The 60948-nt window shown below is 36.4% G+C and overlaps 4 protein-coding genes across 5 annotated transcripts; 2 read left to right on the top strand and 2 right to left on the bottom strand.

Moving 5' to 3' along the window:
• The first annotated feature begins 3618 nt into the window (after positions 1-3618).
• LOC135153641 (uncharacterized) lies at positions 3619-7388 on the top strand. Its single transcript, XM_064097408.1, has 3 exons — positions 3619-3643; positions 3916-4175; positions 5954-7388. The coding sequence occupies exons 1-3, from the start codon at positions 3619-3621 to the stop codon at positions 7334-7336; spliced, it is 1668 nt and encodes a 555-aa protein (XP_063953478.1). The 3' UTR covers positions 7337-7388.
• Positions 7389-13047: 5659 nt separating this feature from the next.
• On the top strand, positions 13048-25078 carry LOC129257774 (nmrA-like family domain-containing protein 1). Of its 2 annotated transcripts, XR_010292960.1 has the most exons (7): positions 13103-13624; positions 15654-15781; positions 16965-17199; positions 17823-17918; positions 19186-19283; positions 20735-21703; positions 21777-25078. XR_010292960.1 is itself a non-coding variant. In XM_054896176.2 (6 exons), exons 1-6 carry the CDS (start codon positions 13480-13482, stop codon positions 20942-20944), a joined length of 912 nt encoding a protein of 303 aa, XP_054752151.2. In that variant the 5' UTR covers positions 13048-13479; the 3' UTR covers positions 20945-25078. The 2 variants fall into 2 exon arrangements, 1 of the variants encoding a protein (XP_054752151.2); XM_054896176.2 differs by having other exon boundaries at positions 13048-13624; positions 20735-25078.
• A 1136-nt stretch (positions 25079-26214) lies between these two features.
• LOC129257785 (nmrA-like family domain-containing protein 1) lies at positions 26215-37672 on the bottom strand. The gene is made up of 6 exons (XM_054896186.2): positions 37413-37672; positions 36187-36314; positions 35102-35342; positions 32643-32738; positions 31587-31684; positions 26215-30376 (listed from the first exon to the last, which is right to left on the bottom strand). Exons 1-6 carry the CDS (start codon positions 37555-37557, stop codon positions 30173-30175), a joined length of 912 nt encoding a protein of 303 aa, XP_054752161.2. The 5' UTR covers positions 37558-37672; the 3' UTR covers positions 26215-30172.
• A 1950-nt stretch (positions 37673-39622) lies between these two features.
• LOC129257794 (nmrA-like family domain-containing protein 1) lies at positions 39623-46403 on the bottom strand. Its single transcript, XM_054896198.2, has 6 exons — positions 46136-46403; positions 44962-45089; positions 44102-44342; positions 41591-41686; positions 41005-41108; positions 39623-40467 (listed from the first exon to the last, which is right to left on the bottom strand). Exons 1-6 carry the CDS (start codon positions 46278-46280, stop codon positions 40279-40281), a joined length of 903 nt encoding a protein of 300 aa, XP_054752173.2. The 5' UTR covers positions 46281-46403; the 3' UTR covers positions 39623-40278.
• Between the last annotated feature and the right edge of the window lie 14545 nt (positions 46404-60948).

Raw genomic sequence — 60948 nt, forward strand, 5'->3', positions numbered from 1 at the left:
CCCTCCATCTCAACCCCCGGCCCCGCTTCTCTCCTCCTCAGACACTTCGACTAGGCTGAGCAGGAAGACCTTACAGTTTTTTTGAGTGGTTAGTCCTTTGGAACTTGCTAAGCTAAATGAATGAGTGAGATAAGTTTTGGTTTCTTAGGCAAATTTCATGAGTTACTAAATTGAAATTTAATGCATGAGTGAACAGGAATTGAAATTTTAGTGTAGCATATTCATCTTGTGGGCCTCAGAAGTGTGTTCGTGAGAGTCAGAGTAATGTGATGGTACCTGTTACAAGCAAGAGGGCGAGATATGCTAAAACTTGGTTAAAAGGGCATTCCTCTTCTTTTTGTCCTTTTACAAATTAAAAGTCATAATTATGTACCCTCCCCTCTCCACCTCCATTTCCCAGCCCCCCCTCTCTGTCTCACTTCCTGGAATGTAGCCTATTCAAAACTAAGCTGCCAAGTGACCGATGGCTGATGGTCATTTTTTTATTGAATTATAACCAAGAAATTTAATGATTATGATGATTAATGAAATAATTTATTGAAAAAAAACTGAATGTTTGATTGATCACATTGCACATTGAATGATTTGATTTAATGATAAATTGTTGATGAAATGATTGATAGCAAAAGTTGATGCCCCAATTCAGAATTAATCATTAAAGGGGAATCCAGCCTTGGCCATTAAATGTTGTGTTGGGAAGGAGAAAAATAAATTAAACAGAATGGTGAAAGTTTGAAAGAAATCGGACAAGCAATAAGAAAGTTATAGCTGCTTTAAAATTGAGATCACTAATACTATGTAGATTTCAAATTGGCAACTGGATAAGTAAATTATGACAAGGGGCAAGGACAACTTTCCCATAGGCCATGTACTTTATTATCAGGGATTAGTGGTTTTCTCCTAAGTACCCATTCCCATGGGGCAGTAATCTAAATATAACCCAGGTAGTATATTGTTTTATGTCCTCATGAAAGAGAAATATTAATTTGAAATAAAACTTTTGGGAAAAAATCACATTTTCGCCATAATATGAAATGGAGTACATGGAAGAGTAGTCCTTGCCTTACATCACTATGACATCTCATATGCGGCCAATTTGAAGTCTCCATGGGTACAGTGATTACCAATATTTACAACTTTTAAAAATTCATAACTTTCTTGTTGTTTGTCCAATATTATTCAAACTTTCACCTATCAACTTGTCTGATTTTTCTTTTCCTTATAAAAACAATTTTTTATTTGGGTTGGATTCCCCTTTAAATCAACATTCCGCTCTGGACTTCACGCGTACATGACAATAGCCATCAGTCTTTCAACAGGAGGGGAGGGCGGGAAAGAAGGAGGGGGCGGGGGCTGAATGTTCTGTTGACCCTTATTCCATCAACCTACTTCTCCCACTTAAGTCCTATCTCATCCCCTATTCTCCCGACTTCCATGAACACACTGCTGAGATCCACATGATAAAGTTGAAATGCTGCCCAAAAAGAGATCCAAATGATAAAGTTGATATGCTGCCCCAAAAGTGTAATTTGTGTTCACTCATGCATTTAAGTTCAATTTAATAATTTATAAACTTTGCATAAGCTACCAAAACTGGTAACGGTTGATCATTAATTTATCACAACGCCCTTAACTTTGCAAGTTCGAAAGGAATTGCCTCTTAAAAACTGACATAAATTGGAAGGCTAATTCCAGCCCACCCTAATTTTCATACCCTTTGTTTCAGTGGACAGTGCTCGCTCAAGCATGAATAGTTTTCCAACTTTTTGGTGTCATTTGAAAGTTGACTTTATTGGCTTTCCATATATGTAAGTCTTTTCCCCCAAAATGCTATATTTTTTATTTGGCAGCCATTTCAAAAGTGTATAGTTTTTTTTTGGGACGCACTGTAGGAGTCTAGGTATTGTCGAATATCTAAAACCTTCGCCCTCCCACATGCACATCCGTATACCTCTGTGTAGAAAATTAATATAGTCCTACAGCAATATCTTTTGATTTACCGATTCCCAGGCATCATTAAACAAAGATGAATTGGAACATACACCAAATATCTGCCCCATGGTAGGTGATTTTCCCCTGTTTATTATCTATCAATCCGTCATATGCAAGGATTTGTTGTAGGGCCTATATAGTTTATACCATGGAGCTATGTTTTATAGCTCCATGTTTATACTGGCGAAAAACGTTTACTACTTGCTTCAGGAAATTCCCCCCCCCCCCTCTGACCCCTGGTTATGCTGGTTTGCTTTATTTCATATTCATTAAAATCAACTTACTGCCGCGATGACTTAGGGTCTTTTCAAACGTAAATCATTGTTATGATGATTGCAATTCGTCTTTAGAATCACCGGACCTTTCATACGGAAAATTAGTAACGTAATTTGAGTGAAACTGGAATTCACCTCCGGAGTGGAATTTGAATTCGTGATTGTGATTAGCGTTCGTGATTCTACTTTGGTTTTACACGTGCTAAAATTCGTCATGAGCCTAGCTTATTTTTAACTGGAATCATCATTCAAATTACGTGTTTTTTTTTTACCGTCTGAAAGGGCGGTTAGCCATTTTCTTAACAAACAACTTACTAGAACACATGTTGATGATGATGATTAACCACTAGGTTATGTTCCTTTGTTTTAACACTCCTTTTCATCGTTAAAGTGGGCGTGTTCTACCCAAAGATGTCGTTTCCTTGAGCAGCGGCATGTGGATTGAACTTCTGGTTAACGAAGAATTAGTTAAGTCTCATAGAAGAAAGGTGGAGTTCACTGTGACAGCTGAAGAACGACAAGGTAAGATGCAGCCATATCAAAGTGACGTCTATCCTTATCAAACCGATTTGAGTGAAGTGAAATGAAACAGATTAACGAAAATTACCTTAAGCATTTGGAAACTCACAAAATTGAAGCGTTTGGAGTTATGTTGTATGTATTTATTTAAAAAAAGAATCACAGAGTGTTCTCCAGACTAATGCAAGAATGCGGGTCACTGACTGCTCACGAATGACTAGTTCGCATATAACAATTTTGATTATTAGAATAATTCGTTTTCTACAAGCATGACAAGTATAAGATTGGGGAAACTTCTCTTCTTTTTAAGTTATTATCCGTTTGGTTGAAAAGGTTAAAGAATTACATTGAGCGAAAAATCAAAACAACACATGCCTCTTTATCCATGCTGAATCATTTCTGCAGTTGACATCAAGCTAGAATGCCCGACCCAATCACCTTCGAACATAACATACCCGGAGTTGGGGGGAAACTACAGCAACAACGGCTACCGGCTCTGGTGGATACAAACAACCCCACCGTGCAACATCACAGTATATCCAATGGAATTTTGGTTAGGGCAACAATACGACTTAGTCTTTCTGACAGAAAACACAACAGGACCATTCCGAAGGCACACCTCCTTCAATCTTACTGGCAGGAGAGAACCACAGTATCTCCAAGGGAAGGCTTATACATCAGCAAGCAACAATCTGGTTGTCTTTTTCACATCGAATTTCGAAGTGCAGAGGCCCGGATTCACCTTCATACTCTTAGCAAATTCTACTGACGGAGAATATCCGACATGTGAGTGGAGGCACGTTTTTACACTTGTTCACAAAACTCGATTAACATGCAAATGCAAAATAAATCAAAGGGTGATTTTGTAAACAATTTTCAATTTTTTTTACAATTATTACGATGACAACGTACAAATTTAATAAATTTGTATCTTTGAAAATGGCAATGAACACCTTTCAAACGTGCAACTTTCGGGTTATTGCGAAAGTTGATGCGTTGAACTCTTTTCCTCTAGGACGTTATGAGCCTATAAACTCACAACGTGATTTATTTTTCACACTGTTCTTTTTTATGACCTACAGAACAGGGTATTTTTTTAAGTAGTGCTTGTAAAAATATCTTTTTGCAGATGCTTCGACAGCGGAGTATCCAAGCAGGTCCCAGGTGTACCATGCTTCGTCAGTGACTACTACACATGTTGGTCAGGAAGATCAAGAACATAAAACAAAATTCTACCTTATAGTCGTTGGTGTGTCTGCAGTCGCTGTTGCCGTATCGGCTCTTCTCCTCGTTGCAGTGGTCAGATGCTACATTTCTGGCTCAAAGACTGGGACCTACAGCAGAGACAGTTGGAATAAATACTTTCCTACTGCCAGATCTGCATCTACAGTGAGTTTTCCTTCTCGATTATGAACTAAAGGGATTGTTGTTAATCCAACCAGGTCTTGCCCCAATACGTTTTCTCGCTTTAAAATCGCAAAGAGCGCCCATTCCATGCATACCCTCAGAACAATTATTCTTGATAGGTATTGACTCTTTAAACTCCATTAATGAACTGACTTAACAAAGCTTCCTCATAGGCAGATCCAGGGGGACCCGAGGGACCCGCCCCCCCCCCTATTTGCGGAGCAAAAAAAAAGAAAAAAGGGAAAGAAAGAAAAAAAGAAGGGGAAAGAAAGGAGGAAAAAAGAAGACCAAAATAAGAGGAGGGAGACGAGTGAATAAAATAACGTCAGTGGAAGACTTGGAATATGATTTAAAATTATAAATTTCAAGTCCCTTCATTAAATTTTCGCTCGTGCTCGCATAGCCTGTTCAATGAGATACATACCTAGCTCAATAGGCTGATATGTAGCTTAAAATATCAAGTTTTGAAGTCAATATACAAAACACATTTCAGCTCGGACATCGAGCTTCCATTTTTTTGTTTGATTTACAAAGCTCTGTAAAATGTCCGTTTATGGTGTGAATATCATTTTGCAGCTTTTTGCGCTGTTCGCTCGCGTTATTTGATTTGCCAAGTATTATGATAGTTTATCCAAAATTACGTCTCGAGATTTGCGCTCGCATTAATCAAATAGTTCAAAAATATATCAACTCATAAATCCTATTCAAGATTACCAAAGTGCCTAAAATATCCAGTTTTCAGGCCTCAAATGTCAACAAATTTCACTCACTCATTAGGTTTATTATATTAATGAATATGATAATAAAATTTTCATGAATTCCTAATAACTAAATTGTCCCTTTTTCCAGAAAGGAATATCGACAAGTTTCATATCGCGCTTAGTAAGAGGAATAGGAAGATAGTCATCCTTTTTCATATGACAAAATGTCCTTAGGCCTAGAATGTACAGGTCCTAGGTCAAAATGATAATTAAGATATCACCTCGCGCATTGTACTCGCATCATTTATTAAGTGCTATCCACATACACACAATTTCCCTACACAATGCTTTAGATAGTGATTAAATTCACCCTTTTCATACCGGAATATCAATCTTTTTCCGCTCGCGCTTCGCGCTCGCATTATTAATTTTCATGATAAAAAATAAATGTATTCAGAATGCCCAGATTCTGTTTAATTCTAAAAAACGCGCACATATGTTTATTGAAATACGCAGCTTGATCTTTTTTTTCAAAACGTGCTAAAATTATCAAATTTGCGCTCGCATTATTAATGTAGGAACTTCATTTTTCATGATTTACAAAACATGAATAGAGTGTCCCATGTTTAGGTCTGAAATCTCTTTTTTCCGCTTGCGCTTCGCGCTCACATCAATTGTTTAGTTTTATACCTATACCGTTTTAAAAAAGTGCTTAGAGTGTCATTTTTTTAGGTCGGAATTTCAAAAAAAATTCAGCTCGCGCTTCGCGCTCGTATTATCTAAAAGTTGTAATAGGTATCGTCTTAATGGCTAACTGCAAATCGTCAATTTTTTGTTTGCTAATTACGCCACTGAGACAACCCCTTCAAGGAAACAAACAAAAATCAACTTTGAGCGGCCGATCGGGGAAAATATGGGTGAGAAAAAATTTCGGCCCCCCCCCCTATTGACGGGAGCTGGATCCGCCCTGTTCCCTTATCTTGCCAAGCCATTGCAGCAAATACTGCTTTTACAATTTTGTAGTTATTAACTCTTGAATCTGTTCTTGTTCCATTGCAGGGAAGTTCTCTTGGTCGCTTCATCTCCTTTTCGCGTTACCCTGACGAAAGCTTCAGTGAGAGTTTCTCATCTGGAACACTCTCATCAAATACTCATTCCTCTGGTTCCTTCAGTGGTGGTTCATCCCTGTACAGCAGTAATACTTCATCTTCAAGTTCTTACCGATCCTCCATCTATGCTAGAATACGTACGCTATTTAGTACTCGTCGTGACGGAGACGACTTTTCCGTTTTTCGTGGATCTCCTTCGGGTAATCTTCTATCCACATTTCATCCACAAAGCTCGGAAAACACACACTCTGAATCATCAGATGAAGAACATCCCGTCCAGAGCGGAGATCCTAATTCGTACAGACGATTATCATTTAGAGCGATAAGGAACGCGTTCCAAAATCAGTTGCACAGAACTCCTATGACTAACTTGCTATCAGTGAGATCAAGTTTTTCACGGAGCACGGATAGAACGAGTACGGAAGGTTCGTTGCAGGATATATATTCTTTAGTTGCCGATGGGGAGGCCGAAGAGAAAAATGATGATTTTGTTTTCACAACTGACACAACAGCAAGGATGAAAGTACAACATACTTACTTCAAAGGCTGCACAGTTGGATATGATCCTATTTCGCAGCCGGTACAGAGTACTGCAAACTTGATACCCAGTGGTTCAGACGGCGCTCCAGCAATGGATCAACAAGAAATAATTTTAGGACAACATGACGCAGGTGATAGAGCAGGGATCACCAGACCACGAAAAATATTGCACACCTATTTCCAAGGACAGAATAGGTTATGGTCAGGTAGTTGTCGAAAGAGTTCACTTGGGAGGCCATTGCCATCAATTCCCGATCGACATAGAGGAGATGATGACAGGGAGACACTGATAAACAGTGTCACGTATGAATCACTTTCTGTCGATTCCAAGTTTGCTCTTGATCGGGAAACTGGTACTGATTCTTCAAAATCACGTGCCGATGATGATTCTGTACACAGACACGTAGACCGAAGCGAGAGGGATGGCGGAAACCTATCAGGGTATGAAGCCAGTGGGAGTACTGAATATCATCATGATGAATCAAATACTAAAGACCACTTACTGCATCACACCTCCCCTCATCCACTCAATGATTTAGCATGCGCATGTACGGTAGATGATAGTCCTGACGATACACCATTTCCACACAGTGACCGCATTGTTCTAACGAAATCGAATAAAGAGCATGAGAGGGGTAAGGTATTAAGGAATTCATCGACCTGCAATGCGAGATCTGATAGCAATGAGCTACATGATGAATCAACATCAACTTCAGAAATAAGTCAGCTCTATAGTAAAATGAACAAAAGAAAGATTGTACATACGTATTTCAGAGGACATGCTCAAACTTAGAGTGACTTTGAAGCATTAATATACACATAATGGTGCTTGCGAAAACATGTTGGAAGGGAAAGAGGACCTGCCCATGAAGGATGTATGTTGGGGAGGAAATTATTATGTGCCCCTGGCATGCCGGGGGGGGGGGGGGGGGCACTTCCATTGACAAGTGGATACCATGCGCGACCACGGGGTCTCGAAAACCACCCTAAACAAGTATTTTCCATTTTCTGAAAATGCACCCCTTAACAAGTATTGGCGTATGAAACCCTACCCGTAACAAGTATTGGTAACAAAAAGATAACCTTGGCAAGTATCCCCAGTAGGCATGCAGCGATATTTTAAATGTCACGGACGTCGGTTTTATCTTTACCTACATCATTGGGTTTAGAGTACGGCCCCATCTCCCACACCTCGCGCAAATCGGACTCTAAACACGTTGACTGTTTGGGCAAAAAGTACATCCTTTATAAAACCTTTTAGTTTTGTTTATACCCTCGCAAAATTTGACCCTAAACAGCATTCCTAGCGAAATAAATACCCTTTTTTTCATTATTTGAGGGTTTTTGACACCCTTATTACCTTAAGTATATCTTGAAAAAGACATAATTTTACGTGTTTTGGGGGGTTGCGCATGGTATCCACTCGTCAATGTAAGTGCCCCCCCCCCCCACCCGGTATCTGTGCTCAATTTATTAGGCCTACTATAATTTGCTAGATTGAATATAAATTCGTTTGAGCACGAAGGGATACTTATAACGGTCCTGTATCGCACAGTTTTGATATTTTGTCATTACGTATGCATCTTATGGGATTTTATTTTGGCTGACATAATGCAGGCCTACAATGTAGCATACATTTTCCACCTATTTTGCTGGCCCTTGGACTTCTCCTCTCCTCTTTCTCTTCCCCTGCCCCCCCCCCCCTCTCTCTCTCTCTCTTTGTAAAATAGGGTAAGGGTGTGTGCGTGTGAGGGTGTGCGTGTGGGTGTATGCTGGTGCGGTGCGTGTGCTGTGTTGATGTAAAAGTAATTTCTTGTGCATTGGGGTAGACACATTAGTGCGAAATAATGCACCATGACGTGGGTTTTCTTTAGTTTATGAGGGGGGGGGGCATGAGATGAGTAACCTTTTCGTTGCATCGTTTCTCTATTTTTCCCATTTTTTCACTATCTTGGCCGGTTTTTATGTAGGCTTTCATTGATACTCCCTGTATATATTGAAATATCTTGATGTGTTTTTCTCTTTGTATCATAAATATGTATCATTCTTACAATAGAGGAAATAAATACTTATAAGCAAATACTTTACTTATTCTATCCTATCTTACCTTGAAAATATATTTGTCAAGGGGGAACCTCAAAGCAGGGGCTATACGGGGTATTTGAAAGGAGAAAGACGACTAAATATGAACTTTTTTTTTCAAATATCTTATTTGTATAAAAGGGTATGATGAGGTTAAACGAATCGGAACTCTCTTTTTTTTCTTTGTCCTTTTTTCTCCCTACATTTTTCCCATTTTTTCTCAATTTTCTTCCATTTCTTCCTCAGTTTCTCCCTAATTTTCTCACTTTCACTGCTTGGTAAATCACAGGGGATTCTCCACCCGTTGCGCAAACCGTGCCTCACTTTCATGAGGGAGGGGTCACATTGGACTTTACATGAAAGAGCCAGGCTACTAAATATTGGTTTCTTTTCAATCATTCATTCTCAGATTTAGAATATATAGAACACCCTTTTATGCAGAATTTTAAAGAAATTGATGTAAGCAACTGTTAATCCCAATGGCGTCTAAAAAGCCCCTGATATGAGATTTTATTGTAACTTTTTGGACGTGCTATTTTTCTTAAATTTCAGCAAATAAGAAGTTATATAAATGGAGATTACCCATAGGATGATATCTCCTTTAATGACTTTTGAATATGCGATTGAATTCTGTAGGTGCAGGCAATTTTCAGATTTTTTATCCACGAATGGATATTTGCAAATTGAAAATGTTATACAGCGCGTCCCACAAAAAAGAGGAAACCCGTTTTCAGAGATAGATTTCACAATAAATAATTGTGTTTTTACCATAAATACTTCTGGTAAGAATGAAATCTCATCTTCAATTTGAGATAATCAGCTTAGCAAATCGTTCACGCGTGACAGATTACAAACATTGAATATTAACATGTATTTTCATGGATCAGTGTGAGAAACATAACAATGAATACATAAGAAAAGCTAATGATGAGCCAATCGTCGAATAAGCAGTATTCTTATCACAAACCAATCTTGTTCAATTTTTCTGCGCAAACTGGTTTCGACACTAAAATTTCAAACTCGTCTTCCTCAGTAATGCGTGAAGTGTTTGTCTCATGTTAGATCTCAAAATAAAGAAGAATAATTGAAATAAAAAAAAGACATGGGACTCCCGGTTTCCTTTTATTCTGGGACGCACTGTACGAGTATGCCTTATATATTACATCTATTCATTATTTCATTAATTCATTTTAATTCATTTATAAAGAAAAAAATCAGTATGGCTGATTTTGACCATGGTCCCGATGCAACGGGCTAAAAATGAATTTGAAAATGGTATATGATGATATAATATATGAATATATATAATATATAGTAAATATTAATAAAAATAACAAAAACATTGCTTATTGCATTTTATCATACCTGTGACGTACAACCCCTGACACCATCGACGACAGAACTAGCCAAGTCCATGTAAAGTACCGTGCAACTGTGCAGGTTCAGTCTGTAATTTAATATAAACAATAAACACTTGATAATTAGTCAACATGTCTTGCAACCAATACATTTTCTCACATGTATCATTAAATTACTTCTTTTTTTTTACATGCAAATAAATATCATCATGCAAATAAATATCCATCTTGCTTGAAATACTAAGATTTTGTTGTATCGAGTGTCATTCTTTCAATATATGCTTACATTAAGCTGAATTCTCACAACCTTCTATTAAATTAAACCTCTACTCAAGGCATTCTCATGAGCCTCTATCAGCTTTGAAATATCTCCACCTTGTCTGACATTGCCCTTTTTTGTCTCACATGAACTACACTAATTATCATAAATGTACTCCAAATTTATACGGACTTTGTTTTAGTCATAGCCCTTATATTAACTGTAAACAAAGAACTCATAGTCATATTTTGTTGTAGTAAAAAAACCTACAAGTACTTGGTATTGTCACACAATAAGGAATAGCGCACTCTACGACACATTAACGTAAGTGCTCACGTACCCGATTCATTCCCGACCTTTCGTTTGAGGACGCGCACGCTTATTTACGACGGTAGTTGATTTTGGAAGAGACTTTTTGGGCCCGTCATCATGGTCGTAAAATTCTGTCCTGCAATGCAAATTGTGTGACATGATATTTTTTTTCGTTTCGCATCTGCGACGGAAACATTCAATATGCGTTTCGTGTGCAAAATTCTGGTTGCTACTATGGTAACAGCGATTTATCCGATTTAGGACGACTTTCCAAATCCACTTTTGGTTCCTCCCTGAGCTCGAGAAGCCGCCCGGGGGGCCCACTCCCATTAAATAGTGGATACCAGGCGCGACCATACGTAAAAAGGGAAAGAGTGGGTAAGTACGTTACGTATAGGCATATGTAGCATTATAAGGGTGTCAAAAACGATGATTAAAATACTGAAAAACGGGATATATTTCCAATACTTGTAGGGTGTCACAACCCAAATACTTAAGAGATGCATTTTCATAATCTGGAAAAGACTTACTTCCATTGTTTAGGGTGCTTTTCAAAACCCCATGGTCGCGCCTGGTATCCACTCATCAACGGAAGTGTACCCCCAGGGAAATCCCCCATTTCTGCGGAAAGTAAAACATACTGCCCATTACATTGTGTGCTAGAGGCATATCGTTTGTGTATAAGAGCAGGCAAATGAAGAAAACCCCGCAAATTTAGATGTTTTTCCAGACGGTTTATGGCCTATTGCATGCTGTGTATATGTCAACGCATGCGGAAATGGTTCCGGCTGGAGAGGTGATCTGACTCATGGAATCAATTGCCAGTGATCCACCAATAATGTACATTAAATGCAATATCGATTCGATGGACTGTATAATGATCTATATCTAAGCCTTAATTCGGTAAGTTTTTCCTTACTCAATATGTACTCGATTTGTCTGAAAAACCACTTTCTTATCCATGTCATAATCTACATTTCGCATGTCTCCAGCCAGCTGGAGTCATAGCCATGATACAGGTACAGTCCCGCCGCGAGCTCAGCCAGGCAAATGGCATGGCATGCTGGTATCATAGAGCTATTCTAGCTCCATGCTGGTATCGTATGAAAGAGCATTGCACACGAAAAGCAAGATCTATAGGGCCTGTATATAACACAAAGCTCAGCAATGATTGTAGAACAGTTTTCTACGTTTGATTGTATTGACTGTAACGTACAATCAATCTGAAAATCGAGTCCATGATTAATTGTTAACTTTTGAGTTACCCGACTCTAATCTCGCGTTGTAGAGGATTGCGAAAGGTGCCTAATTATCCATTACGTAACACACTTAGCGTGCACTTTCACACGCACTTTCATTCACATATTGAAACTCAAGATACAGTAATTTGGCACTTCAAATAATCATACTTAAATCCCATGAAATTATTATTAAATCAGTTGTATAGATAATTGAACTATTTAACTTCAAGATTAAATGCTCGTATACTCACATCATTTTTAAACCAAAATCAATGGCATCGTCGGGCAACAAAACAACTCCAAACTCAGAATTTTTAGCAGCACGCTTTGACAACGCCCTCACTGGCCAACTCATATTTCGCCTCGAAATCATCGCTTATGACGTCAGTCTCGACAATTCACACCCGACAATACCCATAAACAGTTTTTCAATTCAAAGTCTTGAAAATAGATGATTTTATAGACATGGGTGTTGCTATTTTTATGTTCAACTATAGAATGAATATACTTCAAGAAATTTTCAAAAAATATTTTTAAAACAAATTACTCTCATCATACATATCCAACCCGCAAGAGAGTGAGAGTAAATATTATCGCTCATTTCTAGCACGTAAAACCACATCTCAACAATCCTTACGATTTAATGGTCCAAAAATATGGAATAACTTATCAGAATTTAAAGAATGCTCAACAGCCACTAGACTTACATATTCATAAACAATTTACCGTTACATATACATCCTTGCAATTTTTAAGAAAAAAAATGGATTTTTAATGTTTTATTTGTTCAATTATTTATTGTCTTATAATGTACATGAAACAAATTAATGCTTTCCTGTTCTATGTAATTATTTCCCATTGTGTATTTCCCATAGTAACAGAATCATGTTAAGCAGGGCCCGCTGGGAGAACAGTTTTCGGAACTATTAAAGACTATTAAAGAGGGTCGGTTCTCATAAGAGAGACCATTCCTCTAATCATGCTAATTAAAAGGAACTTTCGGTATCATGACTTATTGTGTACAGGGGGTGGTCGACTAGGATGAAAAAGGGAGGGGCAGGCCACTGCGGCTCCCTTTGCTTTCTCAAGTAGTGAAAAAAGGGAAAAATGTGAAGAAATGAGGGAGAGTATATAAAAATGAAATATCTGGTCAGTTTAACTCAGTAATATCCTTAGGCCTATAATTTAATTGAGAAGAATACGCGACGCATTCATCACCCCCTCCACCGTCAAATACCCTGGCACCGCCCCTGTTTGCTGGTTGTATACCGACAAGCCCACAACCCACCAAATTTTGTAAACAATTCACTTTAATGGGATTGCTTCGAGTGTCAATAAAACAAATTTATTTTTTTGGTGGACTCTAGTTTTTCAATTTTATCACTCATGTATGACACGTATGACGCAACTGGACCATCTAAATAGTTCTGTGTTCCTTGGATACTCCATTGCTTTATTCGAAATCATCCAGCTTATATGGCTCTGTAACTTGGTACAATAGAAAGCATGCCCTGATGAACGAGTAAATGTAATTAATGGAACGGCGAGTCCTATATCTACTTTAGCCCCACCTGATACCCTGTCACTTTCTGATAGACATCTCCTTAACGGCATTTTGAAAATTTCTGGCAGTGTTAGCTCGACTCTCATCCTTTTATATCAGCTGAAAACGATAAGGTACAGGATGGAGAAATTGATCGTGGTTTGTGGAGCGACTGGGACTGTCGGAAAATCCGTTGTTTACGCCCTTCTTGAATCTAGTTCCTTGACAGTTCGAGGAATCACCAGTAATGTCAAGGGCTACACGGCCACATCACTTGCTGAATTAGGTAGGCCTGAATCACATTCATGTTATCTTTCTACCAGAAAACCTAGTTCATTGAATGAGTGCTTTCTATCAAATTCTTCTATCGTACGATGAACATAAGTTACAATTTCTTATTGACATTTTTTATTTAAACCGTTAAAGAACCCTGAAATTACAACTATTTGCTTCTTTGATCCAGTGGGATCATACTAAAACCTTTCTCATTACCATTAATAATCACTATACAAGGTAATTACGAAAGCCTCATGGATTAAATTTTAAAATCTTAATTTTCGTAACATCAGACAGGTCCCATAATACGGCATTGTTTGAAATTCGAACAATTTGAAATACGAACTTTATCAATATTTTCAAAACACGATATGAAAATAAACTGATTCAATGTTATTATCATGCGTTCTCATAACACCCTTATGTGCTAATTATACTTTCATTATAAATTGTGTTTGTTGTTGATGTTTTGTTGATATTTTTTTAAATTGCTTAGTGTCTCTTTGTACATGTATTCGTTAAAAATGAATGCTAAATTGTTGCAGTTAGAATGCCATCAATTATATATCTCAAACTTAGGAAATACTCCCAAACCATAGATGATTATTTCAATGAAATATAAATCGGATCAATCTCTTTTTTTTTCTTACAACCTTGCTCTAAAGGTTCTTTCATATCTACAAAACATATGCGTAATGCTATATGATCACTGGGGTAAAGCGTAATCCAGACCTATAGAAGCTATTACGTTTTTTCCAATGAGATAACATCGGTCGGTTTGTTGTCAGTCTCGAACTACATATAGTTCGTCTAAAAAAACACTATACACTTTTGAAATGGCTGCCAAATATAAAATGAATCACTTTTTTGGGAAAGACATAATATACCGGTATATATACAAATGGAAAGCAGGGGCAGCGGAACGGTTTTGAAAGTGGGGGGGGGGGGGGGCTGACCATAACAACAATCACAATCAGATGGTCATTTTTACGTTTTTGTACACGGTTTGGAAAAAAGTGGGCGTTGGCTTAACCCTCCCGTTTCTGCTGCCCCTGGAAAGCCAATAAAGTCAAAATTCAAATGACATTAAAAAAGTTGTAAAACTTTTCATACTTGAGTGAGCACTGCTTTGCAAATTTCCAATTAAAGGATTCGCCTCTCAAAAACTGAAAGAAATCGGAAGGCTAATTCCTGCCTGCCCAGTCAAATGTTCATACCCTTTATTCAAGTGGACAGTGCTCACTCATGTGTGAAAAGTTTCAAACTTGTTGGTGTCACTTAAAATTTGACTTTATCGGCTATCCATATAAGAACCCCCCCCCCAAAAAAAAAAAAGTGATATCATTTCAATCAGGCAGCCCTTTCCAAAATGTGTAGTTTTTGGGGGGTTATACGCAAGGTAGTTTTCATAGTATAATTTTCTCTTTAAGTATAGTATTATCGCCCTTCCGTTCAACAACAAATCAATGCACAACATATCAGTGGAAAGATTAAATCCATTAAGAATCCATCTGATCCCATTTCTGACGTGCTCTGATGCACACTTTATTCAGGTCTATAGATTTCACTCTCCTAAAAAGTCGTTTAAAGTGATTTTGAACAAACAAAAATAGGAGGGTTGGCGTTCTAAGCTTTGCTGATTATTGGAAGCTATTAAGCTCGAAAGAGAGAGAGAGAGAGAAAGAGAGAGGGAAGAAATGGGTGGGGCTTGACATACTGGAGCCGACTAATATAGAGGGAAATTAAGAGTGGACATACATACAAGCAAGGTTGTATACAAATTCTTTAATCCGTTACCATAATGGAAAAGAGAGAGAAAAATAAAGCATTAAAGTAGATGGTTAAAGCAGACTTTTTACGTTTACCGTTTATAAAGTAAAGAAAAGTAAATATTCATCCCATTTGCCTCAATATAATGTCTATATTTGTTTCGTTTTGCTAACAGACAAATGGATTTTTTTTTTTTTTTGCTCTTATTATTTCATTTTTTTATATAATTGACAGGAAACTAACCCGTTCAACCACTTTGTATTTTTTAGGAGTTGAAATGATGCAAGCTTCGGCGGAGGATAAACCCTCACTGGAAAACGCATTTGGTGGTGCTTATGGTGTCTTCATAGTTACAGATTACTATAAAATCAAAGACCAAGCTAAAGAAATTCAAATGGTGAGAGTCTAAAAAAACATAACATTTATTGAACTGCCAAGGTGTGTTATATGAATCCCTGCCTGAGATCCAGCTGTTGTTTCAAGCGCTTGTTGCATTCAAGGAAATTAATCATGCCAGGTACCGTTTCATCTCACCTGGGTTGAGTGCAGCATAATAATGATGCAGTGGAAACGACTGCCCCTACGGTTTGTCAAGTATTGAAATATGAGGACAAAAAGAAAAAGAGAGAATACTACACTTTGGTAAGATTAGAAAGTTTAGAATGGGATGCCTGTATAATTCACATTTTTAATGAATACTTTCATTTTTGAAAAGCTTAATACATGCTTCAAAGCCTGTATAAATCAGAAGCTTATATGTTTAGGCTTGATATAAGGCTTGAAATCAATGTAGATAGAATGGAACAATGTATCACAATTCGCATGTTATTACGTGAAAGGTGCATTCTAAAATCTAATATGGAAAGGAAAAATTGTCCAATTCTAAACAGTTGGGTCCTAAGGGGTTGAAATTGAAGTATACAATTTTCATTGTTTTATACTTGTACATTATATATCTGTATTAGTGTCTAAATGTATTTGATTATTTGAATAATAACATTCTTGACATTAACAAGAGAGTGTGATAAAACTTATCATCAGTCATATTTTTCTATCAAAGAATCGATCTAAAAATCAAAATTATTTAAAGTGCCTATATAGCCTCCCCTGAGAGGCATTTTGTTCAAATGCGACCACATGGCCAAGTGTGGGTGATGTACTAATACCCGGAAAATGGCGTTTATAAAGTGTAATCTAAAGCAATGAAATTTGCCCTGTGTTGATCGATGGATGCATAATCCACATCTCAAAACCACGTCATGTAATATCATTTAACATATCTGTTCATTATAAAATTCTACAAGCCCGGCTTTTCACAGCACCCCCCCCCCCTCACCAACCCGTTTGCACATTTAAACTCTTGACGATGTTGTACCTAATTCTTCCAACATGTTTCGATATCATTGCAAGTCATATCAACATGTCGTCAGAAAACGAATTATTGAAATTGTCGCCAACATTAATATTAGGCAAAACAATAGCAACAGTAGCAAACCATAAAAAACTTGGTCACGAATGCAATGATTTGATTTAGCATTCTGCTGATTCATATTATCTGCTTCTCTTTCATAATACTACAGGGAAAAAACATGGTGGATGCGGCTAAGTCAGCAGATGTGAAGCATGTCGTGATTATTGGATCTAAATCCGTTAAGAAACTTTTGAATAAAGACGTGCCAAGCATGGACGATTTAGCAGAAATAGAAGAATATTTGTTTGCATCGGGTCTATCGGCTACTTCGCTGCATTTGGCAATGCCCATGGGCTTTTTCATGGCGTTTCTGCAGAAGTCAGAAGACGGGAAAATCATAATGAGTAATTATCAAATACACTTTAACTTGTGTTTAGAATTTGAAGGTCCATAAAAAAACCAACAGTCTAATCGTGTTATATATCGCGGTGTCACATTAGACCATGATAAATCTCTGACTAAAGATTGTTCAACCGAATATTTTTCACATCTTATAACTTCTTCATCTAGCATTTTTCATAGGATTTTCTCGTTAAATGTTTCGAGTGCATTTTGAGTATTTGAAATACTAATTATCCCCGGATAATTATGATGACCTTTCTTTTCCTTCGTTCTTCCTACTTCATTTAGGTGTGAACTATCTATGGCGTCACCTGATAAGCCACGGCGTACGCCTCTATCAAGAACAACGTTTATCATAACTAATTTTTTTTAACGATTATTTAATTGTTTCCCCCGTGAATGGAAAGTTATTCTTCACACGCTCGATATGCATAATTGAATTAACAATTTGATATCAAAATGCAATTTACTACTCTACTAAATTTTAATAATTACATAATGTTTTGTAAGCCTGTATTATTCATAATTATTGTGCACTCTCTTATTAGTTTGGTATCTCCCCCTCTCTCTATGTCTCTCTCTCTTAAATTTTTCCCATTATTTTTTCTCTCTCTCCATCATTCAGATATTCCTATGGAAGGAAAGAAATTGCATTCATACCAACATAAGGCAGTAGGGGGACCTGTAGCAGCCATTTTTAACGATCCTGAGAAGTATAAAGGTAAGAGACTATACTACCTATCAAGGGATAGTGATCCGCTTCTGCCAAGTAAAATCATCAGTAATATTTAACTTAGCTAATGAGGTGGAATATCTCTTTCCTCCTATTTGTTACGTTCCAAACATGATTACTAACCGCACGGTCAGCCCCCTCCTCCCCCCCGCCCCGAGAATACATCTTACAAAACATCATCCACCAGGTAGACACACACCACTTATTTCTACCAAAATAATGTTTGGCTATTCAGTGTGATTATGCCAAAAGGGATTTATAGGGTGCCGTGGCTCGTGGCTGAGAATCGAACCCTGTGCTTTCACGCCCAGGTAAATCTAATCGTGTATGAAATTGTGTTTACGGTTTTTTTTGGGGGATGCGCTGTTTAATGCATACATACACACACACACCCACACCCTCTCCCCCCACACACACAACTTCTCATACACACACACATATATATATTTTTTAAGTATATATATATATTCATACCTTGGTCAGCTTGGTCTACAACCGACGCGTCGGTTTCACGCTTTCGGCAATTTTCAGGCAGACTGATGATTTGACGACTTGGTTGTGTCTGCGTGCTGCGATGGGTCGTCACCACTGATCAGTGTTTCGAATCCGCTGTTTTACAGGGCTTCGTCGTATGTCGGCGCTGCTTCTTTGAAGATGCATTCGTTTGACGACAGACCTGATATTCTTTTTTTCTACAGCTAATGGTATCTGCTTGAGTATAGGAGGGGGTGGTTTGGGCTCTTGTGTACGTATGGGCATGGAGCTCCATGGTATAGGGGTATGTCGTTTGGTTTCCTGCAGGGTAGTCGACGGTCACAAGGTTGGTTTGGACCGTAATGCGTAAACCCATATGATTGAATACTTAAATTAGATCTTTCAGTGGCTCTACTGCCATATTTATACATATATATATATATATATCCATATTTATATATATATATATATATATAAATATATATATATATATATATTTTTTTTTTTTTACATATCGATTATGTGAGGAACATTCAGTTGTCAAAATCACATGGCCAAAAAAAAGCACCCGATACGTGGATCAATATAAGGGAGACAATTCTAATAGGAAATTTCAGTGTACAAAGACGGTATGATATAAGAGAAACTAGCAGGATTCGGCTTTACAAAAGTTGTGTCATAAATAAGAAGCTGCCGGACATAACACATATCAGGCTCTTTAATGTCATGATGATTGTGTTCATATTATTTTGTCGTTTATTAATTTGTACACCTATTGCAGGTCTGACAATTGGACTCGCCGGTGACCACTTGACCATCCAAGAGTGTTGTGACGTCATCAATAAGTTACGTGGTGATGATACTATTTCAGCTGGAAAGGTAAGATTTTACATGAAAAGGCTCAGCAACATTTGTGTTGTGTGTGCAAAGTCTATGCAATACAAGGTGGCAAGCAATTTTCTGCATATTCATTTTCGCTTGGTGACCCCAAACTGCGGCCAAATAAAAATTAATAAGCAAAATAATTACCGATGGTGAGCGACCTGTGGACGATTTCACGAAAGTTGTCATCACTGGGTCAGATGCATAAAACATGCTAGCAAAGCAAAATATCATGCCTTAGCAATTGCTTTAATTCGTATAGTATGCATAAACCTTTGCTTGTTCTTAATCCCGTTTCCTGCCTTCAGAAAGCAATTGCAAGCGTTTTGAACAATAGCCACGTCCCGCTGCAGCCCGTTGGTGCGAACACGACTCGACAAAGGCTGGACTCGAATGCAGAGGTGTGGCGGACTGGCAGTGCAAAATATCAATCTCATGTAACATCTTTTCCTTAGTCGTGTGTCAAACTTTTCCTTTAACTGGTTTCTAATTACTGAATTTGTATAGTTTGATTTCGGTTTGCTATAGGAAGATATTGTGGAGTTCTCTCTCAGCTGCATAGCCATGATTATAAAACGCGAACGCCCTGATCCGGGGAATCCGGGCCCTGATCAAGCAAATGTTCAAGCTGCTCTGACGGAGCTTGAAACCCCCAAGCAAATGCTTAAACACACAAACGAAATGTTCGCTGTATGCATACGCTTTTTAGCAATCGTCAAGTAAATGTTACCAGGCAGTTAGCAATTGCTTAAGGTTACTAGCAAAAGCATTTGCTCGTTCATTTTTATGCGTGCGGAACCAAGCAAAGGCCAAGCAAAAGCCTAGCAAAGGCAATTGCTACTTTTTTATGCATCTGACCCACTGCCTAGTTGGCATAATCCGTAATAATCACTTTCAGAAATATCAAATATTTGAGAAATAATCCCTCTTTTGTCCATCAGCAGCGATTGCGTGACAATACAGCCGGTATTTTTACGGTTACGCTTATCCAGTTATCCTAAATCTGTATTCACCACTGATGATGCAACCATAGCCCTGGGAAGCGGGGTGCTGATCTGAAGCACCACCAAGATTTCCCTAGGGGTGTTGCGTGTATTATTCATCATAGGCAGCACCCCCTGGAAAAATGTTACGTAATTTAAATAGCAAATATTGAACCGAAATTAACGTTCATTTTGTTGCAAAACTTTTTTTTTGCTTCACTTCCTGAAAACCTTTTTTTAATGTCAAATTTAAACCGGCACCCCTGTTGTGTTAACAAAAGTCGTTCCCAGGGCCTTGGATGCTATCAGTTTGTTATAGCATCAAGTCATAATTATTTGGCATTATCATAATGTATTTTGGATCATCGTTTGATAAATTGTCCTTACGAAGTCACGAATGACAGATCCACTGACAGTAATCGGATATCCTATCATGATTTTTTTTCAACCTCTTTGTTATATTAGATGACAGCTGAGGAGTTTGTTGAGAGTCAACCACCTGCCAAACGACCAAGTGCGGAGGTCATTTGCACGATGTGTGAATTTTATCACTCAGATCACCCTTCTTTCGACATAGAGAAAACGAAGGAACTGCATCCAGAGACCATGAACTTTGAACAATTCATGTCAAGAGAAATCTACAAATTAGAAAAAATGTTGAAGTACTTGGATTAAATTGGTTGCGTCCATCTGCAATTTTGTTAAAAATCAAACATAGGAAGCTATATGAAAGTTATATCCTTTAGCCAAGGCACTCGGAGCTGTTATTTCCCTAAACGCGCCTGAATACTTGGTATTAGAGTAAATGTGCGAGGTGGAGCGGCTCGGACCAAGTCTAGGTCTAGACGTTAGTAATTACTTGTTCAGAAAAACCCTACACCCACTCATATTTGCTGTATATAGGCCTAAGCAATGATTGAGTGTAGAGTTTTATGAACAAATAAAATCAACAGTGACATTTATATAGCGCTTCATATTTTGTGTTTCTAAGTACCTTACTTGTAATTATCATTACCCCGGTCGCTCGTTAGATCCATCACTTTTTCACAAATAAAGTGCACCATCTCCACTCCCTGGGGAGCATCCAGGTCAGGCAATCATTCTTAACCAGTGCACATGCCATTCTAATCACTTCAAGTCTTACCAGGAACCCATATAATACGTGGGTGGAAAGAGACAAACGTGGATAAGTGCCTTGCATGCCGAATGCCATTACAGGATTTACAGCCTAGTGGAATTCGAATCCTCGATACTTGATTTAAGAGTCAAGTGACTTAACCACTACACAACAACACCTCCACTAACTAACGTCTAGATCTAGACCAGTTTAGTCCGTGATCACTGCTGTAAATGCTTTCTGCCGTTTAAGTCTACTTTCAAACTATGTTCGGCAGAGATAAGCAGCGCGTGAGGACTATGTCAAAAGCTATAAAGGTAATGGGGTTTTCTCGGATATACAGGGTGGTTCATAAAATATATTCGTATGCATATGTCAAAAGCTATAAAGGTAATGGGGTTTTCTCGGATATACAGGGTGGTTCATAAAATATATTCGTATGCATTTCTCCTTCAAGATTGATTTGTAAATCTAGAACGACTGCATGATTTAATAATCAAATCATATACATATGTTACCAGTAGTTACCGCATAGCTAGTACCAGTACTTCGGCAGTATATAAGCCATGTGTATTTATGATAGAACGTATATAATTTAAACTCATGTATATTTAAGAAAAGGCGTCATTGAATAAATATTTCTTCCTAATAAGGTGATGCTCGGAATTTTTTAACATTTTGAGGTAACATTTTAAAACTTAATTACAGTTCTTTAATATATATCTTTTTATTTATGTGTCTTTGGAACAGCAAGAATAGTACATGATACCCAACTTGGGTGCATAATAATATTCTATTCGTGTTGTATTACTTGTAGTATCGGTACCATATTTGCAGAAAGTTATTGCTCATTCTATTTCTCAATTTTACATTACAACCTAACGTGCTTCTCCTTTATTAAAATGGCGTGTAATATTATCAGAGAAAATAGTGAGTCGCTCGAGTAAAATTGAGTCAATTAGTACGTATAGTGAAACACTTTGTCGCAAAATGTGTCACATGGACTCATTCGTATCAAGTGTTTCAATGAACGGACAAGTGAATCAATCTTTTCTGTGTATTTTTTTAAGGTTTAACCAATTGTTGGTCAAGTATGTTAAAAAATGGAGTATAAAATAGCCGCTGTTATTTACAAATGGACATATAATATCCATCAAGGATATGGTTTTGATGTCTAAACCATGATTTTTAAAGTCAGAAAATTAATAACAAGGACAGTCAGTGGTCTAGTATGTCGAAAAATCCGAGATGGCGTCAAGAAATCTGAGTCTAAAATGACTGCTGTCACTTAGAATGGATAAGGACATTATGATTTCGGTATCCACTCTGTGGTTTCATGATTAAAATAATACTTTAGACTGGTTACAAAGATATGCACTTGTCCATTTTGCCTAAAAATCCAAGAGGGTTTTCAAAATGGCATCTAAAACGACTCCTTACACTCAATAATGGTCAGAGTTCATACGATATAAATCTGTGAGAAAAAAATTTTGGTGTCTACACGGTGGTATAAAGGGTCAGATAATACATTCGACAGGTAACAAGAATATTTAGTTTTCCAATTTGTCCAAAAACCAATGTAGATTTAAAAATTTCATCAAAATGGGTGCTCATGAATCAATATGATAACTTATCCCATAGGCACAAAAATATATCTCACAGGTGGATATTCGATATATCCACTTTTAAGTAACAATAGTCATTTTTAGAACCCATTTTTGGAAGCCAACTTAGATTTTAAGGCAAAATGGATAACTGCATAATCATAGTAACCAGTCTTTAAAGTTGAATTAAGAAGGGGGTGAGTTTCCATTCGCAGATACAACTTCAACTGCAGTTTATTCCATTATGACTTGTTTCGCCACGGACACAGTCCCGAACGAAAACAAGGCATTAAAATCGTCTAAAATCGCTACATAGAAGAACAGTTTTAACAATGTAGGGACATATTATTGATTATATGACTTTGAATAATTATTACTTTCAATATCGTTCACATAAAATCAAAAGCGACAAAATGAAGTTTTGACACAAAAGTAAATATGAAGGCGTTCGTGCATAGCACACAAAACGGCACTGCCTTGTTCACTACACCGGGACCGAATACCCCCGTGACGTCACAGTCAGAGAACACCCGTCTCGGTAGGCATTGCAGGAGCGAACTCGGGGAAAATGGGTAGGGATAAATCGTTCAAATTCACTATTTTGAAAAAAGAAAATAGGGGGTCGAATCACCTCCTAGTGTTTGGGGGGGTTGTAAGGTTGCTATTAATGTAAATATCTCAATATTTGGAATCGTCTTCTTAATTCAACTTTAAGTATTTTTAACCCTTGGCATACTAGTGTAGACATCAAAATAATATCCCCAGGTGTATGTTTAATGTTCTATATCCACTTTTAAGTCATCTAAGACCCCATTCTTGGAAGCAATCTTGGATTTGTTGACATACTTGACACCCGACTGTTCTTTCAACTTGACCCTTTAAACTCTAGCGTAGACACCAAATCAAATCAACAATATGCATTTCTAGTGAACTATGTCTACTTTTAAATAACCACAGTCAATATAGAACCTGCATTTTGGAGGCCATATCAGATTTTTTTCATATTACCAGACCACTGACCATCCTTAACTTGTCCTAATGTATTATTTGACTCTTGAAATTAGTGGTTTCGACACCAAATTACATCTCCCAGGCCGATATGAAATAAGCTATGTCCGCTTTTATAAATAAGTATCAGCAGCCAATTTAGAATCAATTTTTGGAAGCCATCTTAGATTTTTGACAAACCAGACCATTGACTATCCATGTAACTTGTCCTAATGTATTATTTGACCCTTGAAACCAGTGGTTTAGACACCAAATGACATCTCCCAGGCCGATATAAAATGAACTATGTCCGCTATAAGTAGCAGCAGCCATTTTAAGATCAATTTTTGGAAGCCATCTTGGATTTGTGGACACACCAGACCACTGACTGTCCTTGTAACTTATCCTAATAATGCTTGACCCTTGAAACCAGTGGTTTAAACATCAAAATCACATTTCCCTGGCCGATGTAGAATGAGCTATGTCTGCTTTAAGTATAGCAGCCATTTCAGAATAAATTTTTGGAAGCCATCATTAATTTTTGGACACACCAGACCACTCACTGTCCTTACTCCCCCTTAAAATCATGGAATTGAAAGCAAAGCAAAGCCGCTTACGTTAAGTAATAGATGAATTGTGGATTTTTAGCACAGTACGGCAGCCATTTTTGATGCCATCTTGGATTTTCCAGGTACCCTGGAGTCCTTATATTTACTCTACCCCGTGTCAAAAAATTATTTTACCTCCTAGACCATGGAGTATGAAACGAAATAGTATTCTAGGGTGGCTAATGAGTGAGTCATATATTAATTAATTTTCAGTGAATGGTTGCCATCTTGGATGTTATCTTGAAAATAACCACTTTCCTCCATGCGGATTTTTGTAGATTTTTAGTATAATATTCATGAGGTCAAATAGTACTAAAACTGTTGAAAAACAAATTGTTGCAAATTTTCCGGGTAAGGGTATTTTTGGTCGTACATTGACTGGTATGTAGGCCCTACCTTAGAAAGTGAGGCACAGTGCAGGTTTGTAAGTTCGGAAGTTCTCTAAATCTTGTGAAGATCAATGAATAAAACATTACATAATTTTTTATTTCAATACTGATTATGTGCATGTGTGTGCGTATGTGGTGATCTAACTGGAAGTCTTCAGATATGAGCATTCTAGCTGTCTAAGGATGATAAATATACCATAAAGCAATTCCATTTTTAACCAGTCGCAAAATTGCTAATACACCTGATTTTAGGGGGTCTTGAGATAGGCGATCCCCACCCTCAGGCAGTTGGTGAGGGTCGGGAGAATTTGAATGCTATCCCTTCCTGATAGATTGGACCCAAGTGAATCCAAAATGCAAAAATCAGTTTTGGCACAAAAGTCCTACAGCAGCTGTGTCATGACATACCGTACCACACTAATATCATCATGATAAGTCATGGCGCCATCTAGTGTTGTAGTAAGGTTTTTACTGCATAAAATCCTGAAATGGAGTTAATTTTTACATCAATTGACCAATAATAATCATATGAATTACATGTGATGTATTCCTCTGTTATTGGACTGTATAACAAGAAATATTCATTTCATTTTGTAATCTTTTTGTCCTAATTCTAGTGCGAAAAAGGGGGGAAATTACATTTTGGGGTAATATTTTACAATTTTGGGTCATTTTTCTTAAAGTCCGCCCCCATATGGTAAAAGTGAAAAAAACATTGACATCAAAACATCATCAAATATTCATTCTTGTACACCTCAAACAACTTAAAATTAAAATTGGCAAAGAAAAGTGAGAAATAAGGTTGAAAACAATAGATTATCCTATTAGGCTTTGTACAGGCCAATATGGCGCCAAAAAGTGAGTGTGGTGTGAGGGTGGGTGCGTCTCTATGTCGAATGATGGTTAGATGTGTTTCTGTGTGCACACAAGTTACTTTTTTCACCCAGCTACTTGGCGCAACTGAAATTTTACGATCTTCTGGAGATTGCCTCGTAGTCAGTCAGTCATGCATGCAAATATCCATATGAAATAGGTACCAAAGTGAGCGGGGGATAACTCTTTCATGATATATCAATAAATCAATGACTAAATGTTCATAAATTAGACAAGACAGCTTCAAACCATTTGGAAACTTTTTTCAAACTCACTCTATAGAGAGCGGCCGCGCCTTGATTGCGAAAACTCTCTATTATGTCAATATTGGTCACTCTAAATAGAAGAATAGTAAAGACACATATAATCTGGTTCGTATGATACGGATTGTTTTATTATGAATAACTCATAATTGGGAACCTTGTCCTTCTTCTGACATTTAGTCTTATTCATTAGTATACATAATTAAAACATGAATTATAAAAACATAACAAAAAAACAAGTCCGATTACAAAAGAACTAATCTCCATTTCATTTTATCTGTATTAAAATATTAGGGAAACGTGGATCAGGGGTTTCAAAAACCACTATCTCCGTTGGAATGATTACTTGACCAGTTCGTAGTTAGTTCATTGACAATTTTTGTCATATGACCTTTCATTTCTTTCATTATGATATTACGTAAGCTTTTCTTACATAGTAGGAATAGACCAGGTGACTAGAACAGCACATCAATGAAGGTATTTGTTGCATTTCTACTTTGAATGCTTATTAGAGCATGTTGTACAAATGTACTTGGCAAACTGTGAAATATACCAGTCATTCGTGGACGCATTTTTTTGTGGATGTAAATTAAAAACACAATTCAAAAGAATATATCAATAATCATGACATCAAAGTTGGTGCTTATCTCATTAAATTTTAAACCACCATGTCACTTTAGTACCAATGACCTTCCTCTTCCTCTGATCATGCGCAGAATCTTCTGATCATGCGCAGAGTGGAACTACGAACTGACTTATTGACGCAGATTTCATATGACTTATTCTGAACATATTTATTATACAATTGGAGATAAGATGTTCTTTAAGGGAGAATGAAACCCTTGAAATAACTTGAATTGATTCAAGAGAGAAAAATCAAAGAAAGAGATCAATGAAAGTTTGAGAAAGATTGAATGAATAACGAGAAAGTAATGAACATTTTAATATCAATGAATCCTCTCAATGGCAATGCGACCAAGAATCTGTGACAAACTTATCAATTTCTTTAGTACATTAGCACTTAAATTTTCTTCTTAATCTAGTCTATCGCAAGATCAGGGATTCTTGTCTTATGAGAAGGCAGGTAATACAGATTTCTCAACATTATATAATGGATGAATAGATTGTTCTATCAGTAGAATGAGCAAAAATAAATGTTTTGGGGTATATTTTCAGTGTCTATAAGGCAGAATTGTACATAATGTGACATCACAGACCTTGTTTGCATTGCCAATAGAAGGATCTGTATCGTTAATATGACATTAGTGTATGTTCTCGACATTCAATGTTCACAACCAATAACGTAATGAGCAAAAAATAGCATGATACACGTATTATATCCCGAGCAAGCAAAAACTTAGACCTGTTTAATATGAAAATCTAATTTTATGTTAGATTGTGACATGACAATCAGAATATAATATCACACTTTACCCATTTTCCTTTACCTTTCTCTCTCTCTCTTCCTCCTCCTCTTTATTATCTTGGTCATGGAACTTGAGGGGGGCATGGCCTCACGCCCCCTCCCCTCATCTGTACCCCAGTGTTCGTAACTTTCGTATTGTTTGTCCAATTCTACTCGGAATTTCGTTGATATTATTCTTGATTTTTTTCCCCAAGGTTTTTTTCCCTTTCACGCAAGCTAATTGTTCCATGATCTGATTCTCCTTTAGATGTTTGCATCGTGATATACTTACATAAGTTAACCATGTGGATAGTCCTTAAAAGGATTGTTAGTATAGTGGAATGAAGAGAGATTGATGAGGAGTTAAAGTGAGAAGTGAATGCGTGGAAATCCTAAAATGAGAAGATGATGGATGACATAATGGAGTAATCTTTTCGTGAAATAAGGTAAAGTTATTAAAATGGCCCAAGAGCAGGTGAAAAATGACGACTTTTAGCTTTAGAAGGGTAAATATCTCTTTCGCAGGGGCGGCGGAGCGAAGTTGAAAGTGGTGGGGGCACAGGGGAAAAGGGCACTATCTTAAACATGGCCGTATGCAGAAATTTTTCGCTGGGGGGCAGCACCCGTAAATTTTTTTGGAAAAAAAATCGAAAGCGGGGGAGCGAAGCGACTGAGCTTATCATTGACGCGCTTTCTCAATTTGTTAAGTGAAATTTATGGATTTTGTGCATATTTTTGGTGAATTTTGTGAAAATCTGCGGTAAAAATGTGAGTTTTCAAAATTTGGAGGGGGGGGGCTGCCCCCGCTGCGTACGGCCATGATCTTAAAACGAAGAAAAATATGACTTCTCTACCCCCACTCACATGGCTCATGTAACTTAAGGCACTTAGGTTTATTTTTACATTTTTTCATTCTTTATGCACTTGCAGAAGGAAGCAGAACGGCGCTAAATAAAGAATTAAACCAGGCGCTCATCGGGCATGAAAAGTGTGGTTATTCAGGACAACTTATCTGAGATGAAGAACAGGCACCTATATGAGAAGGCAAAGGGGTGCTCCTTAGCACATAAAGCAGGCCCTTCTCAGGTAAAAGGGGCACAGAACATGTTCGTGGGGGCACTTTTCTTAGGTAAAAAGGGGCACTGATACGAGAAAGGGAACCTATAAAAAGGCAAAGGGGCACTTGATAACGGCATAAACGGATCCTTTTCAGGTGATAGGGGCACTGATTCGAAAAAGGGCACTTATAAGAAGGCAAGGGAACACTTGCTCAGACTTAAAACGGGTCCTTCTCAGGTGAAAGGGGTACAGAACACGTTCGTGAGGGGCACTCTTCTTGGGTAAGGGGCACTGATACGAGAAAGGACACCTATAAGATGGCAAAAGGGCACTTGCTAACGGCATAAATGGGTCCTTCTCAGGTGAAAGGGGCACAGGACATGTTCGTTAGGGGCACTTTTCTTAGGTAAAAAGGGGCACTGATTCGAGATATGGCACATGCTTACACAGAAAACGGTTCTTTCTCAGGTGAAAACGGCACATAAATGTTCGTGAGGAGGCATTTTCCTTGCGTAAAAAGTGCTTTAAAAAGTAGGGGGCACTGTGCCACCCGCCCCCCCCCCCCCCGATCGCCGCCCCTGCTCTTTCGTTTCCATTTATCACTAACTTTTCAAGCAATCCTTTTCAGGATATTAACATAGTGAAACCTAAACCTCGTCTTGAATAGAAATATGTTTGTATTCGCCAGGAGTCAGGAGATGTTGTCAGATATTTATGACTCGACGTTTGTTTGAATATTACCTTTCCTCTAAATGCACTTAAAAGCCCAATGAGCCTTCCTTTTTTTTTTTTTTTTTAAATACGGGATAAAAAAACCTGCTTTCAGCCGCAAAGCTGTTTTTCAGCAAGTCCGTACATAAAAGTTGAAAGACATAAAACAATAAATTCCAGTGACGTATTAAAACAAAGTCTAACGGGTTACCCCACTCTGACTGAAGTAAGATTTATTTCATTAGTATAATTATAAAGAATAGAATTGAAGCGGTAAGTTTACATGCACAATCTGATATTAACAACATCTAAACATTACATTATCTTGATTTGCGAAACGAAACAAACGAATCGGAATAACGAAGTTCAAAACTACTTTTATTTTGTATTTCATGAAGGTAAAGCATGTGATATGTTTTTGCTCCTCTTACTCATAGAGTGTGCAAATTAAATGCTAAATTGTAAATCATTTTGAAACAAGACAATAGTATATTCTTACAATTATTTTTATTCATAAATTGTGATATTTTGGTGATAAAAGTGCCTCACTTCGCCTCGATCATTTGCATATGAATTGTTTAAAGAGAGAATACAAACTTGAACAGCTACTCTGATATAAAGCCAAGGATCATTTTGAGCCCTAAGTTCCGATAAAGCATTGTTTGCATGCATTGTGTAATTCTTCATCAAATTTAGCAGATTTATTATTTTCTCCCTTTCTGTTATTTTACGTTGTAATACTCTCTGTCATCTATAACCGTGCTTTAAATTAAGGTAAGTCTTTTAAGAATGATGTAAACATAGCCTAGTTAGCTAGACCCTTCACCGTTTAAAGAATGGGCTAAAACGGTTTCCTTCAAGTATGAAAGTATATGATGCAATGTCTCTCAAAGAGACGTATTCTTGTTCATAGCCGCCAGTATTTTCTCCTTGTTGGCTTTTACAAACCCTTCAAAGTCGATGGTATCTGGATCAAGTTTCTTGGTTTTATCAACGCTGTAGCATGGATGGTCGGTTTGCAGGAACTCAAACATGGCGGCAAAATCATCCGCTCCAGGAATTGGCAGCTTAGAAAAATCTTCTGGTGTCATCTGTTTTGAATGATGCAAAATAGAGGGAGCAACCAAAGACAATCATGTTCATAAAGTTAATAACTCCTTATGCATCATCATCATTTTCATTAGTGGCGTAATAGTCCACAAATGAGGGAACTGAATTTTTGTTACGGTGCATTATTTCTGAAAAAATGCGAGAGAGGGGCGATCAACAAGAATTCGGCAGGTAACAGGAAAAAAATCAACATTATTAAGGAAATTGTGATGGCCAAATATGAGAGCGAAATTCTAAATTTAACTTTTCAATTATCTGACTTACCTTTTAGCACTTATCAGACGCTGTCAGTCGTGGCATTTAAAAAATCATTTTTCGAATGAGACCCAAATGTAAATTAACCAATCAACTAAAGATCAACTAATCAACTATAAACGTTAAACATCTAAAAAAAAATGGAATATTCCATCAGAAAGAAAAAAATTGTGTGGCAAAAATGTTCTTAAAGAAATGCTTATAATGGTAATAAGAGGCTTTTAAAAATACAGACAGTTGATAAGGTACTGAAATATTTGCAATGTCACAATAAAATGCATAAAATTCGCTGAATGAAATGCTATCGAGTCACACACAGCCTTACAATGACAAACTCAATCAATATATCTACATTCTTTTTGTTTTAATAGTGTCACGGAAAAAAATATCGGAAATAATCAATGATTTAGAGCGATTTGTATTTTTGATTACCATTAACATAATCAAAGGGGGAGTCTCACATAGTGCGAATGTTTGCAAATGTAAGGAATTTGGAATTTTGCCAGTACTTGAAATTATCATTAAATGTTCGTAAAAGGTTGCAAGAGAAGTTCCTAGACAGTTCTTTTTCATGTTTGTGATTTGCGAATACTGGCGGTCCGCCGAAAATATATCATGTATACTGTATCGAGCGTCTCCGAACATAATGATAAATAATTTTCGTTCAAGAAAGTTCGTATTGCAACAAACATCAAAAGAAAATAAAAGTTGGAGAATCTCAAACATCGCTAGAAAAAAAGTTGCAAACATTCACTGGTCAGTGATCCAGATACGCCCATAACGACTGATAATGTATCGTTTGAAATAAAGCTGTAGTTTTTATCGGTTTTGTTACTGTGATTGTCATATTGCCTTTTTAACTTATGTACGCGGTTTGAATAAATCAGGTGGATTCTGGCCTCTTGAGGGAGCGACAAAATTTATTATTTCCATTACCTGAGAGGGCGTGACTTTAGCAGGAACAAGATGAGAATTGAGGATATCACAGTATTGCGACAAGGTCCTTTCATCGCCTGCCAATCCAACACTTTTACCTGCAGAAAATATGATACATACACAGATGATTGATTAATCTTTCTCCCACATATGCAATAGGCTAAATACCCTTTGGTCGATTTGTGTCCTTAATTGGGAAACCATAATACTAGAGTGTCTCCACATGCCCTAAGCTCTAAGAGCACTTGAACATTTGGAGACAGTTTCATATTCCATAAAGCATATAGGACACACATATAATGGTGTGGACATCTATCGACGATTGCCTTGACAGGTTTGTCCCACATGCCGTAAGCGTTGCGTAAATACCTCAGTCACATTTGCTCTATGGCGGCCATATATACGGCAAGTCGAAAACAGCCGTTTTATCCATATGTATTCAAACCACCTATATGTGGCTATAACAACAAATGTTAAAACGACTGTTTTCGACTCGCCAATACGGCCGCCATAGAGCAAATGTGGCTGAGCTAAGCAAGGTAGAAAAGGTTTATGGGGGGGGGGGGGGACAGCAGGCATTGCCAACAGAGGACCTGTTGACCAATATCTCACTTTCAAGAACAGAGAAAGTCTATTATCAATTGCCCATGACAGTGAGCAACCAAGAAGTAGTTGTTGAAAATTAGTGAAATTAGTTTAATATTTAATTCCTGGACTCTGGAAAAATTGACATATTTTCGACTTTTCGTCAGCTCCGAAACTTAGGACGAACTGCTATTCCGGGTCACCAATTTTCAACAAAGTCCTCCCAGATGTAAATTGTCATTTGACAGGCATTTTCAATACATTTACTGTCTTATAGAATTCGTTCTGCGTGGCGGGGCGAAAACTGCTAATACTCAAAATAAAGGGAGAGGTTACAGGCAAAATATCATCTTGAACTCTTCCCTAAGAGTCAAAAGAGGAGAGAGGGCTAAAAGGAAAGAAAAAGAAAGAAAAAGAGGTGATTGTGATTTGATTGAGCTGAAAAAGTAGGTTATCAATAGTCATATTTACCAATATACTCATCAGGATTCTTAAAGATGGCTGCCACTGCACGCCCGGCTTCACTGGTATACACCATGTGGACTTTCTTATTTGCCACCGGAATGTCTATATGAATGTTGAATGAAAGACGTTGGGAAAATCAAATGAATTTAAATATACTGACCATCCACTCTGTTGTCCAATATAAATTGCTATTGATAAAATCGTGAAAGTCAAAGAGGTCGATTAAAGAATTACAGTTTTGTGAAGTTTTGTTTCATTTTTGTGATGTCATTTGCAAGCAACACTTACTGTGCAGTTAGCCTATGACATGTATTACAAAATGTAGGCCTATATCTTCCCAGAAAATTGAACTCATTACATTTTGCATACAATATTTTCAACACCCCATGTATCCCAGATTCTATGAAGGAGAATAGTTATCATGACCAAAAAAACAAACGTGCATATCAAGAAATTCATTTTGCAAGGCACGTATAAGCTGATCGCACGCATGGCCCTGACGGAGAAGCGGGGGTGTTGAACCACCCTCGAAGATTTGCCTGCGGGTGCCGCGTTTGTATACACCATAGGCAGCACCCCTTGGAAATCAAAAGGTGGTATTTTAACCAAAATCACCTTCATTTTGGAGTAAAACCTCCATTTTCGTTCCCAAACCGGCACCCCCTATTAAAAAATCGTTCCCATGGCCCCGCTCGCATGTAGGCAAAAGTTATAGACATGGTGAATTAAAAAAGATACCAGCTTTGTTATTTTGTATGGATCTTTCCCAAATTGAAGTTGGTCTCTTGTCTCATTACTTCTATCCTTTCTATTATTGAAACCAATTTGAAGCCATGGTTGACTTCCTCTTCAAGGTTCAATGAAGACCGATATGAGTTCTTTTTCAGAATGATGTCTTTATATCAGGTCTCGAATTCAATAGCCTATTCAATTGGCTATTGAATTCTAGACCTAATTATTTTGAAAATAATTAATATTCTGTAGTTTATTTTCATTCGTATTTATTTATTTGATTTTATATTTTCCACTCGTGGGCTGAATGGCCCTCTTCAGCCACAGGCTATTCTTCTGAGGGGTCCAGTACACATACATTTAAAAATACAAACATACAGTACTAAAAAACAAATACATATTTAAAAGATGCATTAATCGACAAAAGTAAAACATATAAGTAATCCTAGACGATGCTGAGGTAGGACCTCAACTTCTACAAGTATGAAAAAATGAAAAAAATAGTTGGATTGGAGATGATGGGGGAGGGGTAGCATGCAGTAGGGGGGGTAATCATAATAAGTGCTGATCTATGGTGGTACTTAGCTTTTTTCTAAAGGTAGTAAGAGAAGCTTCAGGACGGATATATGTAGGCTATACTTGTTCCATAACTTTCCGCCTTGAAACAAGAAACGTTTTATGCCATATTCAGTTTTGGGGCAGTGTATCATAATTTTGCACATGCGTCTTGAATTTACAGATCTTTAATAGTCCCCATTTTAACAAAATGAGCGCACTGCGATTCATATGTCAACTGCGGTAAAGTATATTTTATCATATTCTCATAGTCGTAAGGTGAGAAATATATTTAGCTAAATGAGAAATCAATTACCTAAATTTGACGTAATCCTCTCATCCTCAAAATGTTATCGTGATATAGAATATATATGTAAAACTAATCTTAGGGAAAATTAAATAAAAAGGAAGTGGTTTTTTATTTCAGGAGTATTTATGGTGTGCATGGGCAGTGTCCAAAACACACGTATGAATATAATTACAGCAGATATATGTAAGTTTATTTATTTCAATTCAATGTGTAAAAAAATTATCATGAAATATTTGCCTCAAATTATGTAAATTATGCCGAAGATCGTGATGATTTATAACACTGTGTTTGTCATATCGGTTATGCAAACGAATATGTGCAGGGAAAATGTTCGTTTTTAAATATTGTTTGCAATAGATTAGTCAGCCCACCTTGACCCTTTGAAACATCCACCTAAAGGGCCCTACTTAAAGCAGATACGAACCAATAGGCATCTCGAGTCCTCAACTACTCATACCTGGCCACTTTCCTGACCCATAATGATAGTGTAGACTAGTAATATAGACCCACTTGAATGATAACATGCTAATTAACTAATCAATACATTTATACCGCAATAATCATGTTACCAAGTAGCAAAACAATTACTTTTCTTCTCTAAATATTTTAGTATCTCTATCCAAATACAATTACATAATTTATTCTCTGTAGTATTAGTAGATATCTGAAAACGTATATTTTCAGACTATGTATTTATGACACACAGTCAATGAAAGACCACACACAGTTCACTCCCCTTTAAAATCTATAAAACACATAACTCTATTATTCTCTGATTGATTTGAAGAAAGAAACTTTCTTCTTTTTTTAAATAAAAAAACCCAGCTTACAGCCGAGATTAACTTCATCCAATAAAAATCAAACTTACGCCAAAGATACTCATCACCGTCAACTTTTTGCGGGGTCGACTGGGTTAAGATGTTATCCATGTACATGGCATAGCGAACTGAAGAAGCGGGTAGACCTGAGGCAAACATGTATTCTTCTATTTCCGCTTTTCCGTCAAAGTGAGGACATGGCTTCCCAATGGCCTTCTTGACTGACTGTAGGCCACTAAAGACAAAATGCTTCACGCCTACTTTCCTGGCAACGTCGACCATGTTTTTGCCCTGGATAAACAGATGATTCGAGTTGAACATTACATGACGAATTCACTCTGATTTCAAGAAGAAACACATTATGAAGGTTTTATGAAAATGCATCATAGAATAAAGGAATTATAGATTTGTTATTTTTTTTGACGTCACATTCCATAAAAATCTATTTTATTAGAATATCATTAAATGAAACTAGTCGTGCATTCAATATTACATCAGCCACACTTTTCATACTCTTCTATGATAACATTGTCATTCATCATGAACATTTCTAAATGTAGATATAGCTTTGTATTGTGCAGCTGTCTGCATGTGACGTCACGGAATAAAAACTTATAAAACGATCATTACTCTTTTTTCCTGTGATGTATTTTCGTCTAACCTTCATTAATGTTGTTGTTCTGTTTTCAAATTAAAACCAATCTGATTTCAGGATGTAGGATGGATCCCCCTTAATATAATAAGCGCTTGAATATTACACTGAAATAAAACATTACTTATAAATATGACAAATGCGTTTCCTAAAATAATAACGCTCAGCAAGACATCGAGATGAATTTCAAACGTCAATATTTATAATTCCATCCAACATGTCCAAAGGATGCTTCAAATCTATTGATTTCATATATAAATCACAGATGAAAAAAAAAAGACAGTGATTTTCTCAGATGATGAGAAGTATACAGGCCCTGTTGAATAGTTCATTAGATATTGGCAGGTACCTATAAACATGATGAATTTATGTCTTTAGTTCATCCTTGAAGATCCTTAGAAATTTGTACCATATTGTGTAGTTGTGTTGTCCCTTAGAATATGTTATTCAGATGTACTTTTTATCGAAATGCACCTCACGTACCATTTCAACTTCTTTTGCCTGGTCCATCAATTCCCAATAGCTTGTCATGGCAAAGACACCGTAACTTCCCGCCATAGCAGGTTCCAAAGAAGATACATCTTCAGTCGAGGCTTTCACCATTTCAACCCCTATAATAATAATAATCATAGAAATATCTAAATATATGCGCTGCCAAAAAATATGGCCATTAACTTGCATGCTTGATTGTGAACAGTTGAAGATGTTCTTATCAGTTCCGAACATTTTTCAAAGTCATGAAATCTTTCAATAATTCTTCAGGTCTACGAGTTTCTCAATATTTTTTTCAAATGGCAATATCGGGCTACCACAAGGAATGTTCGCAGACTATTTGTAACAATATATCTGTTTTTATTTTATTCCCATTATTGAACATTGAATAATAGTTGTTAAAAGTCAGATATTTCGAGGAAATTCGTGTTTTAGGGTCTTATGTCCTTCGAAGTTGTACTTTAATTTTGTTTTCTATTCGGACCAACTAGGATTAATTCCTCATTTTATACAAGAATATACAAGATACAAAACTCTAATTGCATATACTAATTTTCTACAGTTGGCCTAATGAATTTATTGGAGAGTAGATTTAGGAAATCAACGTTATCAAATCCATGCTCCTCCTTCTTTCAAGGTTTTCGGTTATATTAATGTTTATATCCACATATAAACTATTAAGTAAATGTAGGATATAATAAACAAATATATCAGGCTTTCGCCCCTCGGGAAAAATAGTAATTACCACACCAACCTCTGATAAATAATTATTCCACTATACTTTCTCAAAGCCTGATATATATGTTCAATGTAGTATATATATGCATTTATGTAGTGAAGTCGTGCAGTATCTCTCTGAAGATGGCGCGAAAGGTCACTATAATTATATATGATATATTTGTAATGCAAGCGGGTAATGCGGTAAAGTGAACAATGGTGCATTTCGAAGTGCATACAGACATGACTGATGTAAGTGGAATTTCGATACAAATATTTCGACATAGCCACACTACATCATATATAGAGATGATGAATATAATTTTCTTCCTCATGTTGCAGGCTAGGTTGGAGATTCATCTGAACAATTGAAATGACACTAGAAAAGAATGAGAGTAAATGGGACAGCAGTTAATATGGCCACATCCATCATCAACCGCCAGATGCAGCACGATCTAACTCGTGTCAAAAGTAGCATCGAACACATTACTTCTGTTTACCTTTTTGGGCTAGGGCTCTAGCCTTCTCGCTATCCACATTTCTTGTGATTCCTCGAACCTTAAAGTTACTGTCCTGAAGAAGTGCCCTAACCAGAGAACCTCCTTGCGTTCCTGTGGCTCCAAATACGGTGATCAATTTCGCCATTTTGGAAAAAATAACACCAAACTCGTCAGATTGCTCACATAATATATGATCCCTGGATCTATATTTTGCAATGACACGGAAACGGTGTACACACAGCTGATGTGTTCAATGTCATGGGCGGTGGGAAATTTTATTACCAGGCATCCAAGCTCTGATGCACTTCGGATAGTCTCTATTTTCAGACCTTAATATCTACAATTCTCTTATCTGAATCAAGGGGTGGATAAAGGATTTTATAATCGAGTACAGAAAATTTATTCAAGAAAACTAGGGTTAAGAAAGAAAGACGTAAAGAAAAATGAGAAATTTGACGTGTCCTAAGGACACAGATGCCCCGCTTAACGCGATCAGAAATTCATTCTATATGATTGAACTTAATATCGTGCAGAAACCAAAATGCATATATATAATGAACAAATTTAGACCATTGACCTAAAGACTCACCCTTTCCATAATAATCTCTGACAGAAGATATGACAGTCAGGTCATTGGATGTGACCTGACTGTATTTTGGTGTCATCTACCCAGACACCAAACATTTTTTTTAAATATCTGGTGAATATTTCTAAAGTTATCATGCGGAAACCAACTCGCATAAGTTGTGACCTTTGACCTGCGGACTCCGAATTCGAACTTAGTCTGTATTTCGGTGTCATCTACCTACACACCCATTTTTTTTAATCTGTTGAATACTCCAGAAGTTATCATGCGGAAACCAACTCACCTATGTAATGAGCTGCAACCTTTTACCCGAGGACTCCGAATTCAAACTTAACCTGTATAATGGTGTCATCTACCTACATATTTTTTTGATCCATTAGATATTGATCCATTAGATATTTTTCGAGTTATTGCACGGAAACCAAGGGGGGGGGGGGCGGACGGAAGGCCGGGGCAACGCTTAAAGGGATGGTCCGGGCTGAAAATATTTATATCTTAATACATAGAGTAGAATTCACTGAGCAAAATGCCGAAAATTTCATCAAAATCGGATAACAAGTAATAAAGTTATTGAAGTTTAAAGTTTAGCAATATTTTGGGAAAACAGTCGTCATGAATATTCATTAGGTGGGTTGATGATGTCACATCTCCACTTTCCGTTTTCTTATGTTATTACATAAAATCATAATTTTTTCATTATTTCATACTTGTGCGAATAATATATTTCCCTTATAGTGAAATAAGTTGCAGCAATAAATATCTAATGCACTAAATCAGTTGTCAATCCAATTTTTCTAGTTCTTGGAGGAAAAAAATTGAATAAACCTAATTTCATATAATAAAATACAAAAGAACATGTGGAGATGTGACATCATCAGCCCACCTAATGAATATTCATGACGACTGTTTTCACAAAATATTGCTAAACTTTAAAATTCAATAACTTTGTTATTTGTTATCCGATTTCGATGAAATTTTCGGCATTTTGCTCAGTGAATTCTACTCTATTTATTAAGCTATAAATGCTTTCAGCCCGGACCATCCCTTTAATGCCCCATCCGGACTTCGTCTGCGGGGGCTTAATAAGTTTTCTCTTTTTTTCCACCCCAACTTCGAAAAGGGCTGAGGGTATAATATCACACATCGTTGGATTTAACTTTGGGCCAAAAAGGGACACATTTCCCCTGTGTCACCCCTCCCCCTTCTGGATCTCCACCTGCCTAAACATAATTATACACACGCGCACTCTAACCTCACCCACGGACAGCCACATACAACACCCATCCAGATGAGACCTAAATCTGTAGCCTATACTCTTCGCCAAATATTTTATTTGGCAAAGAAAAGGGAAAATGTATGAAAATCATTTTAAGCTAGAAAGTCACCTAATAAGTACATTATAGCATCGTCTGAAACTGTTTTGCTAATGATTTATTATTTTGAACTTTTTAAAATTATTTTTATCCAGCACGTTTTACTCTACAGAGATATAGCAAATAAACACACAATTAATTATACAGTCGTTCCCACTATCACATGACATTCGGAATAAACAGTATATATGAATATATATATATATATATATATATATATATATATTGTTCTCGGTTTTGTATTTTTTCTTCATTTGTTCTTGTTCTATAAATATCGATAAATCTTCGTAGGCTATTGGGGTGAGGTGGGTTCACATTACACAAGCAAAGTTTGGAATGAACCCCCACCCACACACACATATTTCTACAGTTAGTATTTATTTTTATTTATCCTTTGTATAACAAAATTGACTACAAAAAATATTCTAAGTTACATCAAATTTCTTGAAAAGTTAAAAATCATATATATCATTGAATATATGTATTGATTTATGGAATCAAATTTTACTATATTTTCTGTTTTGAAATGAAGTCGAATTTGAATTGGGAAGCGCTTACTAAATATCTAATTCTAGGAAATAAACTCCGGAAATAACCATCTAGTATATTACTTAACAGTGGCATAATGACCCAAACATTTTGAGGGGGCCAGATATGGCGTATCGGGCAAAAATTACGACATTTTTTTACTACAAAAATCAAATTTATGAATAGATTTTTTTGGGGGTGGGCAAGTGCCCCAAGCCCCCTTGTCTGACACGAATCTATAATCACGTACCTTGGAATGTACAATACGTACAACGAATATTCTAAAAATATAGTATAATATGAAGGTTAGTATGATAAACTTATACACCCATAAACCGAATAAAACAAATAAATAACACACACATAAACAAGTTTTATTTTATTTCAATACTGCCAATATTTTTTCCTTGTTGTCTTTTACAAAAGCTTGGAAGTCGAAGGTCTTTGAATCAAGTCTCTTTGTCTCCTCCCTGCTGTAACATGGATGTTCGGTTTGAAAAAATTCAAACATGACGCCCAAATCGTCCGCTGCGGGGAATGGCATCTGGGAAAACTCTTTTGCCGTCATCTGTTGTTAGAAGAACAAAACAAGATTTTACCTCGATGACAATATAAAATAATTATAATTCAAACAAAAATACATAGGGCCTAATATAGTGAGGGTGTGTGTGCGGTTGCAGGGTGTGTGTCTAAGTGTGAGTGTAGTTTACTACAAGCGCAAATCCTTATTTAATCTGGGACCGACCTTAAACGTCATCAACGGAACGAAATAAAGCATGCCTCTATTTTCTTCTATTCAATTCAATTCATTTAATTTTTCGTTTTCAATACTTCATATTTACAATATCAATTCAATGTTCATGCAGTTTATTGACCTGTATCAAACTCCCGACTTCTACGTACGTGGTGACAAACTCTTAAGTCAATAGGAAACTTTATTGAAAACATGACCATGAATGATGACGGAGGACAAAGAGAGGACGGAAGACTCGATAAAAATATATCTGCGCATGCTATGTTCTTAATTTCCTTAAGTGCATAGAAATGTTTGTAGAATCTTCCTCCTTCTTTGCCTTTCGTCTTGCTTTTTGAATATTTCTAGTACCTGGGTTGGCGAAACGTGAACAGATTCTGCTTCAAGAATAGCATTGAGAATATCACAGTATTGTGACATGGTCTTTCTGTCGCCTGATAATCCAACACTTTTACCTGGAAAGAAATAGTACGTGAAATGATTTGTGCGATTGTGATCATCAATCGATTAATACCCGGTATGAGATTATATTCCTTTCAGAAGGGAGCCCATACGACCATCATGCATGTTATATAAAACGAGGAACAAAAGTGTGTCATTGTTCACTTGAGTTATTCATATAAACTTGATTTTTTATTAGGCATTTTCGTTTTTGATTATCTCATTTGATCCCCAGTTAAAGTGATATCAAATCATACTCTCTGCCCATTGAAACGGAGCCATGTAAACATTTCTTCTTTGAGGATAATGAGATTTAAGTAATTCATGCGCTGCGCAAAATGATCTATTTACGTCACATTGCGTCAGTTTCATATTTTTATATTATGTAAATGATTGCATCTTTTTTCTTTCTAATTTGATTTTTCTTTTCTTATTGTTTGTCTTATTTTGTTCAGATCTTCCCCAGTTTCTTTCAGATAACTTTGCTTCATCTTACCGATATACTGATCAGGATTCTTAAAGATAGCCGCTACTGCACGTCCAGCCTCACCGGCATATATCATGTCTACTGCCTTGTTTTCCATGGGAACATCTGCATAAGTAGTATATAAATTATATAGGGTATAAGTAGTATAGATATTAGGCAATTTTCGCAACCGCTCCGGAAAATGCTTTTAAGAAAAAGAAAATGTATTGTAAAATAACTTTCATGAGAAAGAGCAACTAAGAACAGCAGTTTCGTCCTTAGGAGCGTTTCATGGAAGGATTTGTCAGACGTTCTAACCGACAAGTCCTGTCTGGTCCGGCAGTTATCATGGTAACTGTGCTTCTCAGCCAATCAAAATCAAGGAAAGTTGTCAAAGCTGACATCCTGTCGGACATATATGTTAATAAAACGCTCACCTGGACTCTGAACAAACGACAAATTTGCAACTTTTCGTCAGCTGCAAAACTAAGGACGCAACCATTTTTCCGGTTCACTAATTTTCAACAAAGACCTCCCAGCTTTTAATTATCATTATATTGTATATGGAGATTTTCAATACATTTGCCGTGTTCTTGATTCGATCTGCGTCGCCGTTGCGAAAAATCGCTGAAGTCTCATATCAGTGGCGTACCGTGGGTCACGACATGGGGGAGCAGCAAAAGTTTTGAGTCACTTAGTGAGCGGGAGAAGCGCGCTCACTTGCCAGATATACCGACCTAATATAGACATTTTAAAGACAGTGCCTTAAACAGATATGTATCTCACTGATCAAAAAATGCAATTTTTTTATATTCAGACCTAAAAAGGGATATAAGAAGCAAATTTTGTAATCACGATACTTACCTATCTCGCTAAACAAACAATGCGAGCTCCAAACAGGGACATTTTAAGGACTATATTTTAGGAATCCACAAAGAGTATGTCATATATCATGCACCATAGTCATCTAATGCGAGTGCCAAGCGCTTGCCGACTTTGTTAGAATTACATCTAAACACATGAAGCACTTTTTGTAGTTATTGTAATCATAATTATCATACGCATCTCACTAATCAAATATTCAGATCTGAAGAGGGGCTTTCTAAGGCTTGTTGGTAGGAATTCACTTAGACCATACGTATTTCACTAACCAAATGATGCGATCGCGAAAAAGGAACATTTTAAGGACTGATTTTAGGAACTCATGAAGAGCAGACATATCTCACCAATCCACGCGAACGTAAGCACGGACAGGAAATGTTTTATATTAAGACCTTAAAATGGGGCAGTCACTTTTATAGTCATGAAAAAGAAGCATATGCCACTACGTAAAACAATGATAACTCGAAGTGCGAAGAAATATATTTGGTGTTTTTTACTTGAAAACGGGAGGTTTTAGTACAACAGGATTATATATCTCGTTAAACAGACAATGCGAGTACCGGGAACAATGAAGACATAGGCCCTGAGCAAATTACATTTCATAAAGTTATGAAAAAAATGTTTCTAATGTAATATAACATAACAAAATTATAATATAACATTACAATGAACAATAATTTCTTCTTTCCCACTACGTTTCTCTTTTTGTCTCCCTCTTTTTCTCCTTTCCCCCGTTTTCCCTCCAGCCGATTGGGGAGGGGGGCACGTGCCCCCAAGCCCTTCCCCCCCCCCCGTAGTTACGTCACTGGTCTCATATAGATAAGCAATAATCAGAAAATAAGGCCCACTGTGTTAGTATAAAAAATACGGCCCAATAAGTTGGTGTCATTCTCCACCGCTAAATTTTCATGAATGTTTAATACAGCTATATGGTATTTTCTTTTAAATGCTGAAGAAAATATTAAATGCTGATCGCCTAGCAAGAAGGCAGGATTTTTCTTTTTTTTAGTCTTTGGTATGACTCGGCCAGTAAATTGCCAATTCGTCTACTGCCAACTTGTCCACTCACCGAATTGTCTAGTTTCATTTAGTCAAATGCCACTCCGTCCATCAACATCACGACCATTTGGATCAATAACCATTTGGGCCAATCATCATTTCGTCTCATAACCAGTTGGTCTATTTTTATTCATTTTGCACAATTAACACTAAGTAAAATTAGACCAAATGGTACATAGACTTAATGGCTATTGGACCAACTGGTTATTAAACGAAATGGTGAGTGGTCGAATTTGCAATTAGACCATGTGGATAGTGGACAGACTGATGGTAGACCAAATGATAGTAGACGATCTGACAATTGGACGAATTGGCATTAGACGAATTTAAAATAAACCACTCGGTCGGAGATCGAACCGAACGTTCATGAGGCGGGAGCTCTACCACTAAGAGAAAAGTTTACAGCTTTACAGACGCAAAGATTCGTCCATTATGTATCTTATGCATAAAATCCCGGGTCATATATCCGCGTCTGTTGGTGCCATACCCCTATCCGCGTAAAAATGAACTGAAATAAGGAATGACCTTATTTATTCTTACATACATATAAAAAAAAATGCGGTACAGCAAAGGTATGTAACTCCAAAAGATTATACTTACTCCAAACAAACTCGCCATCCGCGACTTTTTGTGGGGTCAGTGCAGCCCAGATATTATCCATGTACATGGCATAGCGAACTGAAGAAGCAGGTAGACCTGATGCAAACATGTATTCTTCTACTTCCGCTTTTCCTTCTAAGTGAGGACATGGCTTCCCAATGGCCTTCTTGACTGACTGTAGGCCACTAAAGACAAAATGCTTCACGCCTACTTTCCTGGCAACGTCGACCATGTTTTTACCCTGGACGACGAGTTAACAAAACATGTTTGAATTACTTGAATGTCATTAAAAAAATAAGATTCTAGTATATTTTTTACCTAAATGAATATCGTTGAATAACTAATTTAGAAAACAACACCCATAAAATTCTAGTCGATCCTTCCACCGGTCGTGGAACAAGATTAAATTTATTGGAACTTATTTCACATAATTTAATGCAATTAGCATTGTTTGAAATCTAAAGAATGTAAGGGAAAGTATAGTCCAATCAGGACTTATTCTGGTTATGATTTTGTGTTAATTGCCCATATTGGCAAAAAGAATTAAAAGCGAACTTCATTTGGCAAAGGAATGTCCGTACGTCAAGATAAAAGCAAATCATATGAATAGTGAGAGAACATTCATATACTCTTCGCAAATAGTGTGCTTAGAGAGTCCGATGTTCTTCCCTTATTTGTAACCTTCAAGAATACTTGGAATAAATCTAAATCATAAAGAGAGCGCCCATAGTCATAAGAAAAGTCCATCAAGTCCTATGAAGCCCATCTGCAAGTAACTTCCAAGCATTACAAGTTTGATTTACAGCAATATAAACACTGAGTCTCTCATTCAATATTGATGCTCTTATAATTCATCTTACCATCTCAGTTTCTTTTGCTTGGTCCATCAATTCCCAGTAATTTGTCACAGCAAAGACACCGTAGCTCCCCTCCATGGCTTTCTCTAAAGAAGCGGCATCATCCATTGAGGCTTTCACCATTTCGACACCTTTAGAAATTCGAAAATGATAAAAGAAATAAATACACACATTTCCATACGACATAACCTTACATACCCACAAACTTTTATTAGGAAAACAAGAATTCTTTTTATTTCATCGATTATAGAAAAACAGGCGGAAGGGCCTAGTGCCTTGTAAAATAAATGAATACATGAATGAGGCGTAATCTTTGTCACAAAATCTGACATTAGTATTGTTATCATGCCCCTCTTCTGCGTCTTTCCCAATATTTGGCCCAAAACGCCTACAATGACTTAAACTGTATGCAATCATAAAAGATAGGGGTAATGCATTTCAGGTGAGCACGCGTGATCCAAGTGTGGAAGGTTCGAGCCCTGGTCACGTCTTTCGGATGGTGACGTTGAAGGTCTTTCCCAAATTTAAATAATCATATCTGATTGTCTGAATTACACAAATTTATCACGAGAAATTCTCGCATCTTTTAAAACCTATCCTTCCCCATAATAGGTTTTTAACCTAGCTTGGCGAAAAAATAATTTGACAGTAAAGTATTCAATGATAAAATTTAAGCTTTTGGTAAGATTATGCGAATTCAGGTTTTAAATAAATACTATTACCCCCCCCCCGAATGTCCCCCATGATCGAATTCCTGTTTTTAATACATGTAAATAGAGTATTAATAAATTAGGGCCTCAGTGGGAGAATTGAAATAAGAAAGTTTATATCTTAAAAGGTGAAAATAAAAAATAATGATTTAAGGCGAAAACGATGATACTTGAAAGTTTTATGACTTTGATTTTTGGTTCAATATGACGATCGAGTTCTCCCCTCCCCCTCAAGGAATAGAAAGCGTGGGCGGATCGACATCCATGGATTTGAATATGAATAGGAAACCATGACAACCAAAGTCAACAATTTCTCTGAACACTCGACCTCCATGATGAAACCTCTATATTTGCGCGGTGACATTTCCCGCCGTAATCATCACCTTTTCATGATATGAATCTTTGGAATGTCACATAAGCCCCCATACGTGATTGCGTGAAAATCATTAAGTAAAACTTCATCTTACCTTGTTGAGCAAGAGTTTTTGCCTTTTCGCTCTCCACATTTCTAGTGATTCCTCGAACTTTATAGCTGCCGTCCTGAAGAAGTGCCCTAACCAGAGAACCTCCTTGTATTCCCGTGGCCCCAAATACAGTGATCAATTTCGCCATTTTGACAAGAAACACAGAGCTGTGGAAAATCACACTGAACAAGTCACAGTGAATCAACCACCCATAAGATACCAGCCTATAACTTCACAGGGATCTCTATGGTATTCATTTGCACTGGACTGTGCCAGTGATTATCTGGTGCATTGTATTTTCAGGTCACATGAGAGAATTAGGTGACAGCGCTGACCATGCATGACGAACCATCTAAAGAAAGTAAGAGCTATCATTCACTCCACATATCATGTAGGCCTTCAAAAGAAGAAATTATAGATGTCAGATTATTATATATATATATATTTATTTATATATATATATGGGGTGTGACTGTGTATGTGTGAGAATGAGGGTGGATGTGTGCGTGTGTAAATGTATAATTTCCCCCCGGGGAATTTCTTACATTTGTGATAAGGTGGGGAGATAAAAGTCACTAATCGCATATTCATGGCATGCTAATTCATAACTCGCCGGATCGAAATAATCGAAATGTTGAAATTCCGTAACGTTTGATTTGATGAAGTCTTCAGTGTTTTGGTAATTTATTGTGAATAATCTCATCATATCATATCAGCATCGAGTTTCCCCTTACACACAACTACAGGACAACGGCAATACGCAATGAATGTATTGAGAAGCTTAATTGGCATTGGCAATCAAGAAATTCAAATGGCGAGCAGAGCAATAAAAAAGATGGTTAACTTTAAGCTCATTCGTCGAAAGCCCGTCTGAAAATCTTCCAAAAAGCATTCTATTTCAGCGACGTCTGATAATTTACATGCCCAATTTTTCAATTAAAAAAAACTATTGAATTTCGTTCATGATGGGGGGCTACTTCCCCCTATCACCCCAGTCAGTACACTAGTGCGGGAAGGAAAGGAATGTAAGGGAAAAGGTTGCGGGGCCGCCGTGACTGGTAATCGGTTAAGCAATCAGTCTATGGGGTCTTCTAATCATTATGCAAATTTTCTTTACATCCGTCGATGCACTTTGGAGAATGAAATTCGATTTAAATTGTTGATTGTGCGATGTTTGTATTAAAGAGATATATGATCATTGATCCATATACCTAGGTAATAAGGAAAGTCTACCATTCGTTTAAAACCGACCACACTACCACTGACTTTAAGGTCATGTTCATCCTAAACTCAACTTAAGTTTTATCAAATTGGATATAAAAAAATGTAAGGAAAACAGTTATTTCATATGAAAATTTTCATTAAATTCAAATAACACGAGTGAAAATTAAAAGAGGGAGCTCTTTTAAATAGGTTTAAGCAAAGCCATAACTTATGCTCACCAAAAAATCAACCATGATTTACAAAATGATAAAGGAAGTATTATATGAAAATATAAAACATGTATTGAGAAAGCTGCACCTTTTATTCGTCTTTTACTAGCCTACTATGTTGACATAATTATTGCACATACTTTTGTTTAGTGAAAATAATTGAAACTGTAAAATATAGGGCCCTAAGTATATCCAAATTGACTCAATTTACAGCGTCACATTCATTTAACATCTCTTAATTCTCTCAAATCAACTTGTCGCTTGGGTGTAGAACTTGGCTTTAAATTTCTGTTTGCGTGTTTTCATTTCGTTCCAATAATAGACGGATAGACAATCATTGACCCAACTCCGTAGTTAAACTACACTAAACAATTGTTGAATTATGAAGTTAAAAAGTTACTGTCATGAATACCATTCGTTTATGGATCTGATGAGCTTCAAGGTAAAAGTAAATTGCAGAGTAATAATGGCATATGTCCTCTGTCACAACAAGTACATGTAAATGCAAAACTGCACAAAATGTACACTTTTCAGTCAGTGACGAATCGAGGGAGTTTAGGGACTGTCACTATGGAGAAAAAATAAGGAGAATAAAAATGAAAAAAGACATTCTATCGGTGATATTATTTGAGATACTGTAAAATATAGTTGATATCTTTTAATGATTATTTATCATCTATAGGAAATTACCTAGCCATAAATATCACCCCTCCCCTTCAACAAAACATTTTCATGAATATCTAGGAACACCTAATTCTAGTGCAATATTTTTCACTGCCGTGTTACTGATATTGTATCTAATTTGAATGTTTGAAAGTCCTGATTATGGTGATGTCAGTAACTTCATTTTAAAAGGTATAATTTCTGAAATTGTCGACCCCTTGACAGATATCTTTAGCCTTTCACCAACATCTGGGCAGGTTCCTGATAACATGAAATTTGCCAAGGTCATTCAGTTGTTCAAAAGGGTAACAAGTTAAATAAAAGTAAGTATAAGTTATTATTTATCTATTATCATCCTTGTCTAAAATTTTAGAAAAAATGGTTAATAACAAAATAATGGATTTCTTAAAATCTCACCATATTTTTTTTCTTTCAAACGTTTAGTTTGGATTCAGAGAAAAACATAACACAGAAAATGCATGACTGAATTTTGTTGATGAAGTGGCCCACGCTTTTGACAAATATTATTGGTCACAAGTGTCGGCATTTTCTTCACTTCTACAAGGCCTTCGACATCATTAACCGTGATAATGTATATTATATAAACTTTCTAACTGTGGGGTGCGCAGGAAGGTCTTGGAGTGGTTCAGAACTACTTGTTCAATAGACGTCGATTTGTATCTTTGAATGGCCTTGCATCCAACATGCAAAATATATTAATTGTGGAGTCCCGCAAGACAGTTTGTTAGGCCCAGTGATGTTCATCATCTATATTAATGAATGTTGTTAATCATCTAATGTCATTTCGTTCATACTCTTTGCAGACGATTCTAAAATTCCAATATACAGTGCGTATCAAAAAAAAGTTTACACTTTGAAAAAGCCCTGCATGGGAATTTAAAATTATACAACATGTGGGTAATTTTTTCACATATAATCTTGGTTTTGGGTCTCATCTATCCAATAAAAATTAAAGTTTTGACAGAATGTTACACTTGAGTGAGCACTGTCCATTTTTGTAAAGCTCGCAGAAATCTGTTTGCGCAGAAATGCTCATTTTCACGCTGTGTCAAAGGGAAAGGGCAAAATCAAACTTACCCCGCGGAACATTTCTCATACATTTCCCTGCGGCACTTTTAGTCAATTGAAATAAAATGGATATACATTCAAGTATTTTGTAACAATTTTGCCACCCAAATTGAAATTTCAACACTTAATAGACGCAACCTTTACCCTTTTTGTGCCAGCTGGATCTGAAGACATAACTGAATCTGAAAAAAAGTTTATGTCAGACACATCCAGCATTTTTTCACTAAGTTTTTATCATTTAAAGTGGGTTTACATTTCATTTTTCATTTAATACTTGTTTCTCCACACTTTTCCCGAGCTTGACAATGAATGACAAAATGAAAATCAAGCCTAAGCCATTTCATGTAAATCACAGCTCAATGTAAAGCAAATATCGTCACGATGGCCTCGGTGTGTGGGGCGCAATGCACTCTTCGAAGTGTTTTGGGCAAGGAAACAAGTTAAAAGGGGTATAAGATATCTTCAAATCAATTTTACTAGATAATTCCACATGTTCTTCATGATTAAGGTCTGCTTTTATTCGCATAACTATTTCAAAGTTCTGCGCAAATCATTTTTCACCTACTTTTCAAAAGTAAGTGGTGCTCACTCAAGCGGAAATATTTTTCGACAGTTATATCGTCATATGCTTAAATGGATCTGTACCAATGATAAAATGTGGAAAAATCTTCAGGATATTACAAATGTATAATTTTACAGGATTTTTCCTAAGTGTAATTTTTTTTTATACGCACTGTATTTTGTTACTATAAATCCAATACCTGATGCTGTTGATAGAGAACACAGTGGATAAGATCCAACAATTTGAAAATATGTTACTAAGCGATTCCATTCATTTACTTCCCATAGATGATATTAGTTTACAAAAAAAAGTCACATTCATTAAATTTCTCGGTGTTACAGGTTGTAACAAGCTTTACTGGAAATGCCATACTGATAGTACATGTAAGGTTATTTCGCGAAATATTGGGATTATCAATAGGCCTAAATTGAAATACTATTTTTCATCGTCATCACTATTATTGCTCAATTCCTCGTTCATCTTATTCCTTACCTGAATTACGGGATACTTGCTTGTCGCAGTACCCGTCAAACCTTTTTAGATATAGACTGTCAATGAAGTCCCTTCCTATAATTCACAATTCAGCTTTTCGTTCATACACAGACCCAGTATTTTTTTATAGCAAAATGCTTAAGATAAGTGACCTATGCTTATTTCATTTTGGACAATTGACAAATATACAATTTCACGTGTATTCGATTTAATGATTCTTCTTCATCGGTCATTTCATAATTACCCTATTGGACAATCTAACGAATTTCATTTACCCCGTTTTAGAACTTTATTAGCTAAAAGAAGATTAATGTTCGATGGTCCTAGATTTTTGAGTCGCGGCAATAACATAAAAACAGCCCTTCTCTACATTATTTTTAAAAGGAAACATAAAACTGTTTTTATTTAAAATCTATAAAGAGTTCTTTAAAACTAATATTTCCCATTATTTTCCCTTCTCAGACCACAACCTATTTCTGTTTTTTTGTCTTTATCGTTTAGTTTACTCTTTAGCTCTTTCGGTCACAACTCGTCCTATTATTATTTATTTATGTTTATTTCTCCATTTTCGTCGTTCCAGTTTTTCCAATTTTTTTTGGGGTTTTGTTTTAATTCTTGTTCAACATTGTCTTTGTTTATTTTGTTCTTGTTCTGTGTTATCAGTAAGTCTCCGGAGGCAAATAGCAGCTATTGCGTCTCTCTCCCTCTCTCTCCCTTTCTTTCTGTATGGTTATAACTATTTGATTTCAATTTTGTGGCAAAAAGAAGCTGCTGAAAACTGCTTATCTAATAAAAGAGAGCCAATGGAGTAAATTAGAAAGTCAAAAGGGGCCTAAGCTTTCAATCCTAGCAGAATCTTCGTCGGAGGCAAAATTTATATTTGTATTATATAAACTGTTTACGAAAACATACCATATTATGTAATTTTTTGTATATGTTAATTATCATGTATGTCATTGAATTTTTATGAATGTATATGTGACAATAATTTATATTATAAAATGTTTGTTACAAATGTATGAAAATAATTTTTGTTATACTTAATGTTCTGTTGGGAATAACAAATCTGATTTGAATTTGAAATCAAAGAAAATAATTTCACTCTACTTTTCTCTGCACCTTCAATTTTGTTGCCCTACTCGTGATTTGAATAACTTTCATGTTTTCATCATGCCCTATAATCATGTTATTTATAATCGAAAGAATGTCGTGTTCTTTATGGTTGACGTTGATATGAAATTTATAATCAATTGTCATGATTGAGGACTGTCAAAATAACAATCCGGTTTGTTTCTGATTGTATACATACCCCATCTACCGACCAACCTTGAACAGTCTAGTAACGATCTGACACACCCGTCCGAATTTTTTTTTATCTTTTTCTCTTTGCTCCCCCCTCTCTCTCTCTCTCTCTCTCTCTCTCTCTCTCTCACCCCCCCCATCCTCGAGCTACCTATCCCTTGAGCTTTTCGTGTTTTTTTCATTCAAATGATCTTCGCGTCATAGAGTGAAAAATTGAGAGAAGGGTTAGAGGTGGAAGAGGAGGGGGGCAAGAACAGCAGTTGCACCCCAGCAATACTTTCAGGATCATGAAAATTAAGCATAAGGGGAATACGAAAAAAAAGGAAAGGAGGAAAGGAATTACGAATAAAACAACTGCATTCAGTGTAGTCTCTCTTACTAAGATTTGAGTTTCTAGGTTCTCTTCCCTATTGGTATGAAATATGCTCTGGCATAGCTACTTAGCAGGCACAGGGGCCACTCTGTTTTCTGTTTATGGGAAAGAAAAAAAAAGAAGAAGAAATAAATATTATCGAGTCCACTTCACGTGCTGACCAGATAAAGTTAAAACATACATAACATCATGAACATTAAAAAAAGTAATTTTCTCGCTACTCGGTTCGTTTTCGTTCGCTACGCTTCCTTGCATTCCAGCAAGTGCCCCTTTACTACAATATACTATCATGAGTGTGTTGAAGGTTCAAAATGCCATATTGGCAAAATATACATACGTTGCTCGTTCTGTACAGGGGCCGCGGAACCGGGGGGGGGGGGGGGCTTCAGCCCCCCACTTTTTTCCAAAACCGTGTACAAAAACGTAAAAATGACCATATGATTGTGATTTTTAGCTTGGTCAGCCCCCCCCCCCCCCACTTTGAAAACCGTTCTGCGGCCCCTGCTGTACGCTCCTTCGCACCCCTTCTATATTGTCATTGTATACAATTTTGGGGTCAAAATAATAATAATAAAATGAACATTTGTAATGCGCCGGTATCCATCATAAAAAGATGCTAACGAATATTCAAATTGCACTTTGTCAAGGAATTCACTGACAGAGGAATTCCTTGACAAATTGATAGGCCCAAAATATCACAAAATTTGATTTAAACGGTTTTGTTATCTCTATTTTTTTGTTTTACCGTAACAGGCGCAGAAAATTATCGGGTTCACTTTTTCTTCGGAAATTAGGTAGCGAGCAACAACCAAAATCACATCACTTATTTGCTATTATATATGGCCGCATCCCAATAGGAAAAGTGACAACTTTGTAAACTCTGATTTTGTTCAAAATTCCACTGTTCTGTTTGTAATCCGAGTAGGCCTGTTCTCTGAATATTTCAACCAACTTTCCTCTTGGATCGGATTCTTCTTTAAACTGAATAGAATGCGTAACACTTTGGAAAAAGGGGTAATAAGTTGCAATAGCCAGCGAACAGTAGCATTAGTAAATAAAATAAGCATTTTGTAAAAAGAAGTTGGTTGACGCGTCATTATGCAACCTCTTTCATAAGAACTGAATGATGAAAAAAAATGTCAATATAAGTTTTGGTAATAAAATAAATCTTCAGATAAAACGTTTATAATTCAGTTTCTCTATGGGTTTCCATTGCTTTTCTCTTATGTATTTTTATCTTAAACAATTTATTACGTGCAAGAAGTAAGGATACATATTAGCTCTTTCATTAAACCCGATACAAGTAACCGCTTACCAGAAAATAAAAGGGATTTACACTTTCTATTACCGGGTGAGAGTTAGTTAAAAGGCGATAAATCGCTAAATCTTAACCAGCTAGGGGATCAATCATTACCCCTGAATTGAGTCTTTTTACTACCAACAAACCACTCTTTTGTACCTCTCGCCACCTTTTGTTATGTTAATCAAAGCACCATGTACTCACCCGCGGTACTGTTCCATCGCATGCTAGATCAAGCATCCACGCCTCGATAAGTAACAACAAAAATGGGTGTTTCAACTGCTTTTGGAGAAGTGCGTGACCTGAGATCTGTATACCTCCTGTGTGTAAACGGGTGTGCTAGATTGATATAGGCTGTTCCATCTGATCTGACATAGATGTGGGCGTTGTGAGTTTAGAGTCCATCAATATCACGGACACTCCACCCATATTTCATCGAGCAACAAGGGCTTTGTTTTGAGAACCGACAACATAGTCGGTCGCCAGTTTCTCTTATCTACGGTAGATGAATATAACAGAACCTTCAGGAGTTGTCAGATATAGGATCATTTTCATGCAACATCGGGCACTTCCGATCTAACCATACATGCAACAACTTACAGAGCAGAACTTGGATTAGGCTCCCATTGTGGATATACTATTTCAACATTTTCTCAGCATTGACTTACTAACGAAAGGACTTATCCATGAGAGTTTGACAAAGTTCTATTAACATTTCCTCAGTGGACGAATCATCCGGGACTATTCGACGCCATGGCGGTCGTTAGCTGGACTGCTACTTGCCGATTATTTGCCGTGCTTATGTTAACACTATGTTTGGTAAGTCATGATGTCATCGTGATTACTGTATATTGTTTATTAGCTAACATTATCATCATCGTCAGTGAAATTCCCCAAATCAGACATCACTGACAAGTTACAGCGATTGGAATACAAATAATAGTCATTTTTATTATTATGCTTCTACCACTACGACTACTACTACTACTACTACTACTACTACCACTACTACTACTACTACTACTACTACTACCACCACTACTACTACTACGTACTACTACTACTACTCTTGCTACTATTATTATCATCGTCATCATCATCATCAATTTTAACATTATAGTGTCAATGAGACTTTAGGTTTTTATGTAAGATTTTCCTCTACCCAGCCAGATTCATTCGGCATGGAAAGTCAAAGTACCATTATAATTTATTGATTTAATTTGATTTGAATTGACTTACACAATCATGTACTTTACGATTTTGCTAATGATAATGGACGTTGGATTGTTTTTCTTCAAAATATCTAATTATAATACTGTATTTGGTTTCTAATGCTATATGATTCAATATTGTTGCTTCAAGATCCAAACATACTCAATGAACTTTTTAATACTACATACCTTGGACTGGATGCTGACAGCGTGTGTGTATTTGAGTTGTGTCAGACGTGTATCAATCAGATATGATTATTTACGTCTGGGACCGACCTTTAACGTCACCATCCGAAAGACGTGACCAGGACTCGAACCTCTGCATCGATTTTGTAACTTCCCCACATAGCTTGGATTACAGGCGCACGCCACAACGCCCAGAGAGTGACCGTCCTTTTTAAATACACCGTAATGTAAATGTAAATTAAACCACTTGCGAACATAATTATGGGTGGGGCCAAAAAGGTTTCACGTATAAGAAAAAAATGAGAAAAAATGGAAAAAGAAAGAGAAAATGTTGAAATACGATATCACTTTCTAAATTTCAAAATATTTCACAATCATTTTTGTTGTAAAAAGGTCAAAAGTTTTGCTCGTTCGCTTTGCTTACTCGCAGAATTTAGACATTTTATTTCATACGCTATATTTTATTTCATACCTAAGGAAATACACAATATAGTCTACTTCTATTATCTCTCCTAAGCCAGAATGACAGTGCATATGGAACAAATCTGTTTTCCTTGGACCCTATATACATGTAGGAATCTCCAAATAGTGGAGAGATCAGCTAAGAGAGAGATCTACTGGCCCCTCAATATTTTTGGTTCATTATACGTTATTGATTGAACCTACTTGTACTGATGGTGGAACTTGTATGATCTTGAACTCATAACTTACTCGGAAGCAATTGTAATGACTACATTTATATATGTTCAATAATATCGATCTCTTGTGGCAGATGGACTCAGAAACGAGAAAGATCTTTAAGGCATTTCACAGGGTACTGTACTCTATCCACTGATGTTCTTGTTGTTCATCAAGGACTTTCCAGACAATCTTTGCAGATCTGCAAATCTTTTTTTATTACGATTTTCATAAACGGCTGCTTCTGATGAGACTTACAAAGTTTAGCATTCAAGGTCTTGGTCCGGGCTGAAAATATTTATATATAAATAAATAGAGTAAAATTCAAAGAGCAAAATGCTGAAAATTTCATAAAAATCGGATAACAAATAACGAAGTTATTGAATTTTAAATTTTATCAATATTTTGTGAAAACAATTATATGCACATCGTCAGGAATATTCATTAGATGGGCTGATGATGTCACGTCCCCACTTTCCTTTTTCTTATGTTATTTATTTCAGTTTTATTTACGCAGGGTAGCCCTTTCAGTTATAGAACTGATTTACAAAGAGGCCCTGTTATTACATGAAATCACAAATGTTTCATTTTTTCATTCATGTGTAAATGATGTGTCTCCATTATGATGAAATAAGTTGCGACAATAAATAACTAATGAACCTAATCAGTTGTCAACCATTTAGTTCTTGGTAGCAAAATTTTTAATAAACCTTATTTCATATAATATATACAAAAGAACAAGTGGGGATATGAAATCATCAACCCACCTAATGAATATTCATGAAGACATGCCAAGAACTGTTTCACAGGAATAATGCAAATCTTTAAATTCAACAACTTTGTTATTTGTAATCCGATTTTGATCAAATTTTCAGCATTTTGCTCTGTTAATTTTACTCTATTTAATAAGATATAAATATTTCCAGCCTGGACCATCCCTTTAATCAACTTGAAGACTGGTAGAACTGATCGAGCTATATAGGTCTTTCAATACAAATGTTTTGTCGTCAAGAAAAGGGTCCATCAAACTTTCTGCAGGTTATATCTTCAAGAAGTTAGCTCTCATTCCTATGACCTACAGTTTAATGTGGACTTCTGCAACAAGTAGAGATATGACTCTCATTCCAGGATATTTACCTCTGAAACCGATAAGATGACTGGCTTGCTGAGAAAGTGGAAGAAGCTATATAGTTTTTAAGATCCTTGCCATGGTAATAATGATGATAGTAGTGATAATAAGAACAACAATAATAACAATAGTAATAATGATATGATGGTGATTCTCTATGGCCCTCTTCCTTATTATTTACTAACGAGCTCCGCGGAAGAGTATTCGACTGTCATTTGTTATGTATTAAAAAAAATCATTTGCTAAGGACCAATAAACATTAAGTGCTGTTATTTGGTAAAGGGATTCGCTACTTTCTAACCCAAGTAATCTCAAACCATTATACCAACAAGTCCTTTGCTCTATATATGATGTACATATAGTTAGTGGTTTGACTTCCATTCTGACCAATTGCGAGTTAACATTATATGAATATATATGGACTATCTTAATATTCACATCACGCTTTAAGCAAGTTATATAATAAACTACTTTACAATTTGAATAAAATGGCAGTAAGGCTTAACATTTGCAAGTCCTGAAAAACAAGGAAATCATGAATAAAAATAATATTTACATCGCATCGTTACATATCAGAGGCGGATCAAGGATTTCCCAAGGGGGGGGGGGTGCATTTCTGTTCAGAAACAAAGGTCTTCACTCCCGATTAATGGTGGTTTATGTAAGCATGCATGACATTTTCCATTAACAATATTTTATTTGGCTCTCAAGGGGGGTCACTGGCCGAATATGCCCCTACCTGGTCCCGTCACTGTTACATGATAGTATTTTACTTCCTCTACCGTTTCTTCGTCTCTTTCTATTCTCTACAACTTCCTCTTATGAAGTCAGATGATGACTCTATCTAGCATATGTATTTGAACCTGATGAATGGATGACTTCTCGTGTTTTATTTGATTTTCTTTACTCATATTAACTTATTCTAAAATGAATTCGTCATCCTTATCAAGGATTAGAGTTGTTATTTAATATTTTGTTCATCTTAAATTAAGTGTCAATTTACAATATTGTGAATAAACGTCAATTCATTGTAGCATCCAAACATTGGTTTGGAACTTTTGTAAAGCAATATTAATCAGTGATAAGTGTAGGCCCCCCGACATGTTTGAAATTTTCAGTTTCCCATTGCAGCGTGGAGCGTTGTGGCCCAGTGGATTAGTCTTCTGACTTTGAAATAGAGGGTCGTGGGTTCGAATCCCAGCCATTGCGTAATTTCCCGGGGTAATTTCCTCAGCAAGAAATTTATCCACATTGTGCTGCACTCAACCCAGGTGAGGTGAACGTGGGTACCCGGCAGGATTAATTCCTCGAATACAATATGAGCGGTGAAAGGCAGCTCGAGCTAAAGCCGGGGTAATGATAATAATAACAACGCGCCTTGGAATAGAATATTTCTAGGTAGATGGCGCTATATAAATGTATATTATTATTATTATTATCATTATTATCATTAGTATTATTATCATTATTATTATTATTATTATCATTATTATTAGTATGTATATATACATGTATACATGTACCTTCGCAATGTGTTATTCTTCTACAAGTTTCCCCAAATCATGTTAGAAGATCAATAGTCCACTACACATGGATTGGATTGTATAAATAAACATAATGATATCAAATACAAACTTATTCTGGAAAATTTTATATTTCTTAATCAAACACACAGACAAGCTCTTCGACAAATAGTGAGAAAAAAAAATGAAGAAATCCTTTACCGTTGAACCTTTACGTGACGTCACAATAACTTCACGGTACAGGTATTACCTCATTTATTCCTCCTGTTCCTAAACAACACTCAATGTGGGTCTACAATACCTTACACTATTGTACACTACTGCACGCTTGGCAAAACAGAAATGTGGGTTAAATACAAACACTTTATAAGATAATATTTCATGATATATAAGCTCTTATTTTTCACAAACACATCTCATGTGTATGCGGGCTCTAATTAAAAGGCAATGGGAGATATATTGTATTTTATTGGTATGAATTTGAGAGCAAATTAGCGTATTCCATATGCAGTATAAAAAAAAAAGGGGGGGGGCACCTTCGTCACATTTGGTATTTCAGGTAACTGAAATGTCTTTCATGAAAACTTGCTGTTCACATTTTTCGATATTCATGAACAATCGAAGTATTCACATTTCTCTCTATGCTCCTATAAAAAAAAATATGTAGCTACTCTAAGCTCCACCATCTATCCATGTAATACATCACTAAGAGGTTTTTTAAAAGATTTTTTTTGGGGGGTCAAAACATAATTTTAGATTTTATCATTACATCCATTCAAAACGAAAGATTCAACATTCGAAGAGCCAAGAAATGTATAAGATAAAAACGTTATTATATCCAAATGAAAACAAAGTATACGAATAAATTTAATATTACATTATTCTGAGCTATCTTGAAATGTACAGTATATATGACAATAATAATGGTAATGATGGTAATGGTAATAATAGTAATAGTAATAATAATGATGATAATAATTCTAAAAGTAGTAGTAGCCGTAGTAGAAGAAGAAGAAGAAGTAGCAGTAGTAGTAGTAGTAGTAGTAGAAGTAGTAGTAGTAGTAGAAGAAGAAGTAGCAGTAGTAGTATACATGTAGTAGTGGTAGTAGTAGTAGTAGTAGTAGTAGTAGTAGTAGTAGTAGTAGTAGTAGTAGTAGTAGTAGTAGTAGTAGTAGTAGTGGTGGTAGTAGTAGTAGTAGATGACAATGATAATGATTATAATAGTAAAGCGTTCAAGGAAGACAATAATCTTTTTAAAAAAAGTACCCTGTACCATAATTCATGTTTCCAAAAGTCATTATTCAAATATAAATTATATTTCCCTGTAAAAAAAAAATAACTTTTTATGTCAAATATCGAATTGATAAAAAGTTTGTTTACATGTACATGGTGCAGTTTACGTGCTTTGGACCGCTGTATGACGTCTTCGTGTAAAACTAAAAAAAAATCGGCTATATTGTTTGTTCGACAATCGCTTGAATACATTTTGGAAAATTGTTTTAAAAAAAATGTACTCCCAAAAGTACAACGGAGTAACACAGAGACCAGCATAATGTAAAGTATGTGCTGACAGACAGTTAACTAGATAGCGAAATAGATACCTATACATGTAGATAGATAGACAGACAGACATATAAATAGATAGAAGGATAGAAGGATAGAGAGTTTCATTCAATTTTCTTCATCTCATCCTTCCTTTCCACTCCCTCTCTTTCCTTTTTCCTTCTCTCTTTTTTTTTTCTTTATTTTTTTGCGCTGCCAGTGGGGGGAGGGGGGGGGGGGCCACTTCGCCCCCTGGATCCGCCTATAGATAGAGTACATGTATATGGACACTTACAGCGTAACAAATATCTTCGTCTTTTGCAACTTTATGATCTTATATTTAGAAACCATCATTATAATTCTAAACAAATTTAATGCTCAATCCTTGTTTATTTGTGTTCCCTTTTGCCGATTTTTTAAAATTATTCTATAGTGTTATTCGAAATTATGTAAATACTTACCAAAAAAGTTTTAAAATCCAATCGTTACAGACATGAGATGATTTTTCGATTTCTTTTAAGTGTTATGGTATATTCCAATGACTTGTAAGACATTATGCTATTGTCTCATCAATACATGCTTTCCAATGTCATTGCATTGGCGTAAACAGGGTAATAGGGAATGAAAGACGTGTATATCCTACTACACTTTTCAATAGAAGTTCTGAAATATAATAGCAATGCAGGGGAATATTTAAAAGGGGGACAGAAAAGAAAAAAAAAAGGAAAATGAACAGGTTTATACTTGCAGGGACAAACAGTGTATGTTTGTAAAATGGGGAGGGTGGGCCTGTCCTCTGTACCCCCATCTGCACAATCGTGTATAAATCAGTAAGACAACCTGAGTTGCAATTTATACAACGGTTCAATATTTATTTGATATTGGGATTGAATTGATGGGATTACGATGGAATTTTCTTTATTATTTGATTTTGATTATTAGGGAAAATATAGCCTATAAAAAAAAAATCACATTTGCACGACTGTTATAAGGTACATGTATATCAACTCTGCAATGCCGAGTCTGCATTATGCATCTCGACATTCCAAAATTTGAATATTAAAAGCAAATCATCACATTCCGAGCATATTTTAAGACCGGTGCATTGATATTTCATTCCGTATGAACCAAATCACTCTGAGAATTAAAAGAGTGAACCATGACCCCTTGACAAATATTTCGTAAAACATCAAAGAGCTTTGCTTCCGAAGAACCGTGTGTATAGCGTATTCTGTATGAACGAATTCAAAAAGATAATGGTATTTGAAAAACTGAGCAATATCGGGACCAGATTTCCGCCGCCTGTCCAACTGAGGAGTCTCTAGGTTGCATG

The sequence above is a fragment of the Lytechinus pictus genome, chromosome 1 (genome assembly GCF_037042905.1).
Source record: "Lytechinus pictus isolate F3 Inbred chromosome 1, Lp3.0, whole genome shotgun sequence".
In the NCBI taxonomy this organism is placed as follows: Eukaryota; Metazoa; Echinodermata; class Echinoidea; order Temnopleuroida; family Toxopneustidae; genus Lytechinus; species Lytechinus pictus.

What these genes read in the sequence shown, in the direction of transcription:
- LOC135153641 (XM_064097408.1), top strand. Translation starts at nt 3,619, where the DNA reads ATGCAAATGCAAAATAAATCAAAGG. An exon ending in AATGCAAAATAAATCAAAGG is followed by an intron (nt 3,644 to 3,915) that starts GTGATTTTGTAA and finishes ATCTTTTTGCAG; the next exon opens with ATGCTTCGACAGCGGAGTAT. An exon ending in CTGCCAGATCTGCATCTACA is followed by an intron (nt 4,176 to 5,953) that starts GTGAGTTTTCCT and finishes GTTCCATTGCAG; the next exon opens with GGAAGTTCTCTTGGTCGCTT.
- LOC129257774 (XM_054896176.2), top strand. Translation starts at nt 13,480, where the DNA reads ATGGAGAAATTGATCGTGGTTTGTGGAGCGACTGGGACTGTCGGAAAA. An exon ending in CACATCACTTGCTGAATTAG is followed by an intron (nt 13,625 to 15,653) that starts GTAGGCCTGAAT and finishes TGTATTTTTTAG; the next exon opens with GAGTTGAAATGATGCAAGCT. An exon ending in AGACGGGAAAATCATAATGA is followed by an intron (nt 17,200 to 17,822) that starts GTAATTATCAAA and finishes TCCATCATTCAG; the next exon opens with ATATTCCTATGGAAGGAAAG.
- LOC129257785 (XM_054896186.2), bottom strand. Translation starts at nt 37,557, where the DNA reads ATGGCGAAATTGATCACCGTATTTGGAGCCACAGGAACGCAAGGAGGT. An exon ending in CGGTGATGAGTATCTTTGGC is followed by an intron (nt 32,739 to 35,101) that starts GTAAGTTTGATT and finishes ACATTCATATAG; the next exon opens with ACATTCCGGTGGCAAATAAG. An exon ending in GAATCCTGATGAGTATATTG is followed by an intron (nt 31,685 to 32,642) that starts GTAAATATGACT and finishes TATTTTCTGCAG; the next exon opens with GTAAAAGTGTTGGATTGGCA.
- LOC129257794 (XM_054896198.2), bottom strand. Translation starts at nt 46,280, where the DNA reads ATGGCGAAATTGATCACTGTATTTGGGGCCACGGGAATACAAGGAGGT. An exon ending in AAAAACTCTTGCTCAACAAG is followed by an intron (nt 45,090 to 46,135) that starts GTAAGATGAAGT and finishes GAATTTCTAAAG; the next exon opens with GTGTCGAAATGGTGAAAGCC. An exon ending in GAATCCTGATCAGTATATCG is followed by an intron (nt 41,109 to 41,590) that starts GTAAGATGAAGC and finishes ATTTCTTTCCAG; the next exon opens with GTAAAAGTGTTGGATTATCA.